Source organism: Bufo bufo, chromosome 4, assembly GCF_905171765.1.
Source record: "Bufo bufo chromosome 4, aBufBuf1.1, whole genome shotgun sequence".
Taxonomy (NCBI): domain Eukaryota; kingdom Metazoa; phylum Chordata; class Amphibia; order Anura; family Bufonidae; genus Bufo; species Bufo bufo.
Genome location: NC_053392.1, coordinates 285,617,670 through 285,689,758, shown reverse-complemented (window position 1 = coordinate 285,689,758; position 72,089 = coordinate 285,617,670). Strand labels below are relative to the sequence as shown.

At 44.6% G+C, this 72,089-nt stretch overlaps 1 long non-coding RNA gene across 1 annotated transcript; it reads right to left on the bottom strand.

Annotated features, from left to right (window-relative positions):
• Positions 1-55,128: 55,128 nt before the first annotated feature.
• LOC120996931 lies at positions 55,129-71,134 on the bottom strand. The gene is made up of 4 exons (XR_005777985.1): positions 71,124-71,134; positions 64,137-64,142; positions 61,236-61,239; positions 55,129-55,257 (listed from the first exon to the last, which is right to left on the bottom strand). It is a non-coding gene; the product is annotated as an uncharacterized LOC120996931 (long non-coding RNA).
• Positions 71,135-72,089: the final 955 nt, after the last annotated feature.

The following is a 72,089-nucleotide window of genomic DNA, read 5'->3' as shown; positions in this document are numbered from 1 at the left end:
AGCAATAGAACAGAGGATTTTGAGAGATTTAGGCCCCTGTCATCCAGGCACAGCAGGGGTTCATTCACGGCAAAAGGGGATCTTGTCACCCAGCAAAAGAACAGAGGATTTTGAGAGATTTAGGCCCATGTCACCCAGGCACAGCAGGGATTCATTCACGGCAAAAGGTGGTTCATGTCACCCAGCAATAGAACAGAGGATTTGAGAGATTTAGGCCCCTGTCATCCAGGCACAGCAGGGGTTCATTCACGGCAAAAGGGGGTTCATGTCACCCAGCAATAGAACAGAGGATTTTGAGAGATTTATGGCCCCGTCACCCAGGCACAGCAGGGGTTCATTCAGGCAAAAGGGGGTTCTGTCACCCAGCAATAGAACAGAGGATTTGAGAGAATTTAGGCCCTGTCACCCAGGCACAGCAGGGTTTGTATACACCAAAAATGGTAAAATGTCACCCGACAATTGAAAATAAGAATTGTTCAATTTAGGGCACTAAAATTGGCACTTTTTAATTAAAATGGCTAGAAAATAGTCCTTGAAAAGCTAGAGAGATGTATAAGGCAGTAAAATGTGCTTAAGAGCATGGCAACTGTTCTGCAAACAAATGTGGATAGGGAATAACTTAAAATTAAATAAAATAGCAAAAAATTACAAATTATTAACCTGCAACTCAGAGAAGGAGGGTGGGATATGGAGTCGGAGGTTTAGGAGGCGGTGAATGTGGTGTTGTTGGTGGAGGCAGAAATGGAGGAGGAGTAAGGTACCAACAATGTTTTTTATTTTTTTTTATTGGGGTAGGTAGCCCCAAAATATTGGACAAATAAAAAGAGAAAAGAAAACAAAGAATCTTAGCACTTGACTTGAGTACAAGAATGTATGTTGATGGTGGTATAAATGTCCTATTCCTGCACAAGGTACAGACAGTCTTGTGGGATCTAAGCCTGGTTCATTTTAATGAACGTGAGCTTGTCCACGTTGACTGTGGACAGGCGTCTGCGTCTGTCTGTAATGACGCCTCCTGCCGTGCTAAATACACGTTCAGAGAGTACACTGGCTGCAGGGCAGGCCAGCACCTCCAAGGCATACAGGGCAAACTCTGGCCATGTGGACAATTTGGAGACCCAGAAGTTGAATGGGGCAGAACCATCAGTTAGTACGTGTAGGCGTGTGCACAGGTACTGTTCCACCATGTTGTTCAAATGCTGCCTCCTGCTAACATGCTCCATATCAGCAGTTGGGGCCGGTTGTTGCAGCGAAGTGACAAAGCTTTTCCACATGTCGGCCATGCTAACCCTGCCTTCTGAGGTGCTGGCGTTGACACAGCTGCGTTGGCGACCTCTTCCTCCTCCCCTGCCTTCACCTTGTGCTTCCACTTGTCCCCCGGCGTCAGTAGGGAATGCTCTCAGGAGCGCGTCTACCAGCGTGCGCCTATAGTCACGCATCTTCCGATCACGCTCCAGTGAGGGAATTATGGACAACACATTGTCTTTGTAACGGGAATCCAGCAGGGTGGCCACCCAGTAGCACGCGTTAAAATGTGGGCAAATCTGCAGTCGTTGCGCAGGCACTGCAGCATGTAGTCGCTCATGTGTGCCAGGCTGCCCAGAGGTAAGGACAAGCTGTCCTCTGTGGGAGGCGTATCGTCTGCGTCCTTCGTATCCCCCCAGCCATGCACCAGTGATGGGCCCAAGCTGCGTTGGATACCACCCCGCTGTGAATATGCTTCATCCCCATCCTCCTCCTCATCCTCCTTCTCCTCGTCCTCCAGTAGTGGGCCCTGGTACCTGGCCTCTGCTGTTGCAAAAATCCTCTTTCTGAGCCACTTCTAAAAGACTGGCCTGAAAGTGTTAGAGATGACCCCTCTTCCTCCTCCTCGTCCTGGGCCACATCCTCTTCCTGGGCCACATCCTCTTCCATTATCGCCCTAAGTGTTTTCTCAAGGGGACATAGAAGTGGTGTTGTAACGCTGATAACGGCGTCATCGCCACTGGCCATGTAGGTGGAGTACTCAAAACAGCGCAACAGGGCACACAGGTCTCACATGGAGGCCCAGTCATTGGTGGTGAAGTGGTGCTGTTCCGCAGTGCGACTCACCCGTGCGTGCTGCAGCTGAAACTTCACTATGGCCTGCTGCTGCTCGCACACTCTCTCCAGCATGTGCAAGGTGGAGTTCCACCTGGTGGGCACGTCGCATATGAGGCGGTGAGCGGGAAGGCCGAAGTTACGCTGTAGAGCAGACAGCCGAGCGGCGGCAGGATGAGAACGCCGGAAGCGCGCACAGACGGCCCGCACTTTACGCAGCTCTGACATGTCGGGGTAGTTGTGAATAATTTCTGCACCACCAAATTCAGCACATGCGCCAGGCAAGGGATGTGCGTCAAACCGGCTAGTCCCAGAGCTGCAACGAGATTTTGCCCATTATCGCACACCACCAGCCGGGCTTGAGGCTCACTGGCAGCTACCACTCGTCGGTCTGTTGTCTATACCCCGCCACAACTCCTGCGCGTGTGGGGCCTGTCCCCCAAACACATCAGTTTCAGAATGGCCCTGCTGACGTTTACCCCTGCTGTGCTGAAGTTGGTGGTGAAGGGCTCTCGCTGACCGATGAGGAGGTGGTAGAAGAGGAGGAAGCCGAGTAGGAAGAGGATGGCAAAAAAATGAGGCCCTGCGATCCTTGCGGCGGAAGGACGTGCGCCAAACAGCTCTCCGCCTGGGCCCAGCCTGCACTACATTACCCAGTGTGCAGTTAGGGTATAATAGCGTCCCTGGCCGTGCTTACTTGTCCACGTATCTGTGGTTAGGTGGACCTTGCCACAGATGGCGTTGCGCACTGCACACTTAATTTTATCCGATACTTGGTTGTGCAGGGAGGTCACGGCTCTCCTAGAGAAGTAGTGGCGGCTGGGAATGACGTACTGTGGGACAGCAAGCGACATGAGCTGTTTGAAGCTGTCCGTTTCCACCAGCCTGAATGACAGCATTTCAAAGGCCAGTAGTTTAGAAATGCTGGCATTCAGGGCCAGGGATCGAGGGTGGCTAGGTGGGAATTTACGCTTTATCTCAAAGGTTTGTGAGATGGAGAGCTGAACGCTTCTGTGTGACATGGTGGAGATGCTTGGTGACGGTGGTGTTGTTGGTGGCACATCCTCTGTTTGCTGGCGGCAGGTGCCACGTTCCTCCCAGAGGTGGAGGAAGAGGGCCGAGGGCAGCAGCAGAAGAGGGAGCAGGAGGGGCCTGAGCTCTTTCTTGGTTTTTAAGTTGCTTACTCCACTGCAGCCCGTGTCTCGCATGTAGATGCCTGGTCATGCAGGTTGTGCTAAGGTTCATAACGCTAATGCCTCGCTTACGGCTCTGATGGCACAGCGTGCAAACCACCCGGGTCTTGTCGTCAGCACATTGTGTGAAGAAGTGCAATGCCAGGGAAATCCTTGAAGCTGCCTTTGGTGTGCTCGGTCCCTGGTGACCGTGGCCAGTTTCAAGCGAACTGTTTTGGCGACGACTGCTCTGCTTTTGCACCCTGCTCCCGCCTTTGCTACGCTGTTGGCTCGGTCTCACCACTGCCTCTTCCTCTGAACTCTTAAAAGTTAGTGGCATGACCTTCATTCCATGTGGGGTCTAGGACCTCATCGTCCCCCGCATCGTCTTTCACCCAGTCTTCCTCCCTGACCTCTTTTTTGGTCTGCACACTGCAGAAAGACGCAGCAGTTGGCACCTGTGTTTCGTCATCATCAGAGACATGCTGAGGTGGTATTCCCATGTCCTCATCAGGAAACATAAGTGGTTGTGCGTCAGTGCATTCTATGTCTTCCACCCCTGGGGAAGGGCTAGGTGGATGCCCTTGGGAAACCCTGCCAGCAGAGTCTTCAAACAGCATAAGAGACTGCAGCATGACTTGAGGCTCAGACAGGTTCCCCGATATGCATGGGGGTGATGTGACAGACTGATGGGCATGGGTTTCAGGCGCCACCTGTGCGCTTTTTGCAGAAGACTGGGTGGGAGATGATGTGAACGTGCTGGATCCACTGGCGGGCCACCCAATTGACTAGCGCCTGTACTTGCTCAGGCCTTACCATCCTTAGAATGGCATTAGGCCTGACCAAATATCGCTGTAGATTCTGGCGTCTACTGGGACCTGAGGTAGTAGGTTCAGTAGGACGTGTAGCTGTGGCAAAACGGCCACGTCCTCTCCCTGCACCAGAGGCTCCACCAACACCACCACCAAGACCATGACCGCGTCCCTTATTAGATGTTTGCCTCATAGGTTAGCGTTCACAAAGCAAAGTAAAAAGTGGTTTAAGTATGTTAAAAATAATTAACCGCCAATATAAACCCTGATGTAGGGTATTGCACTCTATTTTTTTTTTTTAACTCTATATGACAGCGGTATTTGTGGCCTAAATGTGACAGTCACCTATGCAAGGGTAATCCCAGATGTGCAGTATATCAGAGAGATTTTTCACCACAGTATCCTAAAAGCCTTATTTGTGGCCTAAATGTGACAGTCACCTATGCACGTGTAATCACAGATGTGCAGTATATGAAAAAAAGGTTTTTTTTTAACAACAGTAACCTAATAGCCGTATTTGTGGCCTAAATGTGACAGTCACTTATGCACAACTAATCCCAGATGTGCAGTTTATTAGAGGGTTTTTTCACCCCAGTAACCAAAAAGCTGTATTTCTGTCCTAAATGTGACAGTCACTTATGCACATGTAATCCCAGATGTGCAGTATATGAGAGCTTTTTCACCCCAGTATGCCAAAGCCATATTTCTGTCTCTAAATGTGACAGTCCTTATGCATGTGTAATCCCAGATGTGCAGTATATTAGAGGGTTTCTTCACCCTAACCAAAAAGCTGTATTTCTGTGCTAAATGTGACAGTCACTTATGCACGTGTAATCCCAGATGTGCAGTATATTAGAGGCTTTTTTTCACCCCAGTATGCCAAAGCTGTATTTATGGCCGAAATGTGACAGTCACTTATGCACGTGTAATCCCAGATGTGCAGTATATTAGAGGTTTTTTTCACCCTAACCAAAAAGCTGTATTTCTGTGCTAAATGTGACAGTCACTTATGCACGTGTAATCCCAGATGTGCAGTATATTAGAGGGTTTTTTCACCCCTGTAACCAAAAAGCTGTATTTCTGTCCTAAATGTAACAGTCACTTATGCTTGTCTAATCCCAGATGTGCAGTATATTAGAGGGTTTTTTCACCCTAACCAAAAAGCTGTATTTCTGTCCTAAATGTGACAGTCACTTATGCTTGTCTAATCCCAGATGTGCAGTATATTAGAGGGTTTTTTCACCCTAACCAGGGCTCCAGATGGCGTCCAAAACGGTTGCCAATGCGCCTTAAAATTTGCAGATGGCGACAATACTTTTTAGTCTTGTCGCCATTTGCGACTGTACCGCATCCTGCGCAGCCTAAGTTCTCTTCAGTAGCACAGTGGTTGGGTGGTTTTTATTATGTAAGCCTCACAAAGTGACTTCAAACCTGAACTGGTCCCTAAAAAAATGGGTTTTTGAAAATTTTTGAAAATTTCCAAGATTTGCTTCTAAACTTCTAAGCCTTGTAACGTCCCCAAAAAATAAAATAGGATTCCCAAAATGATCCAAACATGAAGTAGACATATGGAGTATGTAAATTAATAACTATTTTTGGAGTTATTACTATGTATTGTAGAAGTAGAGATATTGAAACTTGGTTATTTGCCATTTTTTACAAATTTTTGTTAAATTTGGTATTTTTTTATAAATAAAAATGAATTTTTTTTACTTCATTTTACTAGTGTCTGAAGTACAATATGTGACGAAAAAACAATCTCAGAATGGCCTGGCTAAGTAAAAGCGTTTTAAAGTTATCACCACATAAAGTGACACTGGTCAGATTTGCAAAAAATGGCCTGGTCCTTAAGGTGAAATAAGGCTGCGTCCTAAAAGGGTTAGAAAATAAAATTAAAACCAAAAACCTGTGTTGGCTACCTCGTCCTCCTCCACTGCCGCTTCCACCTACACCGCTACGTCCACCACCTCCTCAAACTTCTACTCCATATGCAACTCCACCTCATAAATCTATATATTTTTTTATTTGTACGTATTTTATTTTAGATCATTTCACTACTTTGTCATTTACATTTTCGGGTGAAATTCACCAATTTTTTGGTGTATAGTACCACTGCTATACCTAGTAGGCCGGTTAAATAAATAAAAATTGTCATTTACATTTTGTTAGGTGAAATTCACCAATTTTGGTGTGTACAGTACCACTGCTATACCTAGTAGACTGGTAAAAAGAAAATTAAAAAATTGTCAGTTACATTTTCTAGTAAAATTAACAAATTTTTGGGTGTATAGTACCACTGCTATACCTAGTAGGCCGGTTGAAGAAAAAAAAAATTTTCATTTACATTTTCTGGTGAAATTCACCAATTTTGGTGTGTATAGTACCACTGCTATACCTAGTAGACCGGAAAAATAAATAAATTGTCAGTTACATTTTCTGGTGAAATTCACCAATTTTTGAGTGTGATGTACCACTGCTATACCTAGTAGACAGGTTTAAAAAAATAATAATTGTCAGTTAAATTTTTTGGTGAAATTCACCAATTTTTGGGTGTAATATACCCCTCCTCTACCTAGTTGACAGCTTAATAAATTTCAATAATTTTTTGTTACATTCTTGGGTTGACATTATACAATTTTAGACGTGAATAAACACCTGCTATGCATAGGTGACAGGGAATAAAATGTAATATATTATTCAGTAATTAATGCGCGCCACATCCTTTCATTCAATGCTTAAACTTTGAAAAGTTGTCACACTTTTACACTTTAATAATTTCTCCCATATTTCAACTCTATAATTTTAAATTTGAAAAAAATTAATCCTCCCTTGGATGTGGTCTTTCTTTCTCATGCTCCCTCTCTGGTCTGGAACCCTGATTCCCCGCCACCCGTGATCACCATGGTAGGCGCATAAAAGAACATTGAAAGTTGATAGAGCAGATATTAAATTGGATCATGAACATCACGGGGACGTGTGACATGGTGGGGCAGTAAGTGTGCACACGCCTACACGAACTGACTGACAGGGGTCAGCCCCTGCAACTTCTGGGTCTCCAAATTGGGCACATGGCCTGAGCTTGCCCTTTAACCCTTGGAGGTGCTGGCATGCCCTGTAGCCAGTGTATTGTCTGAACGTGTGTTTAGCATGACTGGAGGGGGTTATCACGGGTTATATTTCCCAATGTTTTGGGGTGTACCCTCATTTTAAAAATAAAATTTAAAACCAAAAAGCAGTCTAGGCTACCTCCTCCTCCACCGCCGCTTCTACCTACACCGCCACATCTACCGCCTCCTCAACCTCCTACTCCATATGGACCTTGTCCTCCTAGATCAAGATTATTATTTTTTATTTTTACCTATTTTATGTTATTTAAAGTCATTTCCCTATCCACATTTGTTTGCAAAGCACTTGCCATGCTCTTAACCACATTTTGATGCCATCTGCAGCCCTCTAGCCCTTTCCATGACATTTTTACAGCCATTTCAGTGCTCAAAAGTTCGGGTCCCCATTGACTTCAATGGGGTTCGGGGGTCAAGTTTGGGTCAAGTTCGGGTCCCGAACTCGAACTTTTTTCTGAAGTTTGGCCGAACCCGTCGAACCCGAACATCCAGGTGTCCGCTCAACTCTAATATGTACCCAATGTTTATTGAGGTCACTTTTGCACCATGGCACTAGCTGAAAAACTTCAGTGACATTGAAGTAGTTGTGAATTTTGGTTACTCCAAGGGCTCCTATCCATTTATATTTGGTTAGAAGATGCTAAGGTAGCCTCGGCTGGCATGAGTTTCAGATAAGTTGGGACCTAATGCATTGTAGAATTGCTTGGTTACAGATAGGGTTAAGCGAATTGAAGTTGATACAACAGGGCCATAGAGCCCACGTGATACGCAGCATCCTGCCACCCACTGAGGGAAGCTCACTACAAACCGCTCATCTATATACTTCCTGCGGCCAAAATCCGGTTGTTCTGAAGAAGGCTATCTAGCCGAAAACGTTTTTTGACTGGAACCGCACAAAATAAAAAGCACTATATTGAAACCCAAGTGGAGTACAGGAGTCTTACTTAATTATATGTATCTGGTTTGGGAACCATCTCCTAACACCCACGCAATCCAATTGGAGAATTGTCCAACCCTATATCGCTATAGACTGACATCAGACACCCCCAGCCAGGAGTTGGTGGGTTCCTCTGACACCACGCTTAGTTGGCATGGCCCAGGAACAAGCTCTATGTCCCCACCTGTCCCAAACCTGCCTCTTTTATTTTCTGTTCCTTCGGCTCGGGCAAGTATTCTATGCTATCGGCTCTGCTCCGCTTTTCAGCAGGAATGAGCTTATTGAGGACAGTCAGTAGCTACTGCCAAGCCAAGATTTGGCAGAGAGATCGGCTGCTTCCTCCTGTAGGTGGGCAAGTAGCGACAATGAGAGTCGAGTGCGAGTAGGTATTGCGAGCGATCAGGCATGTGGCCCTGATACTGGTAAGTGTGACGTGCACACAGTAGTGGCTGATGATGTAGCCGATCGCACGTGGGAGCTGGGTGAAGAGGGGGCTTCATCAACTTCATCAGGGGATGAGGGTGGCAGCTTGCACGTGAGAAAGTGGCTTGGCCAGCAGGGTGGTAGCATAGCCGTGAGTCAGCAGTGTGATATCTGGAGCCAAATGTGGCCGGGGTAGACCGTCTGCTACTCAGGAGCCTACTGGGCTGAAGCCTATGAGACATAACGGAGGGGACGGGAGCCATATGCTCCCATGGCCCATTATTGAAATGCTTGCTGCCTGGCGCCCCCTGAAATTTGGCCCCCAGGGCAACTGCCAAGTGATGGCATTGCCGCCTCTGCGTTCTCAAGGAGTCCTGCGCCAATGTCCTCCTTTGTCTCCTCATCTTAAACCTTGTTCTAAGCTTCCACTGCAGGCGCAATTCAGAGTGCTCCTCCAGCGTACCACCTATGCAGAGTACGGTGGTGTGACACTGTTCTGCACCTTGTTTGCCTCGACGAACAGAGTCACACTAGGGAGGAACTGCTCCGCATACTTTAAGGAAATCGAATCCTGGCTATCTCCTCGCCAACTGAAGATCAGAACTATGGTCACGATAATGGGAAGAACATTGTGTCGGCACTGTATCGGCTGACCCATGCGCCCTACACATCACACATCTTTCATCTTGTTGTAAAGCGGTTCCACCCAACTGCAAAACATCTTGAAAATGGCCTGGAAACTGTGCATGCACTTAAGCCACTCCTACCCTGCAAAACACGCTTTCCTTGAGCTGCAGAAGCAGGATAGCGTTCCCCATCATCGCCTCATATGCAACATTTTCACACTTTGGAACTCCACCCTCCACATTTTGGAATGACTATATGAGCAGAGGAAGGCTGTGAATGATTTCTTGATGATGCAGGCGGCCATGAGTACTCTCCCTATGTTGACTCCTCAAGCTATTACCACCCTCCCTACTCTGTCATGGGGTCACTATGTTGATTCCTCATGCATTTGCCACTCTCGCCACTCATTCACTGGGCCACTATGTTGACTCCTCATGTGCTTTGCACCATCCCCACTCTGTGACGGTGCCACTGTGTTGACTCCTCATGCGGTTGCGGTTGCTCTGTCACAGAGTGGGGAGGGTGGCAACTACATGAGGAGTCAACATAGTGGCCCAGTCACATAGTGGTGAGGGTAGTAACCGCATAAGGAGTCAACAAAGTGGCTAAGTGAGAGAGTGGGGAGAGTGGTAACTGCATGGGGAGTCAACACAGTGGCCTAGTCACAGAGTTAGTAGGGTGGCAACCACATGTCACTGGGCCACTATATCGGCTCCTCATGCAGTTGACACCCTCTCCACTCTATGACTTGGCCACTATGTTGACGCCTCATACAGTTGCCACCCTCACCACTCTGTCACTGGGCCACTATGTTGACTCCACATGTGCTTGCCACCATCCCCACTCTGTGATGGTGCCACTGTGTTGACTCCTCATGCGGTTGCAACCCTCCCCACTCTGTGACTGGGCCACTATGTTGACTCCTCATGCTGTTGCCACCCTCCTCACCTTCTGACAGGGCCACTATGTTGACTCCTCAAGCGGTTGCCACCCTCCCCACTGTGATGGGGCCAATGCGTTGACTCTTCATGCGGTTGCCACCCTTCCAACTCTGTGATGGGACCAGTATGTTGACTTCTAATGGATTGAGAAAACGTGGGCACATCAAATAATACGCGGAGTGCAAAGGGTGGTGAAAAAAGCATGAAACAATATCACCTGACCACAGAGAGAGTAGCAAGAACCACCCCATATAGGCACATCCGACAATCAGTCAATATAAAATATATATAAAGTTTATTGGACACACCAACAGATACATATTAAAAATTGCATACAATTAGAACAAAGTGCGGTATGCAATATAATATATGTAACCGACACATACAGGTCCACTGGGTTGCCACAGAATGGGCATATACACTATAAACCAGCATATAAAAATCTGATACAAAACATATAGCAAATATGAAATGAGGTGAGACCACTAGAAATACACACAGACCAAGATGAGGTCTAAATTGGAGAGTCAAACCTACATAAACCTGCTGGTGCAGTGGACCTGGAAGAGTGAGAGAACGCCCAACGCGTATCACCGGAACAATCCGGCTTCCTCAGGGGTAAGGAGCTATATGTTGGGGTATCACTTTATATAGGATGATAAATAGAGCAAAATTACATTCACCTGTGCAGCAGAGTGTTCTGAGCAGTGTGGAGGCATATCAAACAATCCATGACCGGAAACCGGAAGTGTGGAGGTCACATGATCGGCAGGTGGAACGCATATGCGCTCCACCTGTCAGATCACAGCTGAACAAAAAAAAATTTCTTTTTTTCTTTTTTTTTTTCTTTTTTTTCTCCCTTTTCCTTTTCTTTCTTGCAGGAGGGATGGGGCATATGATGTGTTCCTATCAGGTGCAGAACGATGAACATGTATAAATGTGAAAATTATGTCCCACAGTTAGAGAACACATGCACCAACAGAGTTGGTTGACATGTATGAGCAGGGATCGTGAACCGGATGTGTGGAAACACACATGACCGGAAGTGAAGTGCCGCAGTGGAACGCATGGTGGAACGCATGATGCGCTCCACAGAGGATCGTGGAGCGCACGATGCGTTCGTCACACTGGTGGGAGGGCCTGGGACACAGTGTGCCAGAAGGGATGCAGGAGGGCATATTAGATGAAGGGGCCAAGTTATAAATGTGATGTATGATGTAATATCATGCAGTGTGATGTAGTGTGAATGTGTCTACACTGAAAAACGTGTTTGTTGTACCTAGATAGATACACAAGTGCTGATAATAGAGCAACCATATAGCTGCATGGACATAAATACAGATAGAAGAGTGTATACATATATGTCAGGGGTCAGGCAATGAACAGCAGATACATAATACCAATCCTATATACAAAATAGGAAACGGTCATCAGTGATTAAATACCTATATACATGTATATTGTATCCATAACATCAACATATATTCCTGCAGGACAAATTGATAATAAATAGTCAAGAACAATGATATAAGCGTAAGAGGACCCTAATCTGTGATCCAAGACGTGTTTGTTTATAAACCTGAAATACAAGAAATAGTGAGGTGAAGACTTGCTAAATAAAATATAACGTGGGAAAGACCACGGTGGAAGTGAAAAGTATGGTGGATAAAGAGGTGCACAACGTGTGTGAAAAGAAAACTATAGAAGAAAGGAGACCTGTGAGCAATGAATTAGTTGGTTAATTAATAAGTACATGAGAAGATTATTAAATTAGAAGTCAGGATATGAGAGCAGGCCAAAGGCCATGCCTAGTTTATATGATCTGCATTCCTTAGCCTGAACCCCTGTGTCAACATGAGCTCGCCGGCACCAGATGACTGCTGATGTAAAGCACGAAAACTTGCACACATCAACACTGTTTTCAGACCGCACAACCCGTCACTGTATATGCGAGTTAGCTGACAGTGCGGATACCCAACCAGCACAGAGATGATTGCCCATTATGATGCAAGCCCCATCCCTCCTGGGATGACAATATGTCCAAAGACCTCAAACGAAGAGATGACCTCTCACCTATACAGGATTCAAATACGGAACCACAGATTCAATTATAGAAGCCAGTAAAGGTGAGTTCTTCATTGAGTCCATGTGGGGCCACTGTGTCCAAATTGAAAATCCATTTGGACTCCAAACGTAGTAGCTGGGAGGTGGGCGACCCTCCCCTCAGATTCATGCGCACCACGTCAAGGCCGGCAATCCTGAGTCCAGAAGTTATACACTGGTGACAATCCAGAAAGTGCGCAGCGACTGAAGTCAGCGGTTTCTTGGCTTGGATCCGATCCCGACGGGCCAAGGCAATATTTGATAGGTGCTGTTGGATACGCTTCCGTACCTCCTGACCGGTCTGGCCCACATATATTTTTCCACATTCGCAGATGAGTGCATAGATCACATTCCTAGTCCGGCAATTAATGTAATGACCCAAGGGAATCAGTGTGCTCCACGATCCTCTGTGGAGCGCATCATGCGTTCCACCATGCGTTCCACTGCGGCACTTCACTTCCGGTCATGTGTGTTTCCACACATCCGGTTCACGATCCCTGCTCATACATGTCAACCAACTCTGTTGGTGCATGTGTTCTCTAACTGTGGGACATAATTTTCACATTTATACATGTTCATCGTTCTGCACCTGATAGGAACACATCATATGCCCCATCCCTCCTGCAAGAAAGAAAAGGAAAAGGGAGAAAAGAAAGAAAAAAAAAAGAAATTTTTTATTTTTTTTATTTTTTTGTTCAGCTGTGATCTGACAGGTGGAGCGCATATGCGTTCCACCTGCCGATCATGTGACCTCCACACTTCTGGTTTCCGGTCATGGATTGTTTGATATGCCTCCACACTGCTCTGCTGCACAGGTGAATGTAATTTTGCTCTATTTATCATCCTATATAAAGTGATACCCCAACACATAGCTCCTTACCCCTGAGGAAGCCGGATTGTTCCGGTGATACGCATTGGGCGTTCTCTCACTCTTCCAGGTCCACTGCACCAGCAGGTTTATGTAGGTTTGACTCTCCAATTTAGACCTCATCATGGTCTGTCTGCATTTCTAGTGGTCTGTCTGCATTTCTCACCTCATTTCATATTTGCTATATGTTTTGTATCAGATTTTTATATGCTGGTTTATAGTGTATATGCCCATTCTGTGGCAACCCAGTGGACCTGTATGTGTCGGTTACATATATTATATTGGATACCGCACTTTGTTCTAATTGTATACAATTTTTAATATGTATCTGTTGGTGTGTCCAATAAACTTTATATATATTTTATATTGACTGATTGTCGGATGTGCCTATATGGGGTGGTTCTTGCGACTCTCTCTGGGGTCAGGTGATATTGTTTCATGCTTTTTTCACCACCCTTTGCATTCCGCGTATTATTTGGTGTGCCCCCTGTTTTCTCAATCCTTTTGAATTGCTCTGGGTAGAATTGTATTCTCCCCTTTCTGAGGGAGTGGTACCCCCCTGTGCAGTTTGTTTTGTCTTATTTTTGTGTATGTGTGCAGCAATATTGTCATGGCGGCCTCATTGGAGGCTAAGGAAGCCATGTGGAGTTCGCAGGTCACAGCTGTTTTTCATGATGTGGATGTGGATGGAGGTAATAGTAGCAATGATTTTAGACAATTGACCACAGAACTTACCGAGGCACACAGGCTTTTCACCAGGGTGTGGTGGAACATCCGCAGTCTGGAGGAATACCTCAAATGCTCCATTGCCCCTAGGGGGCTTAGAGTGCAGAAATTCCCAGCTTGGGAGGTTACTCCAGAATTTAAGACCAATTGGGAGTTGGGTCTTTTGCAATGTTCAAAGATCTTGATGGGCATGCTTGTAGACCATGATAAGGCCTTACTGAGTGATGTCAAAAATAAAATTAGGAACTTAGAAGAAAGCCTGTCCAAAATGGATGAGGACAAAGTCACAGCATTTAAGGTCAAATTGCAGGCTAATTTAGAGAGTTATGAGAAGGAAGTCATGATTGGGAAGAAGAGTAAATTTCAGAGGGATAAATCAGACTTTGAATGCAAACAGGCATTCAAATGGAAACATGCCAGCAACTTACGGAATATGGGTCGGAGTCATATGAATACCAACATTCCCAATAAACGTAGTGACAATGTGGCATTCAGTTCCATTGGCTTTAATAGCAACACCAGTGATGGTTTTTTATCCGAGACAAGCGACGAAGGCGTACCAGGCGAGGATTACGTAAATCCCAGAAAGAGAACATTTGCACAGCAGAGAGGCAGCAATCATTATCCTGTCACTCGCAAACGACGACCCCAACACTAACGGGTGCTTCTATTGAGAACCCCCCAACTGATGAGGACGTCCTAAGAATTATTAATCTCTCAACACATCCACTCACACAAATGGAGAGATCTGTGCTGGTAAGAGGCCTTTCCTTCTCTCCTATGAATATGCTGAATAAATTTGAATTCTTAAAAGATATCTATCTATTCTGCAGACAACTTTGCTTCAGAGCATTATATGCTCAACCATCCTTGGTACAACAATTGCCTGAGGATGAAAGGGGTGTTTTTATGGATCTGATGGATCTATTGAAGGAAAGTGAATGCGAGACAGGTAGGCGTCTATTCACGCCGCGTAAACCGTCCATTATCACTCCAACACTCAATCTCTTTCCTAACATCCAACTATTCTTTCAGGTCATGGTGGCAGAGATCAGGAAACTCCAAGTGAATAAGATCCACAACAAAAATCTGACCAAGGCAGAACTGGTGGCCATCCAGAATTTACAGAACAACACGGCTTTTGTCATCAAGGAGGCCGACAAAGGAGGTAATGTTGTATTGTGGGAGACTGGGCTATATACAGCGGAGGCTAGGAGACAACTAAATAATCGTCATTTTTATACCCCATTGCCTACAGACCCCACCATTACTTTCAAGAACAAACTAGATAGACTTCTTACCTCTGCATGGCAATTCAACATTATCACTAAAAAAGAAAAGGAGTTCATGGAAGTCAAATATCCCATAATCCCGACCTTCTACATGTTCCCTAAGGTGCACAAGCATTTGGCTGTACCTCCAGGGTGCCCAATCGTGGCAGGGATAGGTGGGTTATGTGAACAGGCGTGCATCTATCTTGACTTCTTTCTACAGCCTTTTGTCTTAGGTCTTCAGTCATATCTCAGAGACTCTATGCATGCGGTACAACATCTACAAGAGACCCACCCCCCCCCCCCCCCCCCAGGCACAAGGATACTTACATGTGACGTGGAGTCCCTTTACTCGAACATCTCGCATGATGATGGTGTACAAGCCACCCAATATTTCTTTCAAAAATCAACCTCTGGAGATCCGGCACATCACACATTTTTGGTGAGCCTATTGGAGTTTGTCCTCCACCATAACTATTTCGTGTTTGATCGTGTCTTTTATAGACAGGTTTCGGGGACCGCGATGGGAGCACGTTGTGCGCCCTCATATGCCAACCTATTTCTAGGGTGGTGGGAGGAGACACAGGTGTACCCCACGGCCATGTTTAACGAACATGTTATAGCATGGTTTCGTTACATTGATGACCTTTTGATCTTCTGGCAGGGCACAGCAGAACACTGCATTGAGTTCGTCAGTATGTTGAATAATAATCCGTACAACATCTCCCTCACTTATAGGATCTCGGACACCACTGCTGACTTTCTGGATCTACGATTAAATTTAGATGACCAGAGTATCCGTACATCGTTATTCCGCAAGGAAACGGCAACTAACAGTCTGCTACACTTTGACAGCTTCCACCTGGCCCACCTGCGAAAAGGGATCCCCAAGGGACAATTCCTGAGATTGCGCCGCAACTGTACTACCACTCCCGATTTCAGTGAGGCCTCTTGCGATTTGACAACCAGATTTCGAGCACGGGGTTACCCCAAGAAAGTAATTTCAGGGGCATTTGAAACTGCGAAGGCGGCTGATCGTCTGGAATTGTTGAAACCAAAATCCAAGTCTTGGAGTACCCAGGTACATCTCATCACCAAATACAACAACCAATGGCGTGATTTATATACAATACTAAATGTACACTGGCATCTTCTACTGGCGGATCCCAAGCTGAGCGGGCATGTTAACCCAAGTCCTAAGATGATCGCACGCAGAGCCCCCAATCTACGGGACAAACTGGTACGTAGTCATTTCCAGAGGCCTACACAGCGGTTGGGGAGGGGTGTCAGGATGAGTGAGACATACCCGTGCGGGAACTGCAATATTTGTCAATATATGATCTGCACTGACTCCTTTTCCACCTGCAGGCATCCGGCCGTGATTCCCTTGGGTCATTACATTAATTGCCGGACTAGGAATGTGATCTATGCACTCATCTGCGAATGTGGAAAAATATATGTGGGCCAGACCGGTCAGGAGGTACGGAAGAATATCCAACAGCACCTATCAAATATTGCCTTGGCCCGTCGGGATCGGATCCAAGCCAAGAAACTGCTGACTTCAGTCGCTGCGCACTTTCTGGATTGTCACCAGTGTATAACTTCTGGACTCAGGATTGCCGGCCTTGACGTGGTGCGCATGAATCTGAGGGGAGGGTCGCCCACCTCCCAGCTACTACGTTTGGAGTCCAAATGGATTTTCAATTTGGACACAGTGGCCCCACATGGACTCAAAGAAGAACTCACCTTTACTGGCTTCTATAATTGAATCTGTGGTTCCGTATTTGAATCCCGTATAGGTGAGAGGTCATCTCTTCGTTTGAGATCTTTGGACATATTGTCATCCCAGGAGGGATGGGGCTTGCATCATAATGGGCAATCATCTCTGTGCTGGTTGGGTATCCGCACTGTCAGCTAACTCGCATATACAGTGAAGGGTTGTGCGGTCTGGAAACAGTGTTGATGTGTGCAAGTTTTCGTGCTTTACATCAGCAGTCATCTGGTGTCGGCGAGCTCATGTTGACACAGGGGTTCAGGCTAAGGAATGCAGATCATATAAACTAGGCATGGCCTTTGGCCTGCTCTCATATCCTGACTTCTAATTTAATAATCTTCTCATGTACTTATTAATTAACCAACTAATTCATTCCTCACAGGTCTCCTTTCTTCTATAGTTTTCTTTTCACACACGTTGTGTTTAGCAAGTCTTCACCTCACTATTTCTTGTATTTCAGGTTTATAAACAAACACGTCTTGGATCATAGATTAGGGTCCTCTTACGCTTATATCATTGTTCTTGACTATTTATTATCAATTTGTCCTGCAGGAATATATGTTGATGTTATGGATACAATATACATGTATATAGGTATTTAATCACTGATGACCGTTTCCTATTTTGTATATAGGATTGGTATTATGTATCTGCTGTTCATTGCCTGACCCCTGACATATATGTATACACTCTTCTATCTGTATTTATGTCCATGCAGCTATATGGTTGCTCTATTATCAGCACTTGTGTATCTATTGTTGTAGTAAAAATATTAATAGTTGTAATCCACTCGCATCAAAGTTTGTGTAAGGAAAAAGGTGAATCCCTTTTCTCAGCCCCAGTCAGAGAGAGACACCAATGTTACCATCTTGATAGAAAATTCTGAGCAAACTCCCTCCGCCCTTCTCAGTCTGCTCACCTTTATTTACTAACAAAAGGTGTAAAAGGGGCTGGCCCAAGACAAGGATACAGGAAGTGATGTCAAAGGACAGGGCGGGGCAATCAATGTGGCCGGGCAGACAATGCACACGCCCCATCCCTGTATAAGGAAGGATGAGTCATGTCCATTGTCTGATCAGCCAGATGGCCGCCCACCCCCATCACTGTCAGCATGGACCTCATTCAATACTGCTCAAAGGTGATCAGTATCTAATAAAGATCATTCTACTGGTTCCCATAGGTTTGAAATTATCTGCGAGGCATTGCTACGGCTATTGTCAGTATACGGTACTAGTATACCGACAAGGCAGATATGCATGTCTTAAAGGCAGATATGTCTCCAAGCCCACGGGAAGGTTTTCATACTGACGGTTTTGCCACTGGTCCCGATTCAGCCAAAGTACCCTCTGCTAGAGCGCTCCTTGGCTAAATCAGACACAGGGAGACAGATGACAATTTATAAAAACACACACACATCCTAAAGTAAAATGTCCGCATAATAAAATTTCCACAACAGTCCCTCCTCTTTGTCATATGCTCCCCAATGTCCCTTGACGGATCTCGATCTTCTTCTTTGAAAAAAACTGTCTTGTAAAACCTAACAGATGATGGAAAGTCAATCTTGACACGTCGCTTTAGTCGCCGGCTGGTTTGGGATCCTCTGATCTGGTCCATGGATTGGTCTTCAGGGCGTCTTGTCTGTTCGGGCTTCGGTAACTCAGTCGATTAGACATCAGGAACATCTCACTCCGGCGTATAGAACGAATGGAAACAAAAAACATAAGTACATGTCCCATTTCCTTTTGCCCAGATCCAATGGAAAACCAGTGAGCCCCAAGACCTCCCAAAGCTTAAAAAAAAATTCTGACCCTCACTAGTCATAGCTCCGCCTCTGTCCTGCTCCTGTCAGTATGGGCCTGACCCTTGTCAATGGTGTCTGCTAGCCAGGCATAACCGTATACCTTCCTCACAACTGGAGGATCCCACATCTACGGGTCGCCTAGCTGCCCGGACACCCATACATGATTAACAAGCGAGGAGCAGGAGCCAGAGCTAATATTAATATTACCCTCTAGGAATGTATCGTTATCAACAAATGCCTTCTTGTAACAAATAGACAAAAGTGATACTCTGCATTCTTTGACTTAGTTGAGCAGCTTCTTGCAGTGACCGGTGTGGATCCAGTTGTCTCGTCCCTCGAACTTCAGAGAGGTTGGCGTCATCAGCAGCACCTGGAATGGCCCAAGATATCTCGGCTCTAGTCCCGTCCTCGGATGTTTCTTTAGCACGACCCAATCACCTGGTTGACTAGAATGAACACTGGTTATTGAGTCTGGGTCCGGAAGAAAACTCCCGAACCCGGTGGGGGACATCGGGTGATAACCCGTGGGGCTGCCTGGGGGCATACCTGATGGAATAAAAGGGTTACAGCAGAACATTCAGGCCATGGATCGGCCGTGATTTTTACCTTCTTTGCAAAAATCTGAACCAATTACCAGCAAAGAAAAGATTGACATTTAAGAGGTTAGAAAGTTTGAAGATCGTTGTTTTCTGAACCACTTTCTCCCCTTCTCATCGTCCTTAAAACCAGGATGAAGAGAAGCTGGATTAAACATGGTGCATCGTCTCAAGGTTAGATGGAGAGATGACAGAGAGATAGAGAAAGAGAAAAGCACTTCTCTTGGACTCTGCAGTCTTAGCGGGACAGGAGTACATGACAGTGTTAGTTCGCACTGTCTGGGACTTTTGAATGCCCTGTTGCTGGAGATCGATGGATTCGTGCAGCCACAGTTCTGCTTTCTGGAGGGAACCCTGGCTTTGGAGTCTAGTGGGGAGGTTACGGACGAACTTTTCCCCAATCCAGACCTCAACGGTCCCTTCCTTGGCATGGTCCACTCTGAACCTACAGTCCCTTGGTGCCAATCTTTGAGGGGCTTAACAACTCCTCCTCCATAGATGGATTTCATGTACTACTTGGCTATCCTATAGTCAGAAGTGGTACCCTTCTGTTCCCTAAATTACCCTAAACTCATGCTCGAGCCTTCTAAAAGTAGATGCGTGCATCTCCAGTTTCCCGCGACCTACGCAAGGAATTGTCCCGCGACCTACGCAAGGAATTGTCCCGCGACCTATGCAAGGTCTGCCCTGAAACACACGCTGGGCGGCTGTTACTCCCCTCGTTCGCCTCTGAGGTGCCCTAGGGTTTCTGGCACCGACACGGACTCCATTCACCCTAGTTAGACCTCAGGAAAAGGAGTAATCAGTGTGAGGAAAAGGGCTCTCGCCGACACACGGCGGCCCTCTGAGTCTCCTAATGAGATATACCAGCCTCGGTTTTGGCTCTGAATAGTGACCTGACCACAGGATAGGGCTTCCAATTGACCTGGAGTGGAAAAAGGGGTGCACAGAGAACACACAGTACCTTCTGTGGGGACGAGGGGTGCACAGGAAACAAACACACAGTACTCCTGTGGGGAATGGGGTTACTCACACAGCTATTGGTATGCCCAGGTGATATATATCACCTTGTCTCCTTAAAAAAATGCTCATCAACTCACTTTCCTTTGCCGATATGATTCTATATAGTCAAGCTGAACAGCACACAAAGCCCTTTTTGCAGTGACTGATCAAAAACCTCTCACTCAGCAGCAACCCTTGAATTCAGACAGTAGTTCCCACAAAATATCACGAGACCCCCAGTACTCCTAACCAAATCTGCAGAGAAAAGAGGGAAAGAAAGAGAAAAAAGAAAAAGAGAAAAGCGCCAAAATATGAAAAACCAAAAAAATTATAAAAAGGAAAAAAATTAATAATAAGCTAAAAAATAAAAATGGGTTGGTAAATAAGGAAAAACTGAAAGAAACTTCAATAAAAACCTAAAAAATAAAAAATGGATTAGTAAAAGAAGAAAAATTTAAATTAATCAAAGAAATACCCAAACGAAAATAGACAAAAATAACTGAAAAATAAAAAAGGAAAAAATTTGATTACAACAATAAAAACTAAAACCTTAGGAACACGTACAATTGTATAGGACTGAATTAACAAATCAATGTCTTGGACAGTTCCCCTGAAACTGTACAGGAGAAATTCTACCCACCCAGTCATTGAAATGTTAATTTGCCCAGCCCCAAACAGCTTCAGATTCATACCAGAGAAGCAGGATTTAACATTTCAATGTCCCAAAACCGGTTTTTCAAAGACCTTGGCTGTTCCTGGGTTCTCTGCCTTTGCAAAGAAGCATGTCTGGGACCATTCCCCCACCTTGCTGAATAAACCACTTCACTTCTAGGTGTGGTTCTGGGGTACTTAACAAACCTGTGTCTGTTGCCATTAGCAACGTTACAATATCGTGCAATGTGCCCGTATTCCCTGCATGCAAAACAAAGGATAGCTCGCCTCCCTGCATAATACCTTGTCTGGGCACATGGCGATTTGACTTGGCGCACATTAACAATCCCAGCATGACTAGATCCCACACTACAATCTGTATTGAGTCCACTTACCACTGACTCATCTGAGGAATCTTCTGGCCTTGTGTTGATACTTCCAACTCCAGGGTCAGACACATTGTCCATCTCCATTCCTGAGTCGGTTCCACTATCTAAACCACAATCCTCAGACTTCCCTATGCTTACAGCCCATACATTGCCTCTAACCCCAGACACATTACTCTCCAACGGTTGTTTCAATAACTCTGGCAATTCCCTTACAGCACCCTGTGCGTGCGTCAGGCTTTCAGATAAACATTCATTTTCCTTGCGCAGCTCAGTATTACACCCCACAGCACATTCATAATTAGCACTAGCTTCAGCTGCATGCTGGACAAGAGTTCTCAATTTAACAATTTCCACTTTTAAATCTTCCACTTCTCCTTCCAAACTCAGCTTCAGCCTACAAGACTCCTGATATTTATCCGCTATCCACCCGGCAGCAAAAATCAGAGCATACTTGCCTTTCCTTTTGTGCCATTTTCTGGTACCGATCAGGTTTGCTACACAATTCTGAGCCTGCAGCCATGGATCAGTAGATCCCTGCATAGCCTGAAGAATGGCCGCCGTGTCCTTCAATTTTGCTACTTCTTTAAAAATACTTTCCATTGCACAAAAACAAACACCACAATGGTTGCTACAAAAAACAAAACACTAGTACCAATTTCTAGGAGTTGTCCCAATACTTTTGGCACAGAACCTTTCTACACTGTAATACCCGTATTAATTATGCCAAACAAGTCTACAATTTAGTGTAATAGCCACAGATATACAAACATTAAGCAGAATCATCAACTATAGGACGATTTCACCACTAAACTGCCACTAATGCTCACACAATGATTCCTGTATCAGACTGGTCACTGCGCTATACCATAACCGAACACTCCACTGATATCCAGCATAAAACTTATCAAAACAAAATCAAACTGTACATAGAAAGGTTACAAAAAGACAAGATAATTATTTGACAAAACTAACATTTCAGGCAAAAACAATCAGATCGCTTTCCATAGTCAACTGACTAAGATGGCCGACAAGTACATAGTAAAGATTGCCGACAAGCACATGGTAAAGATGGCCGACAAGCACATGGTAAAGATGGCCGACAAGCACATGGTAAAGATGGCCGACAAGCACATGGTAAAGATGGCCGACAAGCACATGGTCATTCCACAGAGAAAATCAAGATAGTGTGTACAAAATCCAGCAATAAAAACAGTTTCTATATTTCCTGTTCCCTACCCCTTGAAACCAGAGCAAAACCTCCACTCTGTGGGTGATTTACAGGTTAACAATATAAAAATACTCTCTAAATGCTGTCTCTAATGTACAAACACTAAAACCAATTGCTGCCTCTATAAACCTCTATAAAATTGCCTCTTACAAAATGAAAGTAACATAAAAGTTAAGAAGTTACAAAAAACACAATACCCTGTACTACTTATCATACAATCTCATCATACAACCTCTGTACAATCAACTCAGACCCATCAAAACTTACACAAAGGAAAAGATTCCCACCTTATCCTTACACAAATAGAACGAAAAATGTTCTTTTAACAAGCAGAAATTTTCTCTGACACAGCAGACAAAACTACAGTTTACTATTCCCCTCCCTTTTACCTGTTGTGCAGAGAAAAAAATCTGTTGAATCCTTCCTAGCTCGCCATCTGTTGTAGCAAATATTGTCTGCTATTAATTTTTTTACTACAACACTATCTAGGTACAACAAACACGTTTTTCAGTGTAGGCACATTCACACTACATCACACTGCATGATATTACATCATACATCACATTTATAACTTGGCCCCTTCATCTAATATGCCCTCCTGCATCCCTTCTGGCACACTGTTTCCCAGGCCCTCCCACCAGTGTGACGAACGCATCGTGCGCTCCACGATCCTCTGTGGAGCGCATCATGCGTTCCACCATGCGTTCCACTGCGGCACTTCACTTCCGGTCATGTGTGTTTCCACACATCCGGTTCACGATCCCTGCTCATACATGTCAACCAACTCTGTTGGTGCATGTGTTCTCTAACTGTGGGACATAATTTTCACATTTATACATGTTCATCGTTCTGCACCTGATAGGAACACATCATATGCCCCATCCCTCCTGCAAGAAAGAAAAGGAAAAGGGAGAAAAGAAAGAAAAGAAAAAAAGAAAATTTTTATTTTTTTTGTTCAGCTGTGATCTGACAGGTGGAGCGCATATGCGTTCCACCTGCCGATCATGTGACCTCCACACTTCCGGTTTCCGGTCATGGATTGTTTGATATGCCTCCACACTGCTCAGAACACTCTGCTGCACAGGTGAATGTAATTTTGCTCTATTTATCATCCTATATAAAGTGATACCCCAACACATAGCTCCTTACCCCTGAGGAAGCCGGATTGTTCCGGTGATACGCGTTGGGCGTTCTCTCACTCTTCCAGGTCCACTGCACCAGCAGGTTTATGTAGGTTTGACTCTCCAATTTAGACCTCATCATGGTCTGTGTGTATTTCTAGTGGTCTCACCTCATTTCATATTTGCTATATGTTTTGTATCAGATTTTTATATGCTGGTTTATAGTGTATATGCCCATTCTGTGGCAACCCAGTGGACCTGTATGTGTCGGTTACATATATTATATTGGATACCGCACTTTGTTCTAATTGTATACAATTTTTAATATGTATCTGTTGGTGTGTCCAATAAACTTTATATATATTTTATATTGACTGATTGTCGGATGTGCCTATATGGGGTGGTTCTTGCGACTCTTTCTGGGGTCAGGTGATATTGTAGTATGTTGACTTCTATCACTGTTGTTCATCACCATTCTGTGATGTGGCCACTGGTGTCCCTGTTTGGCCTTTTTGACATCACCATTTATTTTACCCTTCTGATCTGTCAGAAGAACAGAAAAATGAAAAATACAATGGATCCTGTCTTTGGAGCATCCATAAAGCCTCTATCACACTGTTACTTCACTCACCTAAAGAATTATTAGGCACACCTGTTCTATTTCTCATTAATGCAATTATCTAGTCAACCAATCACATGGCAGTTGCTTCAATGCATTTAGGGGGTGCTCCTGGTCAAGACAATCTCCTGAACTCCAAACTGAATGTCAGAATGGGAAAGAAAGGTGATTTAAGCAATTTTAAGCGTGGCATGGTTGTTGGTGCCAGACGGGCCGCTCTGAGTATTTCACAATCTGCTCAGTTACTGGGATTTTCACGCAAAACCATTTCTAGGGTTTACAAACTGATTTAGATTAGTGGGTAAGAAAGTTAGTGTGGTTTAACTATGTTTAACTAGCGGTACAGACTTCTGGCAGGTTGTTCCAGCGTGCAATGTCGGGAATCGACCGGACAAAAAACACTATTCGCAGCTGTATTTATCTGGCTGATTCTCAGCATACAGTAATTTCTTGGTTGCAGCTGCATCTCCTCTGGACATGTCCTATTGTTGTTCGCAATCTCGGACAAGAATATGCATTTTTTTATTATGGTTGCGGCCATGTGCGTTCCGTGAATTGCGGAACGCACATGGCCAGTATCCACAAAACACTACGGCCATCTGAATGAGCAAATAAAGCTTCGAAAAGCCTTATGAAAACTGACATTGGTAAATATACAACAAAGAAAAAAAATCTATGACAAGTTATTCCCTAGTGCTAACCTTTCAACCCACATACCTAACAATACCGTAAACCTGCAATTTTTTCCACTTATAAATCATACATTAGGAATTTAGGTTCAAATTATTCAAGTTTTAGACCATAATAATGGAAGTAAAAGTGCACAAATATAAGTAAAATTAAATCTGTGTCTATTTTAAAGATATTTGGGGACATTTACACGCCAGTCTTAATCCCTCTGCACTGTCGGTGGATGCACCAAAGTTAGGGTCCATTCACATGTCCATAGTGTATTGTGGAGGATCCGCAAATTGTGGATCCACAATACACCTTGCCGGCACCCCCCCCCCCCCCTTCCTCATTGAACTGCCTATTCTTGTCTAGGATAGGACATGTTCTATTTTTTTACGTAGCCGCGGCCCAGAATTTTTGGGCCGCGCTCCAGAAATGCAGATGCAGAGAGCACATAGTGTGCTCTCTGCATTCCTTCCGGCCCCATAGAGAATGAATGGGTCCGCACTCGTTCCCGATATTGCGGAACGGATGCGGACCCATTTGCGGACGTGTGAATGGACCCTTAACTAGAGGTGCAGGCCTCTACATAACTTAGGATGTTGCTGCTTCCGACCATGAGACATGCGTTAAACTATGCCATCTGCCTTGCTGGTGAAGTTTAAGGCCATTTTTCCATGGAAAATGATGAATGAGATGGGCCAGCTGGCACTCTTCCCCACCCACGCCACGCCCCTTTTTCCGCCACTTCTGAAAAGTAGTAGTGTTAAGTGATTGTTACCTTCAAGTCTTCACAATACAAATTTGCTATGAAGTAATGGATTGTTACTGGATTGAACTTCAATAAATAATAATTGTAAGTGCCACCTGCCCATTTAGTCTTTTGAAATACATGACTTTGAACTTTATATAGCGCTCCACCATTCAGGATTCTAAGGTGTTTAGCTGTGTCTGAAGGTGTTAGACAGACACAGACCAGTGCCGATTTCTGTTCAATTATTTTTGAAATTATTTCAAAAGTATTTGCATTTTAAGATTGACAACAAAGAATTGGTTCAATAGCCAAGATATCTGTAAAACTATTTTTGCAATCGAACACTGGCCTCTAATACTATGTTGGCTCTCTACCAATTTAAGTTTCCTTTTCTGATTTCATTTGTATATGCGCCAGTGCTTTCCAGAGTGGTACATTTTTACCATTACCATTATCATAAAATAGTGGCAATAGGTAGTGCCTTGCTTCCCAAAGCAGCTAAGCTGCTAAGACAGGAATGTGACAGACCTCAACTATATTTGCAGAACTTATGGATGTTCCTGTCTAGGAGATGATCTTCCCAGCTGCTTTAAATATTCATATGTAATAAACACTAGTGTGGAACAGATGATGTGGTTAAAAGCCAGAAAAACAAAGACACAGACAGACTGTTCTTTATTCACCAGTTCTCAAAGTATATGCCCATTTTTTGTGAAGACCATGTGTGATACAGTTTACAGCCTAAATAAAACAAGGCAAAAATGATAAGGAAAAAATGTGTTATCAGCCATTATGATTGTGAAATGTTCAATATTATTGGTCTGAAGAGCAAACATCAAATGAAGTAAAAAAAAAAAAAAGAAACAAGGAGAGACAGGAAAGACGGAAGGACAAGAGGGGTTTTAAGTATATTAGATGGATACTTTGTGAAATTATTATTGTGGAAAATAAAAGTACATCCTATTTTACCCTTTCAGCACCCTGTGATTTTCTTCTTTTTTTTTTTGCGTTTTCATGTTTTACTCCCTGGATTCCCAGAGCCATAACTTTTTTACTCTTCCATTCACATACAGTAGATGTATGGTGCTTGTTATTTGTTGGCCAAGTTGTACTTTCTAATGGCACCATTTAATATTGGATACAATCCCAGTGAAAGCAGCTTCAGATGGTGTGGTCAAAATTGTCCACGGCATATGAGGGGTTAAATGTCTGTGACCAGCGGGTGTCTGCTGTTTAAAACAGCAGAAGCTTAGCAGCTATTGCGCCCTCTTTACTCGTGAGCAGGTGCCATTTTTAAAAACCGCAATTGGTAAAAAATAGAATTTTATATTGTCAGAATCTGCCATAATATAATTTTGGACATTAATATTTTTTTTTATAAATCAGCAGTATACGAAATATATCTTAAAAGGGGAAAGGAAATATTTCTCAGGCTCCCTGTAAATGTTCAGAAATACAGGAACTAAAGACACATACTTCAAATCCTCAGCAGACATTACAATATTAGTGGGGGACTCATCTAGCGTATACATCCCCTGACAGAGTATCACAGCATCATGGCATTTTTAAAGCCGCTAACACTGCTCATCTTCGGATATGTTGAGGAAAGGTAAAGAAGGAACGTCTTCATCTTTCAAAAAAGTACAGTTGGCATACATCTGTTAGAAGACACAATCATAGTGGGAACTTAGCTTAACTGTTCTGAGTTATTCCGAATAATCAGATAACCATAATTAATAAATAGAGTCAGCTAATTAAAGGGTTTCACACTTGCAGCAGTCATTCTGTCAAGCTGTTCAGCAGAGAATGTGCGGCAATGCCAGATCCAAGAACTCCGGCAGTCTGTTCTCCTCCAGAACAACCTGCCAGAGTTCCTGCTGCAAGTGTGAAACTGGCCAAATACAGACAACCTTAACTTCTTAATGGCGATTGGGTAAGTGATTTTGGGAACATGGTGGTTTATTAACCCTAACATTTTTTGTGGTTGTTTTTCTCATGACAAAAATTAAAATTTTAAGATTTTTAGTGATACTAGGGATGAAATATAAAAATGACAAAAAATAAGCTTACTAAGGCTGAGTTCTCATCACATGTTTGTCATAGGTTTAACGTACACATAAAAACATTTACATCAGGGGTAGCCAACCCACGGCTCACGAGCCACATGCGGCTCCTTGCGCCTTCATTTTCGGCTCACAGGGGAGTGGTGAGGTGTGAGAGAGAGGTTTTATTTCTCTCTATATATATTATAGTACACATTTTTTTCCACTAGATGGCAGCTAACTAGAGATGTGAAGCATGTATACATTCTTTGTTTTAAGGTTATTGGGGGGAAGGGGAGGGGAAGTTAGGTCGCCACTTTTAAATGTGCCAATGAAACTCAGGGCTAAAGTTAGCAAACTACTCCCATTTTGTCACAGAGCCAATAACCTTTCTTTAAAGACCACTGTTTTTGTCTACCTCACAGGAAAAGTTTCAGTAATTAAGTTAAAATTGTTCATGCATGCAATTGGTATGCCTGAAACTGGAAGATTCAATAAAAAATTATGGAAAAATATATTGCAGGAAAGGAAAGGTTGGTTGAGAGATAATAATAGGCTGATGCAAGCAGAGTTATGGTGGAAGTTGTCCACTCATGCGACGGATGGAAAGTTCAAAGAAATTGAGAAAAATTGGCAATATTGCTATTGTAAGATGGAGAATTTGGATGTGGTAGTGAACAAAGAACAGGAGAGTCTGCCATGTGGCATTCCTTCCCCCACCACATCTGCTGAAACCTCCAATAGTAATTCTGGGTTTCACAAAAACTCCTATTGCTCCTTCTCTCAGCCCCTCCTCTGCACAATGTTCTGGAATGTGCTTCTGTTCAACAGGAACACCTCCCACCGTGCTTTCTGCTCCTTCCATCCCTTCCCCATCCCCCAAAACTCCCTCCTCAGGAAACTAATCCCCTCCTTATGGGGGATGGGAGTGTTTTTGCAGGCACAAAAATGCTGAAACTAGTAACATGTGTGTTGTTTGCAGATCTCAAAGACAGGGCATGATTCCTATCATAGCTCCCAGCACTGGATTATATCCAGTGATGTCTGCAAATAACCCTTCCCAATTCTATGTCCCACCAGTTAGAAATGTGCCTGCAGTGATTGCCCCTATGATGCCTACTGGAAATGTGACAGACCAATCAACTCACTCTAGGGCTGCACTTACTTTAAGTCCACTGTCAGATTTGAGTGGATTTCTGTCACAAGAAAATGTGGGGTTTCCAACATCATTGTTTGATATGCGAAATCTTCTGCACCCAGTTTCCCCTGTCATATCATCCACGCCAAACCACCCCGACCAAATCTACCCTATCGTACGCCCAGGCACCTAACCCCTGAAGATGCTCCTCTCAGGGGTCTAAATGACGGCCCCGATGAGCAAGTGTATCGCCCTTGGTCCCCTAGTGAGATGCTGGCCATGATGAGTAGAATCCCCAATCCAGAGGACTTACCCATGCCGTTCTGTAGGGAGTTAGCGAATATACGGAAAGCTTTCTCATGTTGCTGGCGAGATTTGGAAGATTTAGTCCAGTGTAAAGCTGGTGATTCTTTCTCTCAGATTATAGCCTCTGCGATGGGATCTTATGAGGGAGACGATACTACTTTGTTGTCCGGTGAGCAATACATAGTGAAGGTCACGGAATGGTGGAGAAAGTGATTAGGTGATCAGCCTTTTACATTGTCTGATATGCATCAGGACAAAACAGAGAGTGTGGAGAAATTTTTCACTAGACTCCAGCAAAGATGGGTGAATTTGGGTTTTGAGCACACCTCATGCATGGGAGAATCTTGAGTGCTGCTTTTGTGGATGGTCTTAGGGAAGGCATTCGCAAGGGTCTGGCATCGGCTAAGCCTGAATGGAGAAGTATACAGCCCTCCATTTTATTGCAAGTAGCAAAGGGTGTAGAAGCTGAGTTGAACAAAAGACCTAAAACAGGCGTGGCTGCTTACCAGCCCTCTCCCCAAAAAGGGGGAAGGAAACCATATTATAATTCCTTAAGATGTTTTAACTGCGGCAGGGTGGGGCACTTTGTACGGCGTTGCCGATCTCCATGCCCGTGGCAGGAGGAAGAGGAGGAGAATGCTCAGCCCCCTCAAGTGCAACACCCATAGGTAGTTGGCAATCCATAGTCAAATGCTGTGCCCCTATTAAATATGCAATCCTTAAGCCTGCCCCTGTTGTCTCCTTAGCATTTAATGGGGGGAGCCCATCCCCTTTTTGATTGACACTGGAGCAGCCAAAACAGTTATCCACAGCAAACATGTAGAAATATCCCTCATGTCTAAGGATAGTATTCCATGTGTAGGAGAAGATGGTAATGAGGTTCCTACTACTCTTACAAAGCCAATACAACCAACAAATGCTAAGTCGCCTCTTAGTTAGAGATGTCGCGAACATAAAATTTTCCGTTCGCGAACGGCGAACGCGAATTTTCGCAAATGTTCGCGAGCGGGCGAACCGGGCAAACCGCCATTGACTTCAATGGGCAGGCGAATTTTAAAACCGACAGGGACTCTTTCTGGCCACAATAGTGATGGAAAAGTTGTTTCAAGGGGACTAACACCTGGACTGTAGCGTGCCGGAGGGGGATCCATGGCAAAACTCCAATGGAAAATTACGTAGTTGACGCAGAGTCGGGTTTTAATCCATAAAGGGCATAAATCACCTAACATTCCTAAATTATTTGGAATAACGTGCTTTAAGACATCAGGTATGATGTTGTATCGATCAGGTAGTGTAACGGTTACGCCCACTTCACAGTGACAGACCAAACTCCCTGTTTAACACACCGCAAACAACCGCAAACAGTCCATTTGCACAACCGCAAACTCCCCATTTGCACAAGGTTGGATACCAAGCTAGCCATGTCCCATTCCTTGTCCTCACTGATATCATTGAAGGTCTCTTCCTCCACAAAGCCACGTACAACACCAAGGGTCCCCGAAAGGTGACAACAAGCCCCCTGGGACGCCTGCTGTGGTTGGTCTTCCACCTCCTCAAAGCCACCTTCCTCCTCTGACTCCTCTTCTTCAGACTCCTCTCTCTGCATTGCCTCTCTCTGCGTTATTATAAGGTGTGTTAAGTAGTACTATTCCTATCAGTTTAATCCCTGTTACATCCCCTATCAGGGGACGTGTATATGGCATCGATTTTAGGAACGGGAAGATGGAAAAAGATGCTTGGTCGGTCCTCCTACTTCAAATTTGGGGCACTGCGCGTGCAATTTAATGTGCCGCCAGATAGTTGTGGTGTGTTATGTTGTTCTATTCTTATCAGTTTAATCACTGTTACGTTCCCTATCAGGGGACGTGTATATGGCATTGATTTTAGGAACGGGGAGATGGAAAAAGATGCTTGGTCGGTCCTCCTACTTCAAATTTGGGGCACTGCGCGTGCAATCTAATGTGCCGCCAGATAGTTGTGGTGTGTTATGTTGTTCTATTCTTATCAGTTTAATCCCTGTTACGTTCCCTATCAGGGGACGTGTATATGGCATTGATTTTAGGAACGGGGAGATGGAAAAAGATGCTTGGTCGGTCCTCCTACTTCAAATTTGGGGCACTGCGCGTGCAATCTAATGTGCCGCCAGATAGTTGTGGTGTGTTATGTTGTTCTATTCTTATCAGTTTAATCCCTGTTACGTCCCCTATCAGGGGATGTGTATATGGCATCGATTTTAGGAACGGGGAGATGGAAAAAGATGCTTGGTCGGTCCTCCTACTTCAATTTTGGGGCACTGCGCGTGCAATTTAATGTGCCGCCAGATAGTTGTGGTGTGTTATGTTGCTCTATTCTTATCAGTTTAATCCCTGTTACGTCCCCTATCAGGGGACGTGTATGGAATAGATTTTAGACAACCGCAAAGAGTTATCAATAGTTGACACACTCATGACATAAATTTTATACCTCTATGCGTCAATCTTGGTGTAGTGATGACTGTGCTCGTGCGCACGTTTGGGAGATTGCAGGCGATGGGTGTTTTTCAAAGCCTATGGTCATGCTGAGGTAGTTCAGTGACAGTTAAGTGACCCAGAAAACAATGATTCTGCAGTGTGGGCCCATTGTTGGCCTAGTAGGCTTTAATGATCATCTTATATGATCACAAAGAAAATTAATGTTTTTTCTATGCAAAATTATCCAGCCGATTGCTTTTGGTCTGTTCACAATGAAGCAACGACCTTATCATCTGGGGTGTGCCAACATTGCCATTGCCAACACACTCATAGAGGTGGTCGCTTCATTGTGATACGCAAGCCCCTTCACCACGACAAGGTATCGATCATGAAGGGGAATTGACACATGTATGTGCCTTTTTTTTTTTTGGTTTTTGATGCCACAGTGCAGCACCAGAGGCCAGAAAAATTAGGCATGTACACATGCCTGAAAAATAAGGTATTGTTGCAGCCGCTGCTGTAGCAGCGGCCAGAAAAATTGATGTTTGTTTCCCAGGCAGAAAGTGCCCTAAAACATTGCGGCTTGAACCCTAGTTGGTGGCGCATAAGTCACGCAAGTCGTCCGGCATTCAGAGATAAAATACAGCAGCGTGTGGACCATTTTTAGCCCAAGGCAGCTCATCTCATCAGGCCTTTTTTAGTCAAATGTATCGCCCACTGTCAGTCCCTTCGGGATCCATCCCTCATTCATCTTAATAAAGGTGAGGTAATTTAGACTTTTTTGACCTAGGCGACTTCTCTTCTCAGTGACAATACCTCCTGCTGCACTGAAGGTCCTTTCTGACAGGACATTTGAAGCGGGGCAGGCCAGAAGTTCTATCGCAAATTGGGATAGCTCAGGCCACAGGTCAAGCCTGCACACCCAGTAGTCAAGGGGTTCATCACACCTCAGAGTGTCTGTAATGGGGTTCCGAAGGTGCACTCGGTCCCCCATTGCCCACAGAACTGTTGCTTAGCTTTGGGAATGAGGATCTGTGTTTGACCTCATTCCCAGGGCGGCTTTACTGCTTGGTGGCTCCCTGCTCCTAAGTCTGCCTTAGTCGGTGCTCAACTGGTTGGTCTGTCGGTCATGTGACGCTGGCCACGTCACATGACCCTCACTCCCCACTATAAATACAGGCAGCCTGCTAGCCACAGGTTGCCTGTTAATTTCTAGGTTCCTGGCTATTTGTTGGACTACTGAATACTCACCTGATTCCTTTCCCTGACGATCCTTTTGCCTGCTCCTCCTGTACTGCGCATCCATCCTGGTATTGTGACCTCGGCTCCCACCTGACTACTCTCTTAGGACTCCTCTTGTACATCTCTTCTCTCCTGGTATTTGACCCCGGCTTCTCCTGACCATTCTTTGCTTAACCCTTTGTACTGCGTAGCTCTCTTGGTTCTGACCCGATCCGTTCATGTTCCGTATTTTGTCTTGTCTGTACGTATCCTAAGTTAGGGACTGTCGTCCAGTTGTCCCCTGTCATCAGGACTCGTGAGGCAAGTAGGCAGGGCCAGGGGTGAGGGTGGAGAGCAGTGGTCACTATCCTTCCCCCTGTGTGTGTGTGGACGTGACCGTTACAGTGTCGATATCTGCAGTTAAGGCGAGGTTGTCTACTACCTGTCGGTCGAGTCGTTCTCTGAGGGTGGACCCCGAAGGGCTGTGGCGATGTGTAGGACTTAAAAAGCTCCTCATGTCCTCCATCAACAACACGTCTGTAAAGCATCCTGTCCTTGCCGGCGTGGTCGTGGGAAGAGGAGGATTACTTTCACCTCTTCCCCTATTAGATTCCCGTTGTGCTGTGGCATCACCCTTATACGCTGTGTACAGCATACTTTTTAATTTATTTTGGAACTGCTGCATCCTTTCCGACTTGCGGTAATTCGGTAACATTTCAGGCACTTTCTGCTTATACTGGGGGTCTAGTAGCGTGGACACCCAGTACAGGTCGTTCTCCTTCAGCCTTTTTATACGAGGGTCCCTCAACAGGCACGACAGCATGAAAGACCCCATTTGCACAAGGTTGGATGCCGAGCTACTCGCGTCCCGTTCCTCGTCCTCAGTGATCTCACTGAAGGTATGTTCTTCCCCCCAGCCATGTACAACACCACGGGTACCAGATAGGTGACAACGAGCACCCTGGGATGCCTGTTGTGGTTGGTCTTCCTCCTCCTCCTCAAAGCCGCATTCCTCCTCTGACTCCTCTTCCTCACAATCCTCTTCCAGCGTTGCCGCTGGTCCAGCAAGCGATGCTGATAAGGCTGTTTCTGGTGGTGATGCTGACCACAACTCTTCCTCTTCACGCTCATCTACGGCCTGATCCAGCACTCTTCGCAGGGCACGCTCCAGGAAGAAAACAAATGGTATGATGTCGCTGATGGTGCCTTTGGTGCGACTGACTAGGTTTGTCACCTCCTCAAAAGCATGCATGAGCCTACAGGCATTGCGCATGAGCGTCCAGTAATGTGGCAAAAAAATTCCCAGCTCCACAGAGGCTGTCCTAGCACCCCGGTCATACAAATACTCGTTGAAGGCTTTTTCTTGTTGGAGCAGGCGGTCGAACATTAGGAGTGTTGAATTCCAACGTGTCGGGCTGTCGCAAATCAAGCGCCTCACTGGTATGTTGTTTTGCCGCTGGATATCTGAAAAGTGCGCCATGGCCGTGTAGGAACGCCTGAAATGGCCACACATCTTCCTGGCCTGCTTCAGGACGTCCTGTAAGCCTGGGAACTTATGCACAAAGCATTGTACGATCAGATTACACACATGTGCCATGCACGGCACATGTGTCAACTTGCCCAAATTCAATGCCGCCAACAAATTGCTTCCGTTGTCACACACCACTTTGCCGATCTCTAGTTGGTGCGGAGTCAGCCACTGATCCACCTGTGCGTTCAGGGCGGACAGGAGTGCTGGTCCGGTGTGACTCTCTGCTTTCAGGCAAGTCAACTCCAAGACGGCGTGACACTGCTGTATCCGGGATGTGGAATAGCCCCTGGGGAGCTGGGGGGGGGGGTGCCGTTGATGTGGAGCAAGACGGAGCAGCAGAAGAGGACTCAGCCGAGGAGGTTATGGTAGAGGATGGAGTAGGAGGAGTAGAGTAGGTGGCAGCAGGCCTACCTCCAAGTCGTGGCGGTGTCACCAACGCCTCTGCAGAGCCACGCATTCCATGCTTGGCAGCCGTCAGCAGGTTTACCCAATGCGCAGTGTAGGTGATATACCTGCCCTGACCGTGCTTTGCAGACCAGGTATCAGTGGTCAGATGGACCCATGCCCCAACACTGTGTGCCAGACATGCCATTACTTCCTTTTGCACAATCGAGTACAGGTTGGGGATTGCCTTTTGTGCAAAGAAATTTTGGCAGGGTACCTTCCACTGCGGTGTCCCAATAGCTACAAATTTTTGGAACGCCTCAGACTCCACCAGCTTGTATGGTAAAAGCTGGCGGGCTAAGAGTTCAGACAAGCCAGCTGTCAGACGCCGGGCAAGGGGGTGACTTTGTGACATTGGCTTCTTACGCTCAAACATGTCCTTGACAGACACCTGACTGTGGGCAGATGAGCAGGAACTGCTCAAGGCGAGAGACGGAGTGGCGGATTGTTGAGAGGGGGCAAGGAGGACAGCAGTGGTTGACGTAACTGAAGATGCTGGACCAGGAGGAGGATGGCGGCTTTGAGTTTGTGTGCTGCTTGTACTCATGTGTTGATCCCATAGGCGGTTGTTATGTGCGATCATGTGCCTTCGCAAAGCAGTTGTACCTAGGTGGATGTTGGACTTCCCACGACTCAGTTTCTTTTGGCACAGGTTGCAAATGGCATCGCTGTTGTCAGAGGCAGACACACAAAAAAAATGCCACACTGCTGAGCTCTGCAATGACGGCATTCTGGTGGTGGCAACAGCATGCGTTGATTGGCGTGCTGTCTGGCTGACCCCGGGTGCCGATGCATGCTGTCTGACTGTGCCACTAGCTCCTTGCGACGACCTCCCCCTGCTTCCAACTCGTCTCCTCCTCCTCTCTGTCATCCCATCTGAACTTTCCCCCTGTTCTTTATCTCTTCGAGCGAGCACCGACGTGACATCCACGGACACATCGTCATCATCAACCGCTTCACTTGTATCTGACAACTCAGCAAAGGAAGCAGCAGCGGGTACAACATCATCATCATCACACCGTACGTCGATGTGTGTAATGCTGCCTGACTGAGACATATCCCTGTTATCTACATCCTCTGGCAATAATGGTTGCGCATCACTCATTTCTTCCAACTGATGTGTAAATAACTCCTCTGACAGATCAAGTGAAGAGGCTGTGGTGCTAGTGTTGGTGGTGGCGGCAGGCGGGCGAGTGGTAACTTGAGAGGTGCCCAAAGCTGAGCTGGAGGAGGATGGTGCGTCAAGGTTCCGAGCGGAAGCTGTAGAAGATTGGGTGTCCTGTGTTAGCCAGTCAACTATGTCCTCAGAACTTTTCGAGTTCAGGGTACGTGGCCTCTGAACACTGGGCATTAGTCTAGGGCCAAAGGGAATCACAGCACCACGACCACGACTGTCCCTGCGGGGTGGCCTGCCTCTGCCTGTCATTTTTTTTTAGATTAGTTAAGTTGTACTATGCGTGCAAGCTACTGTGACACCAGATATGAGTGGCACTGTGCACTGGCAGAAGTTGGCAGAGTAGACGCTGTAGGCCTGACACACACGCTTGCAGACAACTAACTGCTATTCAATCTATTACAGTCAAAATTGTATTTTTTTTTTAAATGTGCACCACTGTTACACCAGATATGAGTTGCACTGGTGTGACACTGTGCCCTGGCAGGCCCTGAAACGCACACGTGTGAAGGAAACTGACTGATATTATTTCCGTCCAAAAAGTGTTGTTTTTTTTATGTGCACCACTGTTACACCAGATATGAGTTGCACTGGTGTGACACTGTGCCCTTGCAGGCCCTGAAACGCACACTTGTGAAGGAAAATGACTGCTATTATTTCAGTCCAAAAAGTTTTTTTAATTTTAAATGTGCACCACTGTTACACCAGATATGAGTTACACTGGTGTGACACTGTGCCCTTGCAGGCCCTGAAACGCACACTTGTGAAGGAAAATGACTGATATTATTTCACAGTCAAAAAAGTTTTTTGTTTTTTTTAAAATGCAAGCTATTGTGACACCAGATATGAGTGTTGGCACTGGGCAAGTGGGCACAGTATACGCTGTGAGCCTGACACACACGCTGGCAGCCGCAGGCAGGCAACTGCAATTAGATTACACAGGAAAAAAAATAAAAAAAGCAGACTGATGTTCTAGCCCTAAAAAGGGCTTTTTGGGGTGCTGTCCTTACAGCAGAGATCAGATGAGTCCTTCAGGACTGTAGTGGACACTGAATACACTAGCCTAGCTATCGATTTCCCTAAATCAGCAGCAGCTACACTGTCCCTCCTCTCACTAAGAATGCAGCTTCCGAATGAATCTAAAATGGATGCTGTCCAGGAGGTGGGAGGGTCTGCTGCTGATTGGCTGGAATGTGTCTGCTGACTGTGAGGTACAGGGTCAAAGTTTACTCAATGATGATGAATAGGGGGCGGACCGAACATCGCACATGTTCGCCCGCCGCGGCAAACGCGAACAAGCTATGTTCGCCGGGAACTATTCGTCGGCGAATATTCGGGACATCTCTAGTTGCAAACATGCATACAGGCACAAGCACCTTAGCACAGACAGACCTACTGCACTCCAGCTTGATTTTAAGACCGTTAGATGTCCGCAAAGCCCGGACTGGCATTTGAGATCCTGTCCATTGCTTGACTTCACCTGCCTGTCAATCAGTGTCAGGAACATACCTCCCATCTTTCAACCAACCCCTCACTGTGTCGCACTATATACTATAATAGTAGTAATGAGTCAGAGCAACTGGACTTGTTATATTTTCTCTTAAACATGTTTTGCTACTTATCCAACTGGCTTTCCTAATTTCTATTTCAGAGCCAGTCGGATGACTGTTCAGTTGCTCAGACTTATTACTACTGATATATCCATGATCTGGATAAATTAGAAACTTCGCAGACACTTATATAATCTATATATGGCATGTAGAAACATATTTATATATGAAGTAAACAATACAAAAAGCAAAACTAAGTTAATTACAGTCGTGGCCAAAAGTTTTGAGAATTACATAAATATTGGAAATTGGAAAAGTTGCTGCTTAAGTTTTTATAATAGCAATTTGCATATACTCCAGAATGTTATGAAGAGTGATCAGATGAATTGCATAGTCCTTCTTTGCCATGAAAATTAACTTAATCCCAAAAAAAACTTTCCACTGCATTTCATTGCTGTCATTAAAGGACCTGCTGAGATCATTTCAGTCATTCGTCTTGTTAACTCAGGTGAGAATGTTGACGAGCACAAGGCTGGAGATCATTATGTCAGGCTGATTGGGTTAAAATGGCAGACTTGACATGTTAAAAGGAGGGTGATGCTTGAAATCATTGTTCTTCCATTGTTAACCATGGTGACCTGCAAAGAAACGCGTGCAGCCATCATTGCATTGCATAAAAATGGCTTCACAGGCAAGGATATTGTGGCTTCTAAGATTGCACCTCAATCAACAATTTATAGGATCATCAAGAACTTCAAGGAAAGAGGTTCAATTCTTGTTAAGAAGGCTTCAGGACGTCCAAGAAAGTCCAGCAAGCGCCAGGATCGTCTCCTAAAGAGTATTCAGCTGCGGGATCGGAGTGCCACCAGTGCAGAGCTTGCTCAGGAATGGCAGCAGGCAGGTGTGAGAGCATCTACACGCACAGTGAGGCGAAGACTTTTGGAAGATGGCCTGGTGTCAAGAAGGGCAGCAAAGAAGCCTCTTCTCTCCAAAATAAACATCAGGGACAGATTGATCTTCTGCAGAAAGTATGGTGAATGGACTGCTGAGGACTGGGGCAAAGTCATATTCTCTGATGAAGCCTCTTTCAGATTGTTTGGGGCATCTGGAAAAAGGCTTGTCCGGAGAAGAAAAGGTGAGCGCTACCATCAGTCCTGTGTCATGCCAACGGTAAAGCATCCTGAGACCATTCATGTGTGGGGTTGCTTCTCATCCAAGGGAGTGGGCTCACTCACAATTTTGCCCAAAAACACAGCCATGAATAAAGAATGGTACCAAAACACCCTCCAACAGCAACTTCTTCCAACAATCCAACAACAGTTTGGTGAAGAACAATGCATTTTCCAGCACGATGGAGCACCGTGCCATAAGGCAAAAGTGATAACTAAGTGGCTCGGGGACCAAAACGTTGACATTTTGGGTCCATGGCCTGGAAACTCCCCAGATCTTAATCCCATTGAGAACTTGTGGTTAATCCTCAAGAGGCGGGTGGACAAACAAAAACCCACTAATTCTGACAAACTCCAAGAAGTGATTATGAAAGAATGGGTTGCTATCAGTCAGGAATTGGCCCAGAAGTTGATTGAGAGCATGCCCAGTCGAATTGCAGAGGTCCTGAAAAAGAAGGGCCAACACTGCAAATACTGACTCTTTGCATAAATGTCATGTAATTGTTGATAAAAGCCTTTGAAACGTATGAAGTGCATGTAATTATATTTCACTACATCACAGAAACAACTGAAACAAAGATCTAAAAGCAGTTTAGCAGCAAACTTTGTGAAAACGAATATTTGTGTCATTCTCCAAACTTTTGGCCACGACTGTACTTACATTCATGGAAATGGGACAAGATGAGAAGATTTGACTTTCAATGAATGAATAGGAGACTGCAGATGAAGTTCTGTAATAAAAGTATGAAATGGCTATTGATGATATTATGAAAAAATGTATAAAAAGAGTATTTAAAGGGAGTCTTTCACCTAAAATGACCATTATACACCACAAACATCATTATATCCATTACATTCCCCATATTATAATCTTACCTTTCATATTGCTGTCCATCGCCTATTTTCTCTCAAAAACGCTTTTATTCCATATGCTAATTAGCTTCTGAAGGTGCCAGGGGGCGGCGTTTATGCAGCCAGTTCCCATGCCCCACGGCGCTGTTCAAATAAAACCCCTCTTGCCCGCCCTAGGTTTTTCTGATTCTATCCTCCCATCATTGACAAATCCGGCGCCTGCGGGGTGGTCTGCCTCTGCCTGTCATTTTTTTTAGATTAGTTAAGTTGTACTATGCGTGCAAGCTACTGTGACACAAGATATGAGTTGCGCTGAAGTGACACTATGCACTGCACTGGGCCTTAAACACACAAACACGTGTGTAACTGACTGCTATTTTTGTTCAGTCAAAATAGATTTTTATTCTTTAAATGGAATCGAATGTGACACCTTATATGAATGGCGCTGAAGGGACACTATGCACTGCACTGGGCCTTAAACACACAAACACGTGTGTAACTGACTGCTATTTATTCAGTCAAAATAGTTTTTTTTTTTTTAAATGGAATCGAATGTGACACCAGATATGAATGTCGCTGAAGTGACACTATGCACTGCACTGGGCCTTAAACACACAAACACGTGTGTAACTGACTGCTATTTATTTAGTAAAAATATTTTTTTTTATTTAAATGGAATCGAATGTGACACCAGATATGAATGGCGCTGAAGTGACACTATGCACTGCACTGGGCCTTAAACACACAAACACGTGTGTAACTGACTGCTATTTATTCAGCCAAAATTGTTGTTTTTCTTTAAATGGAATCGAATGTGACACCAGATATGAATGGCGCTGAAGTGACACTATGCACTGCACTGGGCCTTAAACACACAAACACGTGTGTAAAAGACTGCTATTTATTCAGTCAAAATTGTTGTTTTTCTTTAAATGGAATCGAATGTGACACCAGATATGAATGGCGCTGAAGTGACACTATGCACTGCACTGGGCCTTAAACACACAAACACGTGTGTAAAAGACTGCTATTTATTCAGCCAAAATAGTTTTTTTTCTTTAAATGGAATCGAATGTGACACCAGATATGAATGGCGCTGAAGTGACACTATGCACTGCACTGGGCCTTAAACACACAAACACGTGTGTAACTCACTGCTATTTATTTAGCCAAAATTGTTTTTTATTCTTTAAATAGAATCGAATGTGAACCAGATATGAATTGCGCTGAAGTGACACTATGCACTGCACTGGGCCTTAAACACACAAACACGTGTGTAACTGACTGCTATTTATTCAGCCAAAATTGTTGTTTTTCTTTAAATGGAATCGAATGTGACACCAGATATGAATGGCGCTGAAGTGACACTATGCACTGCACTGGGCCTTAAACACACAAACACGTGTGTAAAAGACTGCTATTTATTCAGTCAAAATTTTAGAAAAACTGACTTTTCTAAAATTAGATTAGTGATATACGAGTCCTTATCAGATTGGAACAGTTTCAATGGAGTCCAGGAGAAATGAGACTACTTAAAAGTGGTACTATTGAAGGCAACAGAAAATTGCATTAGGCTTGTCAGTAAAAGCAAAAAAAAAGAAGAAACATTTAGTAATTATAAAAAAAAAGAGGCTGTCAGGTAAATTTATAAGATTAGGCAGAGAGAGGCCAAACAAGTTTTAAGAGCTTCTAAAGCACAGGCAGAAGAGAAATTAGCTCAGTCAGTGAAAAAAGACGATAAGACATTCTTCAGATACATAAATGAAAAAAGGAAACTAAAACAAGGAATTACCAAATTAAAAACAAAAGATTGAAGGTATATGGAAGAAGATAAAGAACTAGCTGACTGCCTGTCACGGATGAGAGTGGGAGGAACCCTCATCCGTGCGATGTTAAGGATAAGGAAGCTGCTAGGCCAGGACAACAGAATTAGGGAGCAGTTCACCTCCTAAAGCGTCCATAACTCTGACCCTGACTCCTAACTGTATGAGCCAACCCAGATGGTAGGAGGGCCCATACTCAGCAACTTCGAGTCCCTACTAGCCCTCAAGAGATCCCTGGACTAGGAGCAGGGTAAGATGACCTGTTCCTCCTAGACACGGACGAACAGGAGTCTAAACTGGCCAAGCTGCAAGGAAAGGGAAACATAAACAGCCTATGGATATGGCAGGTGAGTGAAATCACTTCCACACCTACCTGCCACAGACACACTGACTGGAACCCGTGCTCAAATGCTGATGTCCACACCAAACATAAAAAGGACACAGCACACACACATAAACACACAGGTAACCAGATCCATAGCTGCAATGAGGATAGACACCACACAAACATAAACATAACATCACAACATGTTTTTATGACCACAAGGGTGGCCCTCACTGGACAGGATGGTATAAGACCAGGAGGATGACTCCAGCATAAAGCATGGCTGAAGTACCCCTCAGCTACTGGTCTCAACAGAGGCTAAATAGCCCAAATAGCCACACCCACACAGACACACACTGGAAAGGGAATTAACCCTTCCAACACCAGACAGGGTAGTGAAGCCACTTAAAGGGAAATGCACACACACTAAACCCTGTGCACACCAAACAGACAAAGTGCACACTTACAAAGACAGGTTGCCAGGTGAAACCGCATGCACTTGACAGCAAGCTGCCTAGCAACCAGCTCAGGCTGCTATACTGCCAAATAACATCATGTTGCCAGCGGCAACCACATGTGAGGCATCATACTAACAGCCCTCACCTGTGATTGACAACAAGACCAGACCGCGGGCAACTGCATGCGGCTCAAGGAGTCAAGACCATGACCATGGTCGTGACACTGCCTCATTGAATACTTCTGTTCAGTTTTTACAAAGGAAAATAAAGGAAAAGGACCTCAGTTAGGAAGACTAATGAATCTTTTGATGCATGTGTCCTTACAGAGGAAGAGGTTCTAAGTCAGCTGTCTAAAATTAATACAAATAAGTCACAGGGGCCTGATGGGATACACCCAAAGCTATTAAAAGAGCTCAGCGGTGAACTAGCAAAACATTAACAGATTTATTTAATCAATCACTGGTAACAGGAGTCGTCCCAGAAGATTGGAAATTAGCAAATGTTGTGCCCATTCACAAGAAAGGTAGTAGGGAGGAATCTGGCAACTATATGCCAGTAAGCCTGATATCAATAGTGGGGAAATTAATGGAAACCATACTTAAGGAGAGCATTGTGGAACATCTAAAATCCCATGGATTGAAAGATGAAAAACAGCATAGGTTTACTTCATGGAGATCATGCCAAACTAATCTTATTGATTTTTTTGATTGGGTGACTAAAATAATAGATGGCGGAGGTGCAGTAGACATTGCTTATCTAGACTTTAGTAAGGCTTTTGATACTGTCCCACATAGAAGGCTTATCAATAAATTGCAGTCTTTGGGCTTGGACTTCCATATTGTTGAATGGATTAGGCAGTGGCTGAGGGACAGACAACAGAGGGTTATAGTCAATGGAGTATATTCAGACCATGGTCTTGTTACCAGTGGGGTACCTCAGGAATCTGTTCTGGGACCCATATTGTTTAATATCTTTATCAGTGAAATTGCAGAAGGCCTTGGTGGTAAGGTGTGTCTTTTTGCTGATGACACAAAGATTTGTAACAGGGTTGATGTTCCTGGAGGGATACACCAAATGGAAAAGGATTTAAGGAAAACTAGAGGAATGGTCAAAAATCTGGCAACTAAAATGTAATGTTGATAAGCGCAAGATAATGCACCTGGGGCGTAAAAACCCAAGAGCAGAATATACAATCAGTGATACAGTCCTAACCTCAGTATCTGAGGAAAGGGATTTGGGGGTCATTATTTCAGAAGACTTAAAGATAGGCAGACAATGTCATAGAGCAGCAGTAAATGCTAGCAGAATGCTTGGGTGTATAGGGAGAGGAATTACCAGTAGAAAGAGGGAGGTGCTCATGCCGCTCTACAGAGCACTAGTGAGACCTCATTTGGAGTACTGTGCTCAGTACTGGAGACCATATCTCCAGAAGGATATTGATACTTTGGAGACATTTCAGAGAAGAGCTACTAAACTAGTACATGGATTGCAGGATTAAACTTACCAGGAAAGATTAAAGGACCTTAACATGTATAGCTTGGAAGAAAGACGAGACAGAGGGGATATGATAGAAACTTTTAACCTCTTAAGGAGACATGACGTACCGGTACGTCATGATGTCCTGGTACTTAAGGACACATGACGTACCGGTACGTCATGTGTTGTTCCGATCACTGCCGCCCGGCCGGCAGTGATCGGAACCCGGTGCCTGCTCAAATCATTGAGCAGGCACCTAGGCTAAATGCGCGGGGGGGTCCCGTGACCCCCCATGTCGGCGATCGCGGCAAACCGCAGGTCAATTCAGACCTGCGGTTTGCTGCGATTTCTGCAGTTTCTGGTCCCCGCGATCCCTGACCGCGGGGATCAGAAACTTTATATGCCTAAAATGATGTTTTATTAACCCCCCCTGCACCCCCGAATGATTTTATGGTGGCGGGAGGTGCAGGGGGAGGGTTGCGGGCGGTGTGGGCGGTGCGGGAGGCGGGAGGTGCGGTGCGGCAGGCGGGATCGCGATCCCCCGCCTGCCTCCCCTTGTATAATCGTTGGTTTCTAGTGGGTATACCAGGGTGCCAGCACATTGCTGGCACCCTGGTATAAACGGCTGACATCTGCGATGCGATGTCAGCCGTTTAACCCTTTCCATACAGCGGTCCGTACGGACCGCTGTATGGAAAAGGTTAACAGCGCAGGGAGCTCCCTCCCTCTCCCATCGGGGGGCTGCTGTGCCTTTGCAGCCCCCCGATGGGGAGGGAGAGAGCCCCCAGACAGCCCCCCGACAGATCCCCTCCTTACCCTTCCCCGTCTGCGCAGTTCTGACCACTACTGAGCAGACGGGGAAGGTTCCCATGGCAACAGGACGCCTCTCAGGCATCCTGCTGTCCATGGTGCTGAACAGATCTATGCTAAAAAGCATAGATCTGTTCAGACAAGTGTAAAATACAGTACAGTGCAATATATATTGTTCTGTACTGTATTATACAGACATCAGACCCACTGTATCTTCAAGAACCAAGTGGGTCTGGGTCAAAAAAAAAGTTAAAAAAAGTTAAAAAAGTAAAAGTCAAAAAACACATTTATCACTGATTAAAAATGAAAAAAATAAAATTCCCTACACATGTTTGGTATTGCCGCGTCCGTAACGACCTGATCTATAAAACGGTTATGTAAGGCCTCTTTCACACTTGCGTTGTCCGGATCCGGCGTGTACTCCACTTGCCGGAATTACACGCCGGATCCGGAAAAACGCAAGTGTACTGAAAGCATTTGAAGACGGAACCGTCTTCCAAATGCGTTCAGTGTTACTATGGCACCCAGGACGCTATTAAAGTCCTGGTTGCCATAGTAGGAGCGGGGAGCGGGGGAGCAGTATACTTACAGTCCGTGCGGCTCCCGGGGCGCTCCAGAGTGACGTCAGAGCGCCCCAAGCGCATGGATCATGTGATCACATGATCCATGCGCTTGGGGCGCCCTGACGTCACTCTGGAGCGCCCGGGGAGCCGCACGGACGGTAAGTATGCTGCTCCCCCGCTCCCCGCTACACTTTACCATGGCTGTCAGGACTTTAGCGTCTTGGCAGCCATGGTAACCACTCTGAAAAAGCTAAATGTCGGCTCCGGCAATGCGCCGAAACGACGTTTAGCTTAAGGCCGGATCCGGATCAATGCCTTTCAATGGGCATTAATTCCGGATCCGGCCTTGCGGCAAGTGTTCCGGATTTTTGGCCGGAGCAAAAAGCGCAGCATGCTGCGGTATTTTCTCCGGCCAAAAAACGTTCCGTTCCGGAACTGAAGACATCCTGATGCATCCTGATGCATCCTGAACGGATTTCTCTCCATTCAGAATGCATTAGGATAATCCTGATCAGGATTCTTCCGGCATAGAGCCCCGACGACGGAACTCTATGCCGGAAGACAAGAACGCAAGTGTGAAAGAGCCCTTACTTTACCCGAACGGTGAACGCCATAAAAATAAAAAATAAAAAACTATGATGAAATTGAAATTTTGCCCACCTTACTTCCCAAAAAAGGTAATAAAAGTGATCAAAAAAGTCGCATGTACGCCAAAATAGTATAATGATCTAACCCCTCAGATGACCACCGTAAAAAAATAAAAATAAAAACGATGTAAAAAAAGCCATTTTTTGTCATCTTACGTCACAAAAAGTGTAATAGCAAGCAATCAAAAAGTCATATGCACCCCAAAATAGATGCCAATCAAACCGTCATCTCATCCCGCAAAAAATGAGACCCTACTTAAGATAATCGCCCAAAAACTGAAAAAACTATGGCTCTTAGACTATGGAGACACTAAAATATTTTTTTTGTTTTAAAAATGAAATCATTGTGTAAAACTTACATAAATAAAAAAAATTGTATACATATTAGGTATCGCCGCGTCCGTGACATCCTGCTCTATAAAATTACCACATGATCTAACCTGTCAGATGAATGTTGTAAATAACAAAAAATAAAAACGTGCCAAAAAATCTATTTCTTGTTACCTTGCAGCACAAAAAGTGTAATATAGAGCAACCAAAAATCATATGTACCCTAAACTAGTACCAACAAAACTGCCAACCTATCCCGTAGTTTCTAAAATGGTGTCACTTTTTTGGAGTTTCTACTCTAGGGGTGCATCAGGGGGGCTTCAAATGGGACATGGTGTAAAAAAAAACTGTCCAGCAAAATCTGCCTTCCAAAAACCGTATGGCATTCCTTTCCTTCTGCGCCCTGCCGTGTGCCCGTACAGCTGTTTACGACGACATATGGGGTGTTTCTGTAAACTACAGAATCAGGGCCATAAATAATGAGTTTTGTTTGGCTGTTAACCCTTGCTTTGTAACTGTAAAAAAAATATTAAAATGGAAAATCTGCCAAAAAAGTGAAATTTTGAAATTGTATCTCTATTTTCCATTAAATCTTGTGCAACACCTAAAGGGTTAACAAAGTTTGTAAAATCAGTTTTGAATACCTTGAGGGGTGTAGTTTCTTAGATGGTGTCACTTTTATGGAGTTTCTACTCTAGGGGTGCATCAGGGGGGCTTCAAATAGGACATGGTGCCAAAAAAACAGTCCAGCAAAATCAGCCCTCCAAAAACCAAACGGCGCACCTTTCACTCTACGCCCCGCTGTGTGCCAGTACAGTAGTTTACGGCCCCATATGGGGTGTTTCTGTAAACAGCAGAGTCAGGGCAATAAAGATACAGTCTTGTTTGGCTGTTAACCCTTGCTTTGTTAGTGGAAAAAATGGGTTAAAATGGAAAATTAGGCAAAAAAATTAAATTCTCAAATTTCATCGCCATTTGCCAATAACTCTTGTGCAACACCTAAAGGGTTAACGATGTATGTAAAATCAGTTTTGAATACCTTGAGGGGTGTAGTTTCTTAGATGGGGTCATTTTTGGGTGGTTTCTATTATGTAAGCCTCGCAAAGTGACTTGAGACCTGAACTGGTCCCTAAAAATTGAGTTTTTGTAAATTTCTGAAAAATTTCAAGATTTGCTTCTAAACTTCTAAGCCTTATAACATCCCCAAAAAATAAAATATCATTCCCAAAACAATTCAAACATGAAGTAGACATATGGGGAATGTAAAGTCATCACAATTTTTGGGGGTATTACTATGTATTACAGAAGTAGAGAAACTGAAACTTTGAAATTTGCAAATATTTTAAATTTTTTGTTAAAATAGGTATTTTTTGGTGCAAAAAAAATAATTTTTTTGACTTCATTTTACCAGTGTCATGAAGTACAATATGTGACGAAAAAACAATCTCAGAACGGCCTGGATAAGTCAAAGCGTTTTAAAGTTATCAGCACTTAAAGGGACTCTGGTCAGATTTGCAAAAAATGGCCTGGTCCTAAGGTGTAAAAAGGCTGTGTCCTTAAGGGGTTAAATACATAAAGGGAATCAACAAGGTAAAAGAGGAGAGAATATTTAAAAGAAGAAAAACTGCTACAAGAGGACATCGTTTTAAATTAGAGGGGCAAAGGTTTCAGGAAGTATTACTTTACTAAGAGAGTAGTGGATGCATGGAATAGTCTTCCTACAGAAGTGGTAGCTGCAAATACAGTGAAGGAGTTTAAGCATGCATAGGCATAAGGCCATCCTTCATATAAGATAGGGCCAGTGGCTATTCATAGTATTCAGTATATTGGGCAGACTAGAAGGGCCAAATGGTTCTTATCTGCTGACACATTCTATGTTTCTATGTAAACTAGGCGAAGAGGATATACAGTACAGACCAAAAGTTTGGACACACCTTCTCATTCAAAGAGTTTTCTTTATTTTCATGACTATGAAAATTGTAGATTCACACTGAAGGCATCAAAACTATGAATTAACACATGTGGAATTATATACATAACAAACAAGTGTGAAACAACTGAAAATATGTCATATTCTAGGTTCTTCAAAGTAGCCACCTTTTGCTTTGATTACTGCTTTGCACACTCTTGGCATTCTCTTGATGACCTTCAAGAGGTAGTCCCCTGAAATGGTTTTCACTTCACAGGTGTGTCCTGTCAGGTTTAATAAGTGGGATTTCTTGCCTTATAAATGGGGTTGGGGCCATCAGTTGCGTTGAGGAGAAGTCAGGTGGATACACAGCTGATAGTCCTACTGAATAGACTGTTAGAATTTGTATTATGGCAAGAAAAAAGCAGCTAAGTAAAGAAAAACGAGTGGCCATCATTAAGAAATGAAGGTCAGTCAGTCAGCCGAAAAATTGGGAAAACTTTGAAAGTAAGGGCTATTTGACCATGAAGGAGAGTGATGGGCTGCTGCGCCAGATGACCTGGCCTCCACAGTCACCGGACCTGAACCTAATCGAGATGGTTTGGGGTGAGCTGGACCGCAGAGTGAAGGCAAAAGGGCCAACAAGTGCTAAGCATCTCTGGGAACTCCTTCAAGACTGTTGGAAGACCATTTCAGGGGACTACCTCTTGAAGCTCATCAAGAGAATGCCAAGAGTGTGCAAAGCAGTATTTAAAGCAAAAGGTGGCTACTTTGAAGAACCTAGAATATGACATATTTTCAGTTGTTTCACACTTGTTTGTTATGTATATAATTCCACATGTGTTAATTCATAGTTTTGATGCCTTCATAGTCATGAAAATAAAGAAAACTCTTTGAATGAGAAGGTGTGTCCAAACTTTTTGTTACAGCCAGACAGCTGAGAAGCTCTGACAGGAGCTTTCCAGATCCTCCTCCTTGAATTTCTTTGTTTTGGTTTAGTTCCTCATCTCGTTAGTCTATCTCAGCTGTCATGCAGTTGGACTGATTGCTGCCCTTTAAGTTCCTCCCCATAATGCAGTAGTGTGCGGCTTATACAACTTCCTGGAGTGTGTGTGCATGCTGTTTCTATTTCTCAGTCCTCTGCAAGATAAGTGTTGTTCCTTTATTTGTTATTTTCTGTCTGCTGGATTTTAGGAGACCCTGACTCCCTCCGTGTCTAGTGTAGGAAGCCGGTGGTCGTGTCCCCTCACTATTGTAGGGTATTCAGGTATTAGATAGCCTAGGTACGTGGATATGCGCCCATCCACCTTTGGGGTGTTCGCATAGGCTGAGCAGTGAGGGAAAGTTGCAGGTCTTATGCAGGGGTCTCCCTTTTGTTCCTTAGTTGTGGATCCAGTAAGTCATTGATTGTATTACATTATCTTGTTTCCTGTACACCATCCGTGACATTATAAGCCGCCAAAACCGTCTCAAGCATGGATCCGGTTTCACTTTTGACTGAACGCTTCCAGGGTCTTTCATTGGAGGTAGCTGATCTCCGTAAGACTTTTTCTCAGTTTCAAGTGACCGGTTCAGCTTGCGTTCATGGAGTTTGTTCTGAGCCTAAGATCTTGCTCCCGGATACGTTCTCCGGGGGTAGTGAGTATTTTGTGCGTTTTAGAGAGGCTTGCAAACTCCATTTTCGCCTTCTTCCCCATTCCTCTAGTGATGAAGAACGGAGGGTGGGGATCATTATATCGCTGCTCAGGGGTAACGCTCAGTCCTGGGCCTTTTCGCTGCCGGAGGGGGCACGGCCCCTCCGTTCAGTGGATGAATTCTTTTTAGCCCTGGGTCAGATATATGATGATCCGGATCGCATTGCTCTGGCTGAGTCTAGACTACGTCTGTTATGCCAGGGTAAACAATCCGCAGAGATATACTGCTCAGAATTTCGGAGATGGGCAGCTGATACTGGTTGGAATGATGCTGCACTCCGAAGTCAATTTTGCCATGGTCTTTCAGAGGGATTGAAAGATGCATTTGCCTTTCATGAGAGGCCTATCTCCTTGGATTCTGCTATGTCTCAGGCCGTTCGTATTGACAGGTGTCTTAGAGAGAGAGGAGAGATCTCTCCTTCCTGTCATACTCAGTCCCGGGACAGTGCAGCGGTCTCATTCTGTGCGCAGGGTCTCAGTCGCTGTCAGCCCCTCTGAGCAGGAGCCCATGCAGCTGGGGGTTGATTGCCTCTGACAATAGAAGATTCAGAGCCGCATGGGAGGGTTTGTTTTTGTTGTGGGAGGTTATAATCATTTGCAAATGTTTGTCCCTCTAGGAGATTCAGGCAGTCTTCTGGGAGTAATAAAGAAACAAAAGGAAAAATCTTTATAAATGTTCCGTCTGTTACTATTGGCAGGGTTGAGGCGGAAATTGAAGGTTTTCCGTTTGCTTGTAGTACCCGTTTTGTCCTGCCTGATAGGGGTGGCGCTATAGAGAGCAAAAGCATTTTTTGTGAGATTTTTGTGGATAGTGGAGCAGCTGTCAATCTCATTGATAATCAATTGCAATAACTCATGGTTTCCAGGTATGCACTTTGGGAAAGGATATTCCTGTTTTTGCTATTGATTCCGCTCCACTTCTCAGAATTCATTAAAGGGCATAGTTTCACAATATCCGTTTAATTGTGAGTGATGCTCATGTTGAGTATGTGTCATGTTTCGTCCTTAGCGGTTTGCCTACTCCTCTAGTTTTGGGGCTACCCTGGCCTCACTTAACATAACCCCACCATTGATTGGCAAGCGAGGCAAATAAATGGTTGGAGTGACTTTTTGCAGAGAGAATTGCCTCATAACATCTGGTTTCTGAGTTTCTACTAAGACTGTACCACCTTTCCTCTCTGAATTTTTGGATGTCTTCTCTGAGAGTGGAGTTCAGGGTTTGCCTCCGCACAGGGAGTTGATTGCCCTATTAATCTCATCTCCAGGCGCCCAAGCTGCCTAAATCTCGTTTATACAATCTCTCCCAACCTGAGAGGGTCGCTATGCGTGCTTATATCTCTGAGAGTCTGAGAGGAAAGGACCAATACGACCCTCGAAGTCACCTGTTGCCGCTGTTTTTTTCTTTGTTAAGAAAAAAGAATGGTTCTTTAAGACTTGTCTGGATTTCAGGGAGCTGAACAGTATCACTATTCGTGATCCTTATCCGCTTCTCTGATCCCGGACCTGTTTAACCAGGTGTTGAGGCTAAAGTCTTTTCCAAATTAGACCTAGAGGGGCATACAACCTGGTTAGGGTCAGAGAAGGAGACGAATGGAAGACGGCCTTCAATACCCCTGAGGGCCATTTTGAGAATTTGGTTATGCCTTTTGGTTTGATGAATGCCCCAGCCGTTTTTCAGCATTTCGTGAACAGAATTTTTTATCATTTAAATGGGAAAATTTGTATTAGTGTATTGGATGACATTTTGATTTTTTCTCCTGATTTCAAGACTCATAAGGAACACTTACGTCAGGTCTTGCTCATCTGCGGGAGAATAAATTAATACGCGAAACTGGAAAATGTGTGTTTGCGGTTCCAGAAATTCAATTTCTGGGGTTTCTTCTCTCCGCTTCTGGTTTTCGCATGGACCCCGAGAAGGTCCGCGCTGTGCTTGAGTGGGAGCTTCCTGAGAATCAGAAGGCCCTGATGCGTTTTTTTGGGCTTTGCCAATTATTACAGGAAATTTATTTGAATTATTCCTCTGTTGTTAAACCACCTCACTGATATGACCAGAAAGGGGGTAGATTTTTCTTCCTGGTCGGTAGAGGCGCGTAAGGCCTTTTCTAATATCAAGGAGAGTTTTGCTTCCGCTCCCATCCTGGTACAACCTAATACTTTCGTTACCCTTCATAGTTGAGGTTGATGCTTCTGAGGTAGGGTGTGGGTTGCGGTCTTGTCTCAGGGTTCCTCTCCTGCCAAATGGCAACCGTGTGCCTTTTTTTCAAAGAAGCTCTCCTCCGCAGAGAGAAATTATGATGTGGGAGATAGGGAATTGTTGGCCATCAAGTTGGCTTTTGAGGAATGGCGCCATTGGCTAGAGGAAGCCAGACACCCTATTACCGTGTTTACTGACCATAAAAATCTGGCCTACTTGGAGTCAGCCAAGCGTCTGAACCGAGGACAGGCCAGATGTCTTTGTTCTTTTTCAAGGTTTAATTTTATTGTCACGTTCCGCCCTGGGGTTAAGAATGTGAAGGCAGATGCCCTGTCACGTTGTTTTCCGGGAGGTGGGAATTTTGAAGACCCGGGTCCCATTTTGGCTGAAGGTGTGGTGGTTTCTGCTCTTTTTCCTGAATTGGAGGGAGAGGTACAGGCAGCCCAGTCAGAGGCTCCTGATCTTTGTCCTCCTGGGAGGTTGTTTGTGCCTCTCGCTTTAATACACAAGATTTTATAAGACACCCACGATACGGTCCTTGCTGGGCACCCGGGGGCAGGAGCCACACTGGATCTCATCGCTCGGAGATTCTGGTGGCCTGCGCTTCGTAAGTCGGTTGAGGGTTTTGTGGCAGCTTGCGAGACTTGCGCTCGTGCCAAAGTCCCTATTCACGGCCATCAGGTCCTCTCCTTCCTTTGCCCATTCCTTCCCGTCCTTGGACACTCTGTCCATGGACTTCATAACGGACTTGCCTCGTTCCTCGGGGAAGACTGTGATTCTGGTGGTGGTGGACCGTTTAGCAAAATAGGTGCATTTTTATCCCTTTTCCTGGTTTGCCCAATGCTAAGACGCTGGCGCAGGCATTTATTGACCACATTGTCAAATTGCATGGTATTCCTTCAGACATAGTCTCTGATAGGGGCACGCAGTTTGTTTCCAGATTCTGAAGGCTTTCTGTTCTCGCTTGGGGGTTCGGTTTGTCATTCTCTTCTGCCTTTCCATCCGCAGTCAAATGGCCAGACAGCGCGTCAATCAGAATCTGGAGACATATCTGCGCTGTTTTGTGGCGGAGAATCAGGAGGATTGGTGTTCTTTTTTGTCCCTTGCTGAGTTTGCTTTAAATAACCGTCGTCAAGGTCCTCTGATAAGTCACCATTTTTGGTGCATATGGGTTTTCATCCGCAGTTTGGGACTTTCTCGGGGAGAGGGGTCTTTCTGGTTTGCCTGATGAGGACAGATTCTCCTCGTCTTTGTCATCTATTGGCAAAAGATTCAGGTTAATCTAAAGAGCATGAGTGAGAGATATAAGCGTGTGGCAAGATAAGAGACGTGTGCCTGGTCCGGACCTGAATGTTGGTGATCTGGTGTGGTTGTCTACCAAGAATATCAAATTGAAGGTTCCCTCCTGGAAGTTGGGTCCTAGGTTTATTGGGCCTTACAAGATCCTGTCTGTCATCAATCCTGTTGCCTACCGTCTTGATCTTCCTCAGACTTGGAAGATCCTAATGTTTTTCATAAGTCCTTATTGAAACCTTATGTTCAACCTATTGTACCCTCGGCCTTTGCCTCCTCCTACGATTATGGTTGATGGAAATCTTGAATTTCAGGTCTCTAGGATTGTGGATTCTCGTCTTGTCCGCGGTTCCCTCCAGTACCTCGTTCATTGGGAGGGTTATGGTCCTGAGGAGAGGATGTGGGTCCCAGTGACGGACATTTAAGGCCTCTCGTCTCATCAGGGCTTTTCATAGGTCCCATCCTGAGAAGGTGGGCTCTGAGTGTCCGGAGTCCACTCGTAGAGGGAGGGGTACTGTCACAGCCAGACAGCTGAGAAGCTCTGACAGGAGCTTTCCAGATCCTCCTCCTTGAATTTCTTTGTTTTGGTTTAGTTCCTCATCTCACTAGTGGAGTACCTCAGGGGTCAGTATTGGGCCCTATTCTCTTCAATATATTTATTAATGATCTTGTAGAAGGCTTGCATAGAAAATATCAATTTTTCGCAGATGACACTAACTGTGTAAAGTAATTAACACTGAAGAGGACAGTATACTACTACAGAGGGATCTGGATAGATTGGAGGCTTGGGCAGATAAGTGGCAGATGAGGTTTAACACTGACAAATGTAAGGTTATGCACATGGTAAGGAATAATGCAAGTCACCCGTACATAGTATATGGTAAAACACTCGGTAACACTTTCATGGAAAAGGATCTAGGAATTTAATAAACAGCAAACTAAGCTGCAAAAAACAGTGTCAGCAGCTGCTGCCAAGGCCAATAAGATAATGGGTTGCATCAAAAGGGGCATAGATGCCCGTGATGAGAACATATTCCTACTACTTTACAAATCATTAGTCAGACCACACATGGAGTACTGTGTACAGTTCTGGGCTCCAGTGAACAAAGCAGACATAGCAGAGCTGGAGAGGGTCCAGAGGAGGGCAACTAAAGTAATAACTGGAATGGGGCAAACTACAGTACCCTGAAAGATTATCAAAATTAGGGTTATTCACGTTAGAAAAAGACGACTGAGGGGAGATCTAATTACTATGTATAAATATATCAGGGGTCAGTACTGAGATCTATCCTATCATCTATTTATCCCCAGGACTGTGACTGTGACGAGGGGACATCCTCTTGCGTTTGGAGGGAAAGAAGGTTTGTACACAAACATAGCAAAGGATTCTTTACGGTAAGAGCAGTGAGACTATGGAACTCTCTGCCTGAGGAGGTGTGATGGTTGAGTACAATAAAGGAATTCAAAGAGGGGCTTGGATGTGTTTCTAGAGCGTAATAATATTACAGGCTATAGCTACTAGAGAGGGGTCGTTGATCCAGGGAGTTATTCTGATTGCTGATTGGAGTCGGGAAGGAATTTTTATTCCTCTAAAGTGAGGAAAATTGGCTTTTTTACCTCACAGGGTTTTTTTTGCCTTCCTCTGGATCAACTTGCAGGATAACAGGCCGACTGGATGGACAAATGTCTTTTTTCGGCACTTATGTACTATGTTACTATGTTTACTATCTCGTTAGTCTATCTCAGCTGTCATGCAGTTGGACTGATTGCTGCCCTTTAAGTTCCTCCCCATATGCAGTAGTGTGCGGCTTATACAACTTCCTGGAGTGTGTGTGCATGCTGTTTCTATTTCTCAGTACTCTGCAAGATAAGTGTTGTTCCTTTATTTGTTATTTTCTGTCTGCTGGATTTTAGGAGACCCTGACCTCCCTCCGTGTCTAGTGTAGGGAGCCGGTGGTCGTGTCCCCTCACTATTGTAGGGTATTCAGGTATTAGATAGCCTAGGTACGTTGATATGCGCCCATCCACCTTTGGGGTGTTCGCATAGGCTGAGCAGTGAGGGAAAGTTGCAGGTCTTATGCAGGGGTTCTCCCTTTTGTTCCTTAGTTGTGGATCCAGTGAGTCATTGATTGTATTACATTATCTTGTTTCCTGTACACCATCCGTGACACTTTTGGTATGTACTGTATGTATCTTGGCAGCCTGTGATTATAATCCATTCCACATGTATGTGTCTACACTCTCTAAAGAGGGCGTTGTCCCTTCGGCTGCAACAAATACCTGCACATCTGTGGCCTCCAGACCCACAGATGTTGTCCGTTCATCTGTCCCTCCAATGATGATAGAAACATAAATCTGGTGCTCCTTTACCTCGAAAGGCGCAGTATCCCCTCAGTATACAACTAACGGATGTAATCACCAAAATAGTACGTGATTTTGTTGATAATGGGGTACTAATTGAAATCACCTCTCCAAGTATTACTCCCTTGTACCCCATTTTTAGAAAAGGGGGGGAAGGTCAGCCAGTGCAGTATAGAATGGTAACATGATCTTAGAGCTGTTAATGAGGCTACCGTTTTTAATACCCTGTGGTACCGAACTCAAATACATTGTTGGCGTAGGTTCCCCATAGTGCTACTCATTTCCACTGTGGTGGATCTTGCAAATGCATTTTTCTCAATTCCATTACATCCGGATTGCAGATATCTTTTTTGCTTTTACTCTGACAGGAAGCAATATACCTGGACGGTCTTACCACAAGGTGCACATAATTCCCCAGTATGCAGGGCCAGCGCTACTATAGAGGCAAGGGGGGCAATTTCCCCCGGGCCCCCGACTCCTTAGGGCCCCCAGCGCCGGCCCGGCCACAACTACTACTATATCTATAAATTCTATTGTATGCTGTAATTAAAACCGGGCTGGAGTCTGGAGTGGAGGGGGCCCCCTGCCGGGCGCCGGCAGCCGCTGTGCCTGCGCTAATTGTCTCTTTAAGTGTTCCGAGACTGGAGCAGCGGCTTGCACACACAGGCAAAACAGGCCACGTCTAGCGTCTGGCTGACGTACGTTGCACAGGCTCCGCCCCCCCAACGCCCAGAGCAGAGAATTTGGATTGAAGGAGAAAGCAAAGAAGTGGCGTACCTACCATATTGGCAGACCACGCAGCTGCTATGGACCCGTGACGAAGGGGGGCCCGCAGTGGAGGGAGAGTCCCGCCCCCATCTATCTTCTAATTTCTCCCGTCTGCTAGCCCCGCCTGCTAGCCCCGCCTCCCACCTGCTAGCTCCGCCTCCTAGCTCCACCTCCCGCCTGATTCCTCTGGATTGCCACAACCCCACCAGTAATGAAGTAAGTGAGGACTTGATAGGTGGACAGTGCAGAGGTGTGTGTGTTCACTCAGCTTTCCCAGGCTATTTCCTCTGCACATATGCCATTCAGAACAGGAGGAAAGCTGGGTGCTATTATGTAATGTGACTCAGCTTTCCTAATGTCCTTGCATGGCACAAGTGCAGAGGCAGGAGAAGATATGAGGGGTAGGTGGGAGTTGTGAGGCTACTTTCACACTTGCGTTTGGGGTTCCGCTTGTGAGCTCCGTTTGAAGGCTCTCACAAGCGGCCACGACGGATCCGTACAGCCCCAATGCATTCTGAGTGGATGCGGATCCGCTCAGAATGCCTCAGTCTGGCACCGTTTGGCCTCCATTCCGCTTCTTTGTGACTATTGCACTGAATGTCTTGGCCATGGTTCAGCTGTTCTCACACAAGCTAGGGCTAGCCAACAGTGTCCAGTGGCGTATTACTCTGCTAGACTTGATCCAGTGGCTAGAGGAGCGCCATCTTGTGTCCGTGCACTGGTGGCTGTACAACGTGCCCTTGACAAAAGCTCTGAGATTGTGCTCAAATATATCCAATCACTGTTTTTGTCCCTCATGACATCTCGGCCATTCTCACACCAGTACAGTCAAAATACCTGTTCACCGCCAGACACCTTAGACTAGAATGTGCACTACTTATGCCACCAAATGTCACCATCAAAAGGTGCACACTTTGAATCCAACTACTCTGCTGCATCTGGAGGGGGGAGGGAAGTAGTAGTATGAGTCTCTAGCTGAGTATCTTCCTGACCCGGAAGATAAACACGACTGTCTCCAATTATTGTCCCATGAGACCAGCAAGGTTTGATCACGTGGTAGATACTCCCTTAGAAAACCCATATTTATAGCTCTTTGTAGATGGATCGCGGTATGGTGATCCAGGAGAAGTTTTATGCTGGGTATGCAGGTGTCCCTCAGAATGATATGATCAAAGCAGAATCACTGCCCTCTCACATGTCTGCACAGAAGCTGAACTTAAAGCTTCGGAAGAGGCCTGCAGGTATGCGGAGAGAAATACTGCAAACATCTATACGGATTCCAGGTATGCTTTTGGGATCAGCCATGATTATGGTCCAATTTGGAAGGCTAGTGATTTCCTTACAGCAAATGGCAAGACAAATTAAACATGGCAAAGGGTTGAAAGCCCTAATGGACGCTCTGCTGTGGCCATTATGAAAATTAAAGGCCATTCGTCAGGAAAAAACCCTTGAAGCTCGAGCAAATCATCGAGCTGATCTGGCAGCAAAAGCTGCTGCACAGAAACCCAGAGATGATTCTGTAGGATAGCAGCAGTACACAGCAAATCTCCCTGCCAGTTAGCTTTTGATACATTCAAAACCTTACAGTCTCAAACAACCAAAGAGGAAAAGGCAGTATGAATAGAGAAATAAGATGTGATGACCCAAAAGGAACATGGGAATTTAGAGGAAATCTATGTTTGCCCCAGGCCTTGTTCCCTGTCACAGCCCAAGCCACTCATGGAATACTAATATGTCCAAAACTGTGATGACTGTTCTTGTTCATAATCACTGGTATGCCCAGGATTCAGTGTAGGTGCAGACAAATTCACTCAGGTTTGTATGATTTGTGCCATATCAACATAGGAAGGACAGTAAAAACACCTTTGAGGCCACACCTAAAGTGGGGAAAATTGGCTTCTACCTCACAGTTTTTTTTTTGCCTTCCTCTGATCAACTTGCAGGATAACAGGCCGAACTGGATGGACAAATGTCTTTTTTTTGGCATTATGTTACTATGTTACCTCCAGGCCCGATTTCCCCTTCCAAAGACTGCAAATAGATTACATCCAACTACCCAAAGTTGGGACCCTAGAATACATCTTGGTATGTGTATATCTGTTTTTAGGGTGGCCAGAAGCCTATCCTGTGGCCAAAACCACTGCACAAAACACAGTCAAGATAGTTTGCTGGTTGGGGTCCCAGAGACAATTGAGTGTGGCTGTGTTCTCACTTTACAGGGGAGGTCATGCGGGAAATTATGGGAGCCCTGGGTATTGAACAAGCCTTCCATACTGCGTATCGCTCGGTAGAGTACAGTGACTCAATGGCACAATATATAAAAAATTCTGAAGGCTATGGCTGAACTGAATAAGCCATGGACAGAGTGTCTAACCTTGGCACTATTCTCCATCCGGTATACCCCTAACTGGAAGACAGGCTTGAGTCCATATGAAATACTCTTTGGGAATGCCCCTAGATTAGTTACTCTATTTTCCATAACAACTCCAGATGCAGCATAATAGTATTTCAAAGTACGCAGATTGTCTAATGTGTATTCCTAAGTTTTTGCTTCTCTTCCAGATCCAGACAGCATAGAGGCAACTCATTCTCTACAACCAGGAGATTGGGTTAGTGGTGAAATGTGCGTTAAAGTCCTAGCACCACGGTTTGAGGGTCCACATTAAGTACTGTTAACCACCCGCCACTGCTGTCAAGTTGGAAGAAAAGCCTGATTGGGTCCACGCATCTCATTGCAAAAAAGTACCAAACCTCAAGTGCCGGAAGACTGCAAGGGCCGTAATGTTTTTGCATATATTCCTGTTTATTCTATATTGTACAGGGGAAAGGCACAGTTAGATTGAATCCCCAGATTCCGCATTTAGAGCATACTAATAAAAATAATCAGAGTGTAATTGCCTTTGTACCTCCTACATCTTCACCCACGATTGGACAAAATAGCCTTAGAGACAGGGTTTTCAGATACAAATTTATGGATAGAGTGGATCTGCTATACGGTTCTTTCCAGAAGCGATCCTACTGATAGCCTGTGCTGCAGCTCGACCTCATTTGGGTACAGTACCTTTTCCTTTGAATGAGGTTACCGATCCTGAGGGTTTCAGGTGCATCATTAAGATGTATACTGAAACTTTTCCCTGTAATGACACCTCCTGCTGCAGGACATTAGAATTACTTATTCTATTGTTCATGATAAAGACCATATGGGTTTCTGTATACCCTGGAAATTATACCTGTTTTAATCACAATAGTACAGGCAAAGACATTGGTGTTTTCCCTCCAGGATATTATTCCTATATCATCTATCTAAATGAGACAAGTAGTGACTCTGACGCTTACCCTGACAAATGGTTTGTCCACCAAGATTATCAACATTCGGATATCTTGTGGTTGTGTGGAGACGTGAAACTCCAACCCAGTATACGAATGGAATGGATTGGCCAATGTACCCTGATTAAGGTGCTGATGCTATTTGTACTATTTTTGCCTCTTGAGTGGGATCAAGTCAGTAAGCAAACCAAATGTCTGGTCACGGCTAAGGAGGTCACTACCTACATCTTTTGATTCATATTTATATATATATATATATATATATTAAAAAAATGTAAAAATGAGGCAGCACTCCAGAAAGTAAAAAATGCAAAAATACTTTATTTACCCAGAAAGGACATGCGAGTTTTGGCTCTATACAGGAGCCCTTCCTCAAGCAGTGTGTACAGACAATTTGCTAAGTATTTATAGCGTTGTGCTGATCATATCAATTTGCAAAACATATGTGTTCAATTCATTACAATTAAAAACCAATCAAAAAAATTACAATAAATTTACATGATAATAAAGTGTAACACAGACAATCAATAATTCATGATCATGTTATAAGTATCCAAATGACAAAGTGCATTCATGATTCTATTGTGTATAGAAATTCATACATAAACCTATAATTAATGTTAATATCATTAACGATGCCAGCTGAGATCAATAATAAAGTGCCAAGGTGCTTACTAGATGGTATTGCAGACGGAGGGTGAAGGAGGAGAACGAGGATGAATGGCTGCCATCCATGATAAACTCGTGCAGTCCGGCGTGCCTGAAGCGCGACTGCGCATGTCTGATGACGTGTACTCATACTTCTGGGTTTCGACGCGATCGTGATGTTGCGACTGCGTACTACAACACTGATGTCGGGTCTTGCCATTTTTGGATGCGGGAACTAGTACATTTACTGACAAGCACATGCGCATAAATAACAGTATAGTCTGGTGCACTCAGGATCAAGGTGGTACTTGCACATAATCGTGCCAAATAACAACCTGAGTGGATAAGTGGGGTCGGATGAGGGCTACCACAACCTAACAGAGGTGGAGCCTCCATCCGTGACCTCGGACCAACCGTGCATCTGCACGTTAGTGCAGGGTCGCATTGTGTCCGTGATCAAGACCCACCTATCACCACCCCTTTAAGAGGGTTCTCCTCACAGCCACCTGCCATGTGAATACCGGACTGTAACTGCAAAAACAATAAATGTAAAAGCGAATTAAATGAAAAAAAACGTCCTCTGCACATTACAACAGCACACCGTTCACGAATGCAGCCTCAGACTTCCTCACTCCATACTCTGTGGCATACCATCTGTAATAAAAAATCTGAAAAATAGAAAATAATAAAAAACTTGAAATTCATAAACAACATGTATTTTGTCCAGTACAAGCAATCACAAAATATACACAGGTACAGTCGACATAATAATATGCAGAAAAAGGGCAAGTCACAGACCTAGCCCATGCCAATTTTTGTAGTCTGCATTCAGACCATGCAGTTTAAGGGAATTCAATGTATGGATCCACTTCAACTCCTTTTTTTTAACAAATTTGTTCTGTTACCGCCTCTCCTAGGCATTGGTATAAAATCAATTATACAACATTTCAGATCTTTTTCTGTATGTTTGAAATCGACAAAGTGGTTTTGACACTGGCAGGTCAAGCCGTATTTTTCCTTATATTTAGCGGTGGTTGTTAAGACGTGGCTTAAAGTCAGTAGTTGTCTCACCGACATAAACCAGATTGCACGGACATAAAAGTACATAAATGACATGGCTGGAATCGCAGGTCAGATAATGTTCTATCTGATATGCGATCCCAGCTTGAGGATGCACAAAGTTTCTACCTTTTAGAATGTATTTACAGTTAACGCATGATAGACATGGGAAACATCCAACACTGCTTGTTGTCAGTGTCGTCTGTCTAGCCGTTTTCAGCGTGCCTACGTCAGCCTTGACCAGCTGGTCTTTGATGCTCCTGGACCTGCGGTAGGACATTAGGGGCGGAGAATGAAATTCCTCAATTGTATTGTGGCAACCCCCCAGTATGTTCCAATGACGTCGAATGATGTTCCCTATCTCTATGCTCTGTTCAGAGTGCGTCGAAATAAAGGGGATCCTGACCATTTTAGTTTGTTGTACTTTCCTTTTAAGAGTATCATCCCTACTTAGTCTCCTAGCTATTTCTTTTTTCTCATAAAGTAGTTTGGTTGGATAACCTCGCCTCTTAAACTTATTCATCAATGTATCCAAAGTACTATCAAACACCTCCGGATCTGAGACTATGCGTCTACTGTGAATACGGTAGGGATCTAACCATGGATCTGGGGTGATTGCTACTGTACGTCAATAGCGTGTTCCTGTCAGTCGGCTTGGTAAACAGTTCTGTCTGCAACCTGCCTTCCGCCAGGATCACACGGGTATCCAAAAACTGCATCTCAGTATGGGAATGCACTAAAGTAAATTGAAGTGCACTGTCGTTTCTCTTAAGGAATTTATGGAATTCACAAAGCTGCTCAACACTGCCAGTCCAGATGAGGAAGATGTCATCTATGTACCGCCACCACGCCCTGACATATTGGAAGTGGTGGCTTCCATAGACGACATCCTCCTCAAATCGACGCATAAATATATGGCGTAGGTTGGGCCACATTGGACCCCATCGCCACGCCCTGTTCTTGCATATAATAAGAATCCTGGAACAGGAAGTAATTAAATCTCAAAACAATTTCCAAAATGGTTATTCAGAATTGTTTGGATTGGCAAGTGAGTGATGATCTCTCCAGCATGTATGAAACCGCAGATAGCCCCTTCAGATGATCTATTGAGGTGTAGAGGGAGGTGACATCAAAAGATGCCAATGTCACCCCCTGTACACTCACCAAATCGACCATCTGCAGTTTGAGCAAAAATCGGTGGTATCTTGTATATAGGAACTGCCTCCACATGAAAAACTGCGTAATACTTATCGAGGAAGATAGCAATATGGCTGAAAATCGAGTCAGAACCCAATACGATGGGACGACCGGGTGGGTCGACGAGGGACTTGTGGATCTTAGGCAACACATAAATCACAGGAGTGACTGGATGCGTTACAGTAAGGTAATCCACAAGTCCCTCATCGATGACATCTGCGCTCAAAGCATCGGTCAAAACATTTTTAATGAGCCCAGCAATTTTAAACCTGGGATCAAAATCAATGTGCCTGTAGATGGTATTATCACCCAATTGCCTCAAAATTTCAGCAATGTATTTATGGGTGTCCAACACAACCACTCCACCGCCTTTATCGGCGGCCTTAATTGCAAGCTCGGGATCATGTTTCAATCCATTAAGGGCAACCATCTCATCAGCAGTCACATTGGGATGACCAAAAGGTTGTGTGGAGTGTACCCCTCTCAATGCCTGAATATCAGACTTGACAGCAGCCATATACGCTCAATTGCAGGTTCATTGATGACAAGGATTAAATTATTTTTAAGTGAGAGATCGAACATGCCAAGAGATAATTCACTCATCTTGGCATGCTCGATCTGCTCCTTATTGTGAAACCAGACCTTTAGCTTAATAGCCCGAAAAAAAGCATGTAAATCAAAATCAAGCTCATTGCTATAGGAGTCCCTAGAGGAGTTCCTGATGAATTAAAGGCTAGAAACCAGATAGCTGCTGGTTTGAATCGATATTTCCCATAATTGGCGTGAATAAAATGTAGACTGGATTAACTATTTGTATTATAATCAACAGAGATTCATTAATTATACCGAGATGAGGTAAAAGGAATAGCGGAACAACTGAGCTCTTCATCAGTGATGGCGTTACAGAATCGACTAGCTCTCGACATGATCCTGGCGGAAAAAGGAGGTATCTGCAAGATGATTGGAAGTTCCTGCTGCACCTTTATTCGAACAACACTGCCCCTGATGGAAGCATTACCAAGGCTTTGAAAGGACTGATGGCTTTATCGAATGAACTAGAGGAAAACTCTGGAATCAATAACCCATTTACTTCATGGCTAGAACAGTGGTTTGGGAACTGGTCTAGTGTGTTAGCTAATCTGTTAGTTACTCTTGTGGTAGTATTTTTGGCATTGGCATTAATAGGGTGTTGTGTGGTTCCTTTTTTTAGGAAAATAGTTTTTAAAATGTTTAATTAAACCATACCTGCAAACACCATGTACATGCATTGTGACACTGTCAAAACCAAAGATTATTATGAGCACCTCTTTGAGGAACGCAATTCCGTCCTAAAACAAATAAAACCTTGTTGATAGTTGCAGAATAAATAGAACAAGATGAAAGCAAACCCGAAAGTGAGTTGGGGGGACCTGGTGAAGCAATAAGGAAAGTCCAGCTCTTCGCCGTTTAGGGCATTGGGATAGTACCTCACTTTGCTTATTCATCTTGTATCTCTTTACCGCAAAAGGAGGGATTTGTGAGAGAGAGGTTTTATTTCTCTCTCTATATACTGTAGTACACATTTTTGCCAACTACATGGCAGCTAACTAGAGATGTGAAGCATGTATACATTCTTTGTTTTAAGGTTATTGGGGGAAGGGTGGGGGAGTTAAGCTGCCACTTTTAAATGTGCCACAAACAAATTGCAACGCCACACTTCGGTGAGAAAGTAGTAAGTACAAAACTTTATTAAAGGTAAAATATTACAATACAGTACATAGATAATTATTATAGACAGCAGCCATAAGAAAATGGAGGACACAAAACCAAGGAGGAGGCTGAGGGGTCAGCACATGCAGGACACTGCGAACAGCATGAAAAAAGCAGACATCCACATTCACCTGTCTATAAGGTGCATGAAACTCCCGGACAAAACCAAGGAAAAAGGAAAGAGCAAAAGTGACGAAGAGAAACATAAATGTGGAGAAACATAAATGTAGTAAATACCTACCGTGTGCTGGCTCCTCAGCCGCCGCCTCCCAACGCCGTTTCGCCACACACGCTGGCTTCTTCCGGGGAGAAGTCTTTTAAATGTGCCAATGAAACTTAGGGATAAAGTTAGCAAACTACTCCCATTTTGTCACAGAGCCAATAACCTTTCTTTAAGGACCACCCTTTTTGTCTACCTCACATTGCCTATATAAGTGTATGTTACTTAAATAAACCATAGCATATTTTTCATGATACTTGCCTGAATTGGTCTCATTGAGATAGCTATATGAGCTCGTACTTATAATCCTAATAAATTTGGCGCCACACAAAGAAGGGAATCACAATAATAGCGATAACAGCGGCCAGCTCTTACTCTCCTCTCTGCAGCTAGCAAATTAATCATCTGCAGCAGCAGCGCTTCACTTATGCGCTGCTGCAGACAGTGACAGCCGGCCCGTCAGCGCCGCGGTGGAAGGCTGGACTGAGGCGCAAGATTAGAGAGGACTCAGAGCGCCGAGAGCGGGCACGTGACTCAGTCACTCACTGTAGCTCGGTCTCCTCCTCTGGCAGAGAAGGTGAAGCTGTAGTGCTGATCCCTGCCACCAGCCACTGATACAGAAGTATCTTGGTCGATGAGCAGCCAATACCGCACTTGCAGCAATCTTGACAGGACTCGTCTCCAGGTGGAGAGGAATTTTTTTCTTGGCATGCTTTCTCCATCGCAACACCACGTCGTTAAATAAACAGAAGACTGGTCGATTCTGTCCTGTCATAGACAAAATTTTAATTGTATTAGTAAATGTATTAAATATGTTATTATTAAATTACCGTAATTAAATATAATGAGGATGCCCTCATTTTTATTTCCAAGAATGACTGGGAACCCGTGATGTTTTCACCGGACGAAGAGACCGGGGCCTGGTTGGTTGGTTTGAATCTTGACTAACTTCGCGACTCTTCCGGGCTCCAAGCTATCTTGAAGCTTTGTTTTCTCATTGTCTGTAGCTACTGGACGCCTGTTCATGCCAGGAAGGTTTCCCCCAGAAGTATTTTGGTCGATGAGCAGCCAATACCGCACTTGCAGCAATCTTGACAGGATTCGTCTCAAGGTGGAGAGGAATTGTTTTCTTGGCATGCTTTCTCCATCGCAGCACCACGTCGTTGAATAAACAGAAGACTAGCCAATTCTCTCCTGTCTTAGGCAACATGTCATTTTTATTAGTAAATTCATTAAATATTTTATATTAAATTGAACGAAAACTTGATTAAAATTATAAGAAAGTATATGTAAATTTGCCAAAACTGACCAAATAGCTCAAGTATGAACTCAGCCTTACAGGTCCATGTTAGTTTTAAGATGAAGAGCACTCCTTTTACACCCTCGTCAGCTGATTCCACATAGATGTCTACAACAGAACCTGTTCTATTAAACGCTTACACAAGTAGAGCCCCCCCGGACAGAGTGGAGAGGGTGTCAGCAGTAAGTTTGTGTAGACGTCACTGATTAATTTGCCCTTCCTCTGATCCGTCAGAACAATAACCCACAAAAACGGATCCTGTCTGTGAAGCATACGCCTTCACTCGGTCAGCATTTGCTCAATAATCCATCAGTATTGCTAATGCCCAAAAAAAAAACAGGAGTGGATTAAACATAGACGACATGTGAATGAAATATTTGGATGTCTTCTGTGTTTTGTACCGACTCCTGCTTTTGGATACCAAATCATAAGCCAATTCTGATGGGACCATACAGGCCTTACAGCTGCTACACAGAGAGGATCTGTTGTGCGCCTCATTTTTTCTTCCTTCTGACAGATCAGAAGAAAGGTCAAATAAATCATATAAATCATGATGTCAACCAGGCCGAAAGGCAAAATAGTGGCCCATTCATAAAGTGGGGAGGGGGGAAGCAGCATGAGAAGTCCACAGAGTGGACCTATGACATAGTGGTGAGGGGGAAGCAGCATGAAGAGACCACAGAGTGGCCCAATGACAGGGTCTGGAGTTGGCAGTAGAATGAGGAGGCCACCGAGTGGCACAATGACAGAGTCTGGAGTTGGCAGCAGTGTGGGGAGTCCACCGAGTGGCACAATGACCGAGCCTGGAGGTGGCAGCAGCATGAGCAGGCCACAGAGCGGTACAACGACAGAGTCTGGAGGTGGCAGCAGTAAGAGTAGGCCACAGAGTAGCACAATAACCGAGTCTGAAGGTGGCGGCAGCATCAGGAGGCGACAGAGTGGCAAGGTGACATAGTGTGGATATGCTTTATTTCATAATCAAAATGACAAAATTACAGGACACGTTTCGGCCCGTCCAGTCTTCCTCAGCTGCATGATGCTAAATGACACCATGTAACATTTTATAGACACAAATTACAATCACCTGGTCATGACATCATCAATTAATTAGGAAAACAGGAAATGACATAGGCATATAATCAAAGTGTATTTTTCTTACTATAATCAATGTTCATCATAAAGAAAAGAAAAAGAGTCCTCCAGACTATGATCGTGGTATTGTGGTCTGTAAGAGAATGCATCCCATATTAGACTCAAAAAACACATAACCTCATCATCTCTATTCAGGCCTTTGGGTTGTAAGGTATCCAAAGTATGGATCCAGAAATCCTCCCTTTGGAGTTATAATCTTTTTGAATCACCTCGCCTCCTTGGTTGATGAACAAGCTCTATAACTTGATATTTCAATTTCACAATTGAATGTCTTTGAATATCAAAATAAAAAGGTATGGGTAACAAGAGATTCTTTTTACGTATAGTGGACTTCTGTTTGCTAATGCTATCTTTCACCATCTGCATTGTCTCCCCAACATACAATACAACACACAAGGGCACTTTATAGAATAGATTACATTTGTAGTGTCACAAGTATAGTAACCTTTAATCCTATAAGATTTTCGAGTGCGTGGATGATAGAAATATTGGCCCTTCTGTACATTGGTGCATTGCATGCAGTGGAGACAAGGAAATGTTCCACATTTTTGATGCGTAAAGGTTTTCTGTATCTGTCCTCTTTTTGTAGTACCTATATCTACGTGTACTAGTTGATCCCTCAAATTAGGACTACGCTTATTGCAGATGAGGGGTGGGTTTTTGAACTCCTCCACTGTTGGATATGACTTCCCTAAGATATGCCAGTGCTTACGTACAATATTATAAAAATGATAATTAAAGGGATGGTATTTATGTACGAACGCTATGCGATTGCTCTTGTTTTTCGGGACAGATTGTACCCCGCTATTGCTTTTGGCCTCAGTTAATATCTTCTCAGGATAACCCCTATTTAAAAATCTAGATGTCATCTCTTCCATCCTTGCATTCGAAAATCTTATAGGATTAAAGGTTACTTTACTATAAGTTGAAGCTGCTACTTATTAACCTGAAATAAAGCAAGAGTTGGGACATTATAATCGTGTCTGCAAAGATATCTGTGAGTGTGACCCCCTGAAAAGAGACGATCCCTTACAAAGCACACATTTGTGAAAATGAAAAATTACTAGCAGACCCCAATGTTTCACTTTCACAAGCGGTTAAAGGAGAAAATGCACCCCAGTATGTGTTCCCCATTTTCTCCCCATTCAGGAAACACCACATATGTGCTTTTAGCCAGCTGTATGGGTGCACAGCAGGGCTCTAGAGGCAAAGGGTAAAATATGTTTTTTTGCAGGCTTGAATAAACAGACATGCATTTTAGGTGCCATGTCGCATGTTAAAAGATTCCTGAGGGTCCCCAGAAATAAAAAAATCCCAACAATTGACCCCATTTTGGAAAGAACACCCCCGTACAAACATATTAAGTGGTGGCAGGGCCACTGAGTCAGAAGAATATACAGGGCCACGCCGCCCCCAGGAGCACATTTATAAACTAATCAGTAACTTTAACTTTAATCATTGCTGATCTCTTTACTTGAATATCTTACTCTGTCTTAGCTCCGGTAACAGCAGTAAGTACGTGCGGGCGGCGCTCACTCACCGACGTCGCGCGCCTCCTCCTCCCACTAGGCGGCGCAGGCGCGTGACATCAGTGAGTGAGTGCCGCCCGCACTGCCTGCTGTTACCCGGAGCTAAGACAGGGTTTCGATATTCAAGTAAAGAGATCAGCAATGATTAAAGTTAAAGTTACTGAATAGTTTATAAATGTACTCCTGGGGGCGTCGGGGAAGGGGATCTGTGCATGGCACTGCTATGGGGAGGGGGATCTGTGCATGGCACTGCTATGGGGAGGGGGGATCTGTGCATGGCACTGCTATGGGGAGGGGGGATCTGTGGATGGCACTGTTTAGGGGAGGGGGATCTGTGGATGGCACTGTTTAGGAGAGGGGGATATGTGGATGGCACTGTTTAGGGGAGGGGGAACTGTGGATGGCACTATTTAGGGGAGGGGGATCTGTGGATGGCACTATTTAGGGGAGGGGGATCTGTGGATGGCACTGCTATGGGGAGGGGGATCTGTGTATGGCACTGTTTAGGGGAGGGGGATCTGTGGATGGCACTGTTTAGGGGAGGGGGGATCTTTGAATGGCACTATTTAGGGGAGGGGGATCTGTGGATGTCACTGTTTAGGGGAGGGGGATCTGTGGATGGCACTATTTAGGGGAGGGGGATCTGTGGATGGCACTGTTTAGGGGAGGGGGATATGTGGATGGCACTGTTTAGGGGAGGGGGATCTGTGGATGGCACTATTTAGGGGAGGGGGATCTGTGGATGGCACTGTTTAGGGGAGGGGGATCTGTGGATGGCACTGTTTAGGGGAGGGGGATCTGTGGATGGCACTATTTAGGGGAGGGGGATCTGTGGATGGCACTGTTTAGGGGAGGGGGATCTGTGGATGGCACTGTTTAGGGGAGGGGGATCTGTGGATGGCACTGTTTAGGGGAGGGGGATCTGGATGATGATTAATAACAAACATGCATATCTAAATGGCGGCGGGGGAGGGGCGCACTTGGGCAGCTCAGCCTCTGTTGGTGGTGGACCTTGTCCCAGCCCTGAGTGGTGGAAAGGGTACTTTCAGCAAACAGGTGTCTCACAGAAGGCAGAAACACTTGTTAAAGGATTTCAAAGCACACATTTATGAAAATGAAAGATAACTAGCAGACCCCAATGTTTCACTTTCATAAGCGGTTAAAGGAGAAAATGCACCCCAGTATGTGTTTCCCATTTTCTCCCCATTCAGGAAACACCCCATATGTGCTTTTAGCCAGCTGTATGGGTGCACAGAAGGGCTCTAGAGGCAAAGGGCAAAATATGTTTTTTGCAGGCTTGAATAAACAGACATGGATTTTAGGTGCCATGTCGCATGTTAAAAAATTCCTAAGGTCCCTAGAAATTAAAAACCCCAAGAAGTGACCCCATTATGGAAAGAGCACCCCCGTACAAACCTTTTAAGGGGTGTAAAGGGCACTTTTGACCTAACAGGTGTTTCACAGAAATGAATATGTAGTGGTTGGTGAAAAGTGGATCTGTAAGTTATGCGGACTAAATCAAAAATATAAGGTGGTAAAACGACAGGGTACATCATGGATGAAATTAAATTAATACTCCATGTATGAGTGGTAGATTTCAAAACACTACTGCATGCACAGGCCAGGTTTTTCAGGGCAGGTTTAGCAGTGGTAAATGGAGTCTTTCCTTATGCCCCTTTTGGAACACACCATGCATCTTTTTGGGGTCCTTCTCTTCCTTGCTGTCTGGGGGACTTCTCCTGGAAAATGTTGCCCTGGTACAACACAGGCACCATGACTTCCTGAAGTACTAGGACCCTCTCCAGCCTGGCTTTGAAAAATTAGGGCCTTGATAACCAACTCTTGGAACTAAAGGAAAGTTCCTGTGTGGCCTGCAGATTGAAATAGCACGTACACATTGCCATCTGTACAATGTGTACGGCCAGCTTTTTGTACCACACTTTAGTTTTTTTTGTGGCACTGTAGGGCTTCAGAAGTTGATCTGAAAGATCCACCCCTCCCATATGCCTGTTGTAGTCCAGGATACAAACTGGTTTGGGGATAGTGGTTGTGGCACCTCGTACAGGAGCAGGGGAAGTGTTAGTGTGAATGGTGGTCAGTGCAAAGACTTCCTCTTGTCCTTGTACTTAACCACCAGCACGTTCTCATGGAGGAGAGCCCTACTTTCACCCATTCTCAGTGGTTGCCCTACCAGGGATCTAGGGAGGCCTCTCTGATTTTTGCACACTGTGCCGCAAGCCACAGTATCTCTGGCAGTTAGTTACATGAATAGGGGTATGCTGGTATAATACAGTTGCAAGAAAAAGTATGCAAACCCTTTGGAATGATATGGATTTTTGCACAAATTGGTCATAAAATGTGATCTGATCTTCATTTAAGTCACAACAATAGACAATCACAGTCTGCTTAAACTAATAACACACCATGTAAACATTCACAGTGCAGGTGGAAAAAGTATGTGAATCCCTAGACTAATGACATCTCCAAGAGCTAATTGGAGTGAGGTGTCAGCCAACTGGAGTCCAATCAATGAGATGAGATTGGAGGTGTTGGTTACAGCTGCCCTGCCCTATAAAAAACACACACCAGTTCTGGGTTTGCTTTTCACAAGAAGCATTGCCTGATGTGAATGATGCCTCGCACAAAAGAGCTCTCAGAAGACCTACGATTAAGAATTGTTGACTTGCATAAAGCTGGAAAGGGTTAAAAAAGTATCTCCAAAAGACTTGCTGTTCATCAGTCCATGGTAAGACAAATTGTCTATAAATGGAGAAAGTTCAGCACTGCTGCTACTCTCCGTAGGAGTGGCCGTCCTGTAAAGATGACTGCAAGAGCACAGCGCAGACTGCTCAGTGAGGTAAAGAAGAATCCTAGAGTGTCAGCTAAAGACTTACAAAAGTCTCTGGCATATGCTAACATCCCTGTTAGCAAATCTACAATATGTAAAACACTGAACAAGAGTGGATTTCATGAGAGGATACCACAGAGGAAGCCACTGCTGTCCAAAAAAAAACATTGCTGCACGTTTACAGTTTGTACAAGAGCACCTGGATGTTCCATAGCAGTACTGGCAAAATATTCTGTGGACAGATGAAACCAAAGTTGAGTCATTTGGAAGAAACACACAATACAATGTGTGGACAAAAAGAGGCACAGCACACCAACATCAAAACCTCATCGCAACTGTGAAGTATGGTGGTGGGGGCATCATGGTTTGGGGCTGCTTTGCTGCGTCAGGGCCTGGACGGATTGCTATCATCGAAGGAGAAATGAATTCCCAAGTTTATCAAGACATTTTGCAGGAGAACTTAAAGCCATCTGTCCACCAGCTGAAGCTCAACAGAAGATGGGTGTTGCAACAGGACAACGACCCAAAGCATAGAAGTAAATCAACAACAGAATGGCTTAAACAGAAGAAAATACACCTTCTGGAGTGGCCCAGTCAGAGTCCTGACCTCAAGCTGATTGAGATGCTGTGGCATGACCTCAAGAAAGCGATTCACACCAGACATCCCAAGAATATTGCTGAACTGAAACAGTTCTGTAAAGAGGAATGGTCAAGAATTACCCCTGACAGTTGTGCATGTCTGATCTGCAACTACAGGAAACGTTTGGTTGAAGTTATTGCTGCCAAAGGAGGTTCAACCAGTTATTAAATCCAAGGGTTCACATACTTTTTCCACCTGCACTGT